Raw genomic sequence first — 72,089 nt, forward strand, 5'->3', positions numbered from 1 at the left:
AAAAACCTATAATAGATATATTAAAAATAAAGAGATATCTACACCATCATGTTTATGGCAGCACTATTCACAATAAGAAAGATATGGAAACAACCTAAGCATACATCAATAAATGAATGAATTTTAAACATATAGTATATATACACAATGGAATACTATTCAGTCACAAAAAGAATGAAATTCTGTCATTTGCCACAACATGGATGAACCTAGAGGATATTATGTTAAGTGAAATAAGTCAAGCACAGAAGGACAAATATTACATATCTCATTCGTATGTAGAATCTAAAAAGTTGATCTCTTAGAAGTAGAGAGTAAAATCGTAGTTACTATAGGCTAGGGGGAGTAGGGCAGGAAGTAGGGGAGAGGTTGGTTAATGGGTACAAAGTTAAAGTTAGAAAGGAGTAATAAGTTCTGATGTTCTATTGCATAGTAGGGTGACTATAGTTAACAATGATGTATTGTATATTTCAAAAGAGCTGGATGAGAGAACTTTGAATGTTCTCTCCACAAAGAAATGACAAGTAATCAAGGTGATAGGCTAACTGCCTTGATTTGATTATTATACAATGTATACATGTATCAAGACTCTCATTGTACCCTGTAAATATGTACAACTTTTCACGTGTCAATTAAAAACAAAATAATACCTAAAAACCCAGATATGATATAATCGTAAAATAATTACAGTGAGTATAGTGATGTGAGGTGGAAGAGGGATGAGAGTAAGTAAAAGAACTTTTTTAGTGGTTAAAAATGCTGAGATCATGAGTGATTTAAAAATTGTGTGTGCGATAAAAAACTATATGTATGGAAAATGTGGGTTCAGTTATTCACAGAAGTATACTTTTATTATCTTGTAAAATCTTGACTTAAAGTATCCTTGAGTAGGTAGTTACCCAGACCAGGTAGACATTTGCTGGTTATTAGAATCACCAGTCTATTGTCCAAAGAAAGTAAAACTAAGTAAGCCGAACATCTTGCAAAATTCTGTCTTAATGATACTTATTCTAATTTATATGCTATCAGTTAAATAATCTTATCACCATAATTCTTTCTCTATTCATTTTAGAAAAACAGTTAACTATTAACAAATAAAATTTGCTTCCTCTTATGATAGTCATTCTCATGTCTTTTGTTTAGTTTGGTGACATTCTCAAAAGAGATACAATGTGAGGGACCGAATCACCATAACAAGAAGTGGAATCTTGAAGAGATCATCTGGATGATTCAGGAAGACCTTCTACTTATCCTCCTGAGCATTTAGTTCAAACGATTGAATGTTCTTATAACTATTACCCCATTGCCTACTTCTTTAGTCTTATCTTAAATGAAGGATGAGAATCTCAACCTTTTTCCTGGCTCACCACAAGTCACACGCAGAAAAACGGGTGAAGGGGTTTCCCTGTAGATCTGACAAATAAGAGAATAGGAATTTTTACGGTGCATTTATTGAAGGGGTATTGGGTAGGAATCCATGTAATTTCATCTGCCACTTTTACCACTATCAATCTTTCCTTCAAGATTGTATTTGGGGGTTCACAAGTCAAATATAAACATTCTTACCTCATGCCAAAGTATAAGAATACTGTCTTTTCCCATATCTATTTACGGAAAGAGAAAATAAATAAACAGCACAATCTATTTGATAATGGCTGCCATGATGGAATTGGTGCCAGGATGTAGAGGCCAGCATGAACTCAGGCAACAGGGTCATCAAGAGCAGTGCAGACAAAGGAGTAGATGAGCACAAAGGACAGACAATGAATGTTTACGTGTTGTGTCTAGTGACAAAGTTTTATTTTTGTTTTTTTCCGTAAGTAAATATCAGAAAAGGCCAGGCTCGAAGCTAAAAAGAAAAAGTTGGGAGTTTAAATAACTCATCTGCAGTTTGTAAAATTGTCTTATGGCATGGCAAATGATAAGGGAGCCAAGAGTCACAGAAATTCTGGAGGTGAAAGAACCCAAGTTAAAGAGTAAATTATTTCACTGGTTATGTCAAAAGCAGTTTCTTAGCACTGGTATTTCCTTAACCTAGTAGCTTCCTGAAATGCCTAAGCTAATGTACGCATGAGCAGCAAATCTCCCTGAATTTTCCACATAATTGCTTCACCTCTCTGCTTCCCTCCTGTTGTGAAAAATTGACATCCTAAGTGACATTCATTCTACCGACATCACTAAAACTAAATAAAAGGCAAATAAAAGCAAATCATTTCAATCCTGAAGTGATGTGAGCTGTGACTGTGACAGGGATTTGTTTTTTCTTCTGTGATTTTACTTAAAACAACCCCAAAGCCTCCATTCCACCATTGCTAGGTTTTGGAGGCTTAGTCCTTTTAGAGGGAAATCGACTGTCCTGCTGTTCCTCTGCAGGCAACCGAAAAACTCTATTATCTTGAGAGCACTTCTTTGGCAACACTCAAGACACCATTGCTCAGTCCAGTAGCAGTGTTGAGCAACTGCCATGTGTTCTTCAGAAGTAGCATTACTGTCCACAGGGAATCTGGCTCCCTTGCCTGCTTTAAGTTCTTTTCTGTGTAATTTTGAGACAGAACATTTGGGACAGGGCCCATGTAAAATGTCACATATCTGAGAAAAAGCTTTTACATACCCGAAGGCAGTTGTTGGTAGAAAAGAAACATAAATAAATAAGCAAGTCTCGGTGTCTTTAAACATCTTTTTGCCATTTCCAGTCTGAATGTTGAGTGCTGTCACCCATCAGGAGTCCAGTGCTCTTTCAGTCCTTCTTCCATCATTTCAAAGACTGATTTTTCTATTCATCCTTCACAATTTAGTATAAAATAAATTAATCTTTGTAACTGTTTCTGAGGAATTTCCGTTTAATCCTTGTTCCTAATTGTTTAAAAACATCATCCCTCATTAAATTAATTTTAGGCATCATAAAAACTTGGGGCAATTATGAATTGTCATTATGTTTCATTATCTTTTTTCTTACAAAGAAGAGAAATCAAATTGAAGTCTGACCAGGCTATGGCAGTGACTACAGGAGTCCAGAATTGGTTGAGATCAGAATATTGTGGGTCCAGGCAGTATGCATACTTCCAGATCTTCAGCACCCTAAGCACACCTGCTCAAGCTCTACTCTTTCTGTCCATTGCTTTCTTTCCTCTAGTCCTCTCCATCAGCTGTCTTGATCCATCATCATTCTCTTTCTCAAGAATCTAATGTATAAAGGATTGAAACTCATGTATGCTGTGATCTCCCCTGCCTCCGGTTTACCTAAACCTCCAAGTGCTTGTCCACATTCACATGACTTAGTTCTGCTTCCTTAATCCCTTCAATGTACAAATTACCCATATTGGAATTTTTGAGGGTGAAAAGGGGTCAGAAAAACTTGATAATGATAACTGTGAAATGAGTAGGAGGAGAGGGAAGGTAAAAACACTAGTGTTCACTAATGGCCTCCTCATCCTGACATCAATTCCATCATAGGTGTCATTACTTAAAAAGTAAAACGTGCCGGGCTCGGTGGCTCAGCCTGTAATCCTGCGCCTTTGGGAGGCTGAGGTGAGTGGATTGCCTGAGCCTGCGGGTTCGAGACCCGCCTGAGCAGCAAGACCTCATCTCTACAATAAATCAAAAACTCAGCCGGGCGTGGTAGCGCATGCCTGTAATTCTGGCTACTGGGAAGGCTGAGGCGGAAGGATCTCCGGAGCCCAGCAGGTCGAGGTTGCGGTGGCCGGTAGCGGCCACTGCACTCCAGTCTGGGCGACAGAGTGAGACTCCAACTCCAAAAAAAAAATGTAAAACGTATAAAAATACTTCTCTTCTCTTCTTTCGCACTAACTCCAAACTTTGGACTCCAGCAATAACCTGAGACTAGAGACAGCAAAGCTCAAATCAGGAAAAGAGAGAAAAATGCAAATTCCTTACCCTTTCCATGCTGTAGTTTCCAGGCTGTAGCAGGCCAGCAGAAAATTTTACTTTGTTCTTTATGAAGTAAGAGGTCATATTAATATAGTAGAATGGATCTATTACTAAAACAAGGCTGTTTTGAGTTTGAAAGTTATCAGTCCTATCCTAGTACAAAAAGGATGGAAAAATTAAAGGATAAGTCCAAGATATCAGATAGGGTAAAAAACAGAACTATGTGGGGAGAAACAGATATAGTGTCTTCAGCATACACCCTAAGGACTACAGCATCCCTACACTTTGGCATAAGCTTTATATAGTTTGTTTTCATTGAAGAGGAGCAGAGTTTGAAGCAAAATCATGTCTATGAAGTAAGATGGTAAGGCACTGATATTTTTGTTCTTTAGTTTGTCATTGGTTTGGAGAGAGCAAATGTAAGCCAGAGACTAAGGTATTGATTAATACCAAGGACTTAAAAAGCATTCAGTATAATAACTAGGGAAATAACATTAATTTGTCAAAGCTCAACGAAAAAGCAAAATACAAATATATATATATATATATATATATATATATATATATATATCCGCAACCTTTATTGTAAAAGATCCATCTCCAGTCCAGGGTAGAGACAGCTCTGGGCTAAATAAGAAAGGTCCCTGGGGGCACTTCTTAGACTTAGATGAGAAGAGGGAAGAGTCTTAAAGGACACAAGTCAGCAAGTTTTTTGACATTGCTTTCATCAAGGAGTCTAAGTCTGCCCCCTCCTTGGATACATCCTGATCTTAGTGACTCTTTCAAATAGCAGAATCAATAGTGATGCTACATGAATTTAGAGTCTAGGTCAGAAAAAAGAGAAAAAAACAAACTTCTTCCTAGTTCACCCTCTCCCAGAACGTATGCCCTGGAGCTCTGAGCTACCATGCAAGAATTCCAGTGACCCTAAAACCACATGCTGGAGGGAAATAGAGAACAGAGATGCAGGAGGAGTCTCAATTCTTTTGCTATTTGAGTGTTTCCAACCTAGGTGTAACAGATGAGTGAGCAAGTCAGATGATTCTGGCACCAGTCACCATTTGCAACCATATAAGAGGCTTTGAGTGACAACCACTGGCTGTGCCCATAATAATAAAATAAGTTGGGTTTTTAAGCCACAAAATGTTGCTTTGAGATGGCTTATTATACATCAGCAAATAACCGGAACAGTAGTTTACAAAGAGGATTGCACAAATAAACATCTAGTACATGGAAAAAATATCAAAATTCAGTGTTTTTGTGTTGAATCATCTTAATATTTACTTTAGAGTATGCTTTATAATTTACCCAAAATTAATTTAGAAGTACACGTATATAATTTATAAACATACAAATAAACACACAAATAAATACATAATGGGGTTTCTTCTCACAATATTTTACTGATAAGTTTCTGCAGTGAACATGTTGGAGACCACTGGCGTGATGCGAAGAAAATTTACCCAGGAAACTGAAGGCTGCATTCAGGTCTTGACTCTGTCTCCTTAGCTTACAACACTGAGCACGTCTCTGTACAAGCTGTCCTATCTACAAAGTGAGAATTAATGGTAACGATATCACATTTATAAAGGCAAATTTCAAAGTTGAAAAGTAATAGAAAAATTAATGTTCTACTAAATTTCATTTCCTCAAAACTTATCATTTTAGGAAAAAGCTTTGTGATGTATTGGAAACCAGAGTAGGCTTCATCATAAGCTTTTTTAAAGCCAAAGTCAAGTTAATTTTATTTGAAAAGCTAACAAAAATACATAAGTCCATATCATCCCTCACAAAGTTTTAGAGATACTTTAAACCTTTTTCTCATACTATCAGGACACAGCTGAAAATTGTTCTTAGTTTTTAAAATCTGATTTCAGTTTTTTTTTCTTTTAACTGACTTGGCCAGGTGTGGTGGCTCACACCTGTAATCCCAACACTTTGGGAGACCGAGGTGGGAGGATTGCTTGAGCCTAGGAGTAAAAGACCAGCCTGGGAAACATAGCGAGACCTCATTGCTACAAAAAAATCACTCTATGAAAAAGATACCTGCACACATGTGTTTATTGCATCATTGTTCACAGTAGCAAAAACATGGAACCAACTGTGCTGCCCATCGAAAGAGGACTGGATAAAAAAAATGTGGTACATATACATGATGTAATATTGCACAGTCATAAAGAAGGACAAAATTATGAACTTCGCAACAACCTGGATGGACTTAGAATCTATAATACTGAAAGACTTATCACACAAAGAACTGAGTATCACATGTTCTCACTTATAAGTGGACCTTGAACAGTTAACATAATACTATAAGAAAAGTGTTAACAGTAGTGAGAAATTGCCAGGAGAGGGCGGGGGCAGGATTGGCAGTAGTGGGAATCTGCTGGGGGAGGGCGGAGTGCACATCATGATTGGTCAGTACTAAGAATCAATCAGCTAGAGGTAGGGGCCTAGTGGATAAGTGATTGGTTGGCACTTAGCAGTGAGTTGACTTGGTACCTGCAACAAGGGTACCTGCATAATGAATATTTGTATACTTAACCCTGAATTGTACCCCACATCTTTAAAATAAAAAATAAAAAAAAATTAGTCAGGAATGGTGGTGTGTGCCTGTAATCTCAGCTACTTGGGAGGCTGAGGCAGAAGGATTGCCTGAGCCCAGGAGGTTGAAGTTGTGGTAAGCTGTGATTGTGCCACTGTACTCCTGCCAGGGGGACAGAGTGAGACTCTGACTCAAAAAAAAAAGAAAAAAGGACTTATTTTGGACCTATTTCTAAAACAGGTAGAAACATTGAGTAAATAGTACATCGTGTACCATGTACTCTAGATGCAGTTTCTCCTATTTGCAATATTGTACATTTGTTACAAATAATAAGTAAATACACAGATACATTATTATTTACTAAAGTCCATAATTTGTTTAAATCCTTAATTTTTACTTAACCTCAGTGCTACATTACATTTGGCTGTTATGTCTGTCTCCTTAGAATTCTGCTGAAGTTCTTAAACTTTGTTTCTACCTGACAGCCTGGACAATTTTGTAGATTATCAGTTGGGTATTTTGTAGATGCCTCTCTACTGAAAGTTGTCTGTTGTTTTTGTCATAATTTTGCTGGGATTATTTAGTTTTAGTAGGGGAGGAATATCACAGAGGTAAAATGCCACATTCACGGCATGATACCAAGGGTACATACAATCAACATGAGTTATGATTTTTGACACTGATCTTCATGCTGAGTTAGCTTCTCTTCTCTGTAAAGTCATGCTTCCCCTCTGCTCTTTCCAGATGCACCCTTTGGAAGGAAGTCACTATGTACAACCTACACTTAAGTGAGGACTTATGCTCCCCCTTCTTTTTTTTTTTTTTTTGAGTTGGATTCTCACTCTGTCACCCAGTCTGGAGGGCAATGGTTGCTCCCGGCCACCGCAGCCTCGGCCTGCTGGGTTCCAGCAATCCTTCCACCTCAGCCTTCTAAGTAGCTGGAACTACAGGCGTGTGCTAACACACCCGGCTAATTTTTGGTTTATTGCAGAGGCCTTGCCAAGTTCCCCGGGTGGGTCTCGAACCCGTGGGCTCGGGCAATCCACTCGCCTCAGCCTCCCAAAGTGCTGGGATTACAAGCTGAGTCACCTAGCCCGGCCTGTGCTGCCCCTTCTTAAGAGTGGAGTATCTCCAAAAATTATTTGGAATTCTATATGGTGGATTGGCCCCTTCACCCTCAATTACTTATTTATTCAAGCATTTCTTATACTGATAGTATTATATCAATAGGGATTCACAAACTTTTATTTTATACTTTGGGATATTTCCCAATACTACTTTATTTTCTCGCTCAAATTATCCCAATTTTGACTATTGAAAGCTCCTTCAGTTGGTTCCTGTGTCCTTTTGATATACCTTCACCAGAATGAGTTGTTTGTTTGTTTATTTGTTTACTTTCTGGCACTACAAAAGGGTCCAGATTTATCTTGTATATTTTCTGCCCCAGATCTAGAATCAATCATTTCTCTAAAGAGTCATAAGATTTTGGTGACTACGTGAAAATACACAACATATGTTTACAAATCCTGGAAATATCATTAACCTATAATAAAATTAAATGCACTGAGATTGTTTTATAATTTGTCATAATTGTGTAAAAAGGATGAATGGCAAGAATCTGATATTAAAGACACTGGAAACATGAAGAAATTGGCACTGCAGAAACAAAATGGCAACATATTAAGAGTTTAATATAAAGACTATATCAGCATTTTAGCAGTTATAAACAGAGAAAAGACAGAGTTCAGAAAAATTGTTAAGCAATGGGTCTCATTTGAAACATTAACTGTATTAATAGTGAAGACATATACCCAAAAGCAAAGTGAGAAAATTTTTATAATGTATAATATGAGAGTACTACACTGTCAGCAAATGGGATTCCAAAAATTTGTGGCAAGTATCCAGAAGCAGAGAAAGACAAATAATCAATATAAAAAGTTCTTTCAAATCACCCCAGGATTATCAGCATTATCTGCCTTTATTTTGGACTATTGACAGAGAGAGAAACCATCTTTAAAAAACAATCAAATTTTAGGTCTAGGAAGGACATTAGCAATGTTCTAGATTATACTAGATTTCTAGGGCTGCCATAAAACAAAAAGCAAAACAAAACAAAAAACACTACAGATTGGATGGCTTAAACAACAGAAATTTATTTTCTCACAGTACTAGAGGCTAGTCCAAGATCAAGGTGTAAGCAGTGTTGGTTTCTCTGAGGCCTGTCTCCTTGGCTTGAGATAGCCACCTCTCACTATGTCCTCACATGGACTTTCTGTGTGCAGGTGCACTCCTGGTGTCTCTTTATATGTTCACATTTTCTCTTATAAAGAGCACCAGTCAGACTGGATTAAGGCCCACACTCACAGCCTCATTTGAACATAATCACATCTTTAAAGTTCCTATTACCAAATGCAATCACACTATGAAGTACTACAGCTTTGTACTCTTTGATCTATATCTCCCCATTGTTTTTACCTCCCCCACCCCCTGGAATCCACCATTCTACTCTTTGTTTCCATGTATTTGACTTTTTAAAGATTCTGCATGTAAGTGAGATCATTCCATATTTTTCTTTCTGTGTCTGATGTATTCACTGAGCATTTTGTCTGCCAACTTCATCCATGCTGTCACAAAAGTCCTTATTTTATTTTATTTTATTTTTTTGAGTTGGAGTCTCACTCAGTCACCCAGACTGGAGTGTAGTGGCACGCTCCCGGACACTGCAGCCTCAACCTGCTGGGCTCCGGCGATCCTTTCACCTCAGCCTTCCAAGTAGCTGGAACTACAGACATGTGCTACCACGCCCAGCTAATTTTTTTAAAAATTTATTGTAGAGATGAGGTCTCACCAAGTTGCCCAGGCAGGTCTCGAACCCGCGGGCTCAGGCAATCCACTCACCTCGGTCTCCCAAAGTGTGGGATTACAGGCTGAGCCACCGAACCTGGCCGACCTTATTTTTTAAGGTTGAATAATATTCCATTAGGTGTAGATATGTGTTTCTTTATTCATTTATCTGTCAGCAGACACTTAAGTTGTTTCAATATCTTGGCTATTGTAAATAATACTACAGTGAACAGGGGAGTGCAAGTATCTCTATCAGGTGCTGATTTCATTTCCTTTGGGCATATACCAAAAAGAGTGATTACTGGGTCGTAGAATAGTTCTATTTTTAATTTTTTGAGGAACTTTCATACTGTTTTCCTTAAGGGCTACTCCAATTTACCTGCCCACTAAAAGTGTACAAGAGATCCTCATCAACATATGTCTCCACTTGTCTTTTTGATGTAGTCATTCTAACAGGTGTGAGGTGGTATTTCATTGTGGTTTTGACTTACATTTCCCTGATGATTAGTGATGTTGAGCACCTTTTCATATATCTGATCGTCATTTTAAAGTCTTCTTTGGAGATTTTTAATCTTTCTTTTTTCTGTCTTTTTCTTTCTTTCTTTCTTTTCTTTCTTTCTTTCTTTCTTTCTTTCTTTCTTTCTTTCTTTCTTTCTCTTTCCTTCTTTCTCTCTCTCTTTCTCTCTCTCTCCTTTCTCTCTCTCTCTCTCTCTCTCTCTCACTCTCTCTCTCTCTGTGTCTCTCTCTCTCTCTCTCTCTCCCTTTCTTTCTTTCTGAATTTAGTCTCACTCTGTCACCCACTCTGGACTGCAGTGGCAAACTTGTGACCACCTAAGTGTCTACCTACTGGGCTCTGGTGATCCTTCCACCTCAACCCTCCAAGTAGCTGGAACTATAGGCACACACTACCATGCCTGGCTAATTTTTTATTTATTTTAGAGATGAAGTTTTACCACGTTGCCCGGGCTAGTCTTGAACCTGCGGGCTCAGGTAATCCACTCACCTCAGTCTCCCAAATTGATGGGATTACAGGCTGAGCCACCAAACCTGGCCCCAATTTTTAATTAGTTTATTTGTTTTATGCTATTGAGATGTATGAACTCCTTATATATTTTGGATATTAGCCCTTTCTCAGATATATGGTTTGAAAACATTTTCTCCAAATCCATAGACTTTTAAATTTTGTTGGTTTCCTTTGCTATGTAGAAGATTTTTAGTTTAGTGTTGTCCGTTTGCCTATTTTTATTTAGTTCCATTTGTTTATTTATGTGAAGAATTCCACTGGAATTTTCGTAGGAATTGCATTGAATCTGGAAGAGTCAACTCCCTTTATCCATGGGTTCTTCACTTGCTGATTCAACTAATCTCAGATCAAAAATATTCAGAAAAATAAAAATAAAATACAATGAAAAATACAAATGAGAAAATAATACAATATAGCAACACTTTCCATAGCATTTCCATTGCATTAGGTATTATAAATAATCTAGAGATGGCTTAAAGTTTACTGGAGGAGATGCATAGCTTATATGTAAATAATATTCCATTTTATATAAAGGACTTGAGCATTGCTGAATTTTGTTAACCACAGGTGGGGGGTACCCAATCCCCCATGTATATCAAAGGACAACTGTACTGCTTTGGGTAGTATGGACATTTTTATTTTTTATGAGCAATATTAATTTTTCCAATCCATGAACACAAGATATCTTTCCATTTATTTGTATTTTTAAAATTTTCTTTCATTAGTGTTTTATAGTTTTCAGCATATAGATCTTTTATCTCTTTGGTTAAATTTGTTCCTAATTTTTTTTTATGCCATTATTAAAAAAATTTTTTAAGTTTCAGATAGATCATTATTGCTCTAAAGAAATGCAAGCCCAAATTTGGGGCATAGAAGACAAAAAGATAATACAAAAAAAAATCAATGAAACAAAAAGCTGTTTATTATGAAAGTATAAACAAGACTGATGGACCCCCTAGCTAGACAGACAAAGAAAAAGAGAAAAACCCAAATAAACACAATCAGAAATGCAAAAAATCAAGTCACAACTGACCCCAAAGAAATACAAAAGATTATCAGAGACTATGATATACACTTATATGGAAACAAACTTGAAAACCTAAAGGAAGTGGAGGACTTTCTTGCATCACACAAACTCCCCAGGTTAAAACAAGAAGAAATTGAGACCCTAAGTAGATCAATAACAATTCAGGAAATTGACTATGCCATAGGGAAACTACCTACAAAAAAAAAAAAAAAAAAACCCTGGACCAAATGACTTTCCTGCAGAATTCTACAAAACATGCAGATAGGAACTGATACCAATCCGGTTGAAAGTATTCTAGGCAATCAAGAATGATGAAACCCTCCCCAAATCATTTTATGAAGCTAACATCACATTGATACCCAAACCGGGTAAAGATCCAACAAAGAGAGAGAACTACAGGCCAATATCTTTGATGAACATAGATGCTAAAATTCTCAACAAGAGTCTAGCAAATCAGATGCAACAGCACATCTCATCATCCACCACTATCAAGTAGGCTTCATCTCTGGGATGCAGGACTGGCTCAACATTCACAAGACCATAAACGTAATTAAATACATCAACAGATGTAAAAACAAAAACCATATGATTATATCATTAGATGTGGAAAAAGCTTTTGATAAAAATCCAGCACCCCTTCTTGATAAAAACCCTCGAACATCTAGGCATAGAAGGAATGTACCTCAAAATAGTAAGAGCCATCCATGAGAAACCCATAGCCAGCAGTATGTTAAATGACCGAAATTGAAACCATTTCCCCTGAAAATCAGAACAAGACAAGGATTACCACTCTCACTCCTCTTTTTCAGCATAGTTTTTGAAGTCCTAGAGAGAGCAATTAGACAAGAGAAGGAGATCAGGGGTATACAAATAGGAAAAGAGGAAGTTAAGTTATCCCTTTTTGCAGACAACATGATACTATACCCCAAAAACCCAAGAGAAACTGTCAAAAACCTCCTTACACTTTGGCAAAGACTCAGGGTATAAAACAAATGTACAAAAGACAGTAACACTTCTGAACACCAACAATAAACAAACAGAAACCCAAATAAAAAGCACAATCCCATTCACAATAGCCACAAAAAAATTGAAATATCTTGGCATCTTCCTAACCAGAGATGTCAAAGACCTTTACATCAAAAACTACAAAACACTGCTCAAAGAAATCAAAGATGATACAAACAAATGGAAAGATATTCCATCCTCATGGATTGGAAGAATCAACATTGTTAAGATGTCCATCCTACCCAAGGCAATCTATAGATCTAACACAATACCCATTAAGGTACCAGCAGCATTCTGGTCAGACTTGGAAATGACAATACAGGAATTCATATGGAAACATAAATGACCACAAATAAACAAAACAGTCTTCAGCAAAAAAAAAAAAAAAAAAAAGCTGAAGTCATCACACTCCCAGACTTTAAACTTTATTATAAAGCTACAATAATCAAATCAGCCTGGTGTTGGTCCAAGAACAGGCATATAGTCTAATGGAACAAGATATAGATTCCAGAATAAAAACTTAAATTTCTCAACCAATTCATCCTTGACAAAACCTCCACCACTAACCACTGGGGAGTTGAGAACCTATTCAGTAAATGGTGCTGGGAAAACTGACTGACCACATGCAGAAGATGAAAACAAGACCCCTACCTAACACTATACACAAAAGCCAACTCTAAATGGATCAAAGACGTAAAACTAAAACCTCAAACTCTAAGAACCTTAGAAAATGCAGGAGACATCCTTGTGGAAATTGAAACTGGGAACCGATTCCTGATCAAAACCCCAAGTGCCCCTGATGTAAGAGATTAGATAGACAGGTAAGACCTCATCAAACTCCAAAGGTTCTGCAAAGTCAAAGAAACCATCAAGAGAGTGGGGAAACAGCCCACAGACTGGGTAAAAGTTTTTCCAACTGTATGTCTGACAAAGGCCTAACATCTAGGATCTATAAGGAACTCAAACATGTCAAAAAGCCCCATTACAAAGTAGGCAAAAGATATGAATAAACACTTCTCAAAAGAAGAAATATGAGCAGCCACATGACAGACACATGAAAAAATGCTCAGCCTCACCAGTCATCAAAGACATGCAAATTAAAACCACCCTGAGATACCACCTAACTCTAGCCAGGATGGTCATTATCAATAACTCAAAAAATGACAGATGTTGGAAAGGATGTAGGGAAAAGGGAACACTTCTACACTGTTGGTGGGAATGTAAACTAATACAACTTTTGTGGAAAACAGTTTGGCGATTCCTAAAAGATCTAAAAATTGACCTTCCATACGATCCTGCAATCCTCCTACTGGTAATATTCCCTAAGGAACTCAAATCACTCTATGAAAAAGATACCTGCACACACATGTTTACTGTAGCATTGTTCACAATAGCAGAAACATGGAACCAACTGTGCTGCCCATCAAAAGAGGACTGGATTAAAAAAATATGTTACCTATACACAATGGAATATTATGCAGTCATAAAGAAGGACAAAATTATGAACTTCACAGCAACTTGGATGGACTTAGAGTCTACAATACTGAGTGATTTATCACAGAAACAAAGAACTGAGTGTCACATGTTCTAACTCATAAGTGGACTGTGAGCAATTATCGCAATACTGTAAGAAATGGATTGGCAGTAGTGGGAATCTGCTGGGTGAGGGGGGCATACCTCATGAACAAGGGTACTTACATAATGAACATTTGTATACCTAACCCTGAATTTTACCCCACATCTTTAAATTAAAAAAATAAAAATAAATAATAAAGAAATGCAACTGATTTTTGTATGCTGATTTTGTATTCTACAAATTTGCTAAATTGATTTATTTGTTCTAATAGTTTGTGTATGGGGGGGGCCTTTACACTTTTTCTACATATAAAAACATGTGATCTGCAAGTAATTTTACTTCTTTTTTCCAATTTGGATGCCTTTTGTTTCTTTTTCTTGCCTGATTGCTCTTGCTAGTATTTCTAGAACCATGTTGAAAGAAGTGGTAAAAGTGGGTATCCCCACTGATCATGATGTTACCTGTGGATTCCTCATAAATGGCCATTAGTATGTTGATTAAATTCTCTTTTGTAGCTAAATTGTTAGAGTTTTTATCAAGAAAGGATGTTGAAGTTTTACAAATGCATTTTTTTGCATCCATCGAGATAATCATGTTTTTTTAAATCTTTCCTCCTGTTAATGTGGTACATCACATCGATTTGTTTGCATATATTAAACCAAACTTTTTGATGTGTTGTTGAATTCAGATTGCTAGTATTTTGAGGATTTGTTCATCAGAGATACTGGCCTACAGTTGTGTGTGTGTGTGTGTGTGTGTGTGTGTGTGTGTGTATGATGTTTTGTCTGACTTTGCTATCAGTGTGATGCTGGCCTCATAAAATGAGTCTGACAGTATTCTCACAAGTTATTTTTAGGAACAGTTTAAGAAATATTGGTATTCTTTCAATGTTTGCTAAAAGTCAGCTGTTAGATCATAAGGTCCTGGACTTTTATTGTTAGCAGGTTTTTAATTACTACTTCAATCTTTTTGCTATTGGTCTGTTCAGGCTTTCATATTTTCCCTGATTCTTTTTTGACTGGTTTTATCTTTCTAGGAATTTATTCTTTTTCTTCAAGTTATCCAATTTGTTGGCATGTAATTGTTCATAATCATCATTTATAATCCTTATTTGTAAGGCATCTGTTGTAAGGTCACCTATTTCTTTTTTTTTTTTTTTTTTTTTTTGAGTTGGAGTCTCACTCTGTCACCCAGACTGGAGTGCAGTGGCCGCTCCCGGCCACCACAGCCTCGACCTGGTGATCCTTCCGCCTCAGCCTTCCAAGTAGCCAGAATTACAGGCATGCGCTACCATGCCCAGCTGATTTTTTTGATTTATTGTAGAGATAAGGGTCTTGCTGCCCAGGTGGGTCTCGAACCCGCAGGCTCAGGCAATCCACTCACCTCAGCCTCCCAAAGACGTGGTATTACAGGCTGAGCCACCGAGCCCAGCTAGGTCACCACTTTCGTTTACAATTCTGTTTGAGTCTTCTCTCTTTTTTGCCCAGTCTAGAACAGTGCATATATATTTTATTTTTTCAATAAATTGACTCAGTTTTGTTACATTTTCTATAGTTTTCTATTCTCTATTTGAGTTATTTCTATTCTGATATCTATTATTTCCTTTTTACTTCCTTCTTTAAGTTTAGTTTGTTCTTCTTTTTTTAGTTCCTTGATGTGTAACATTAGGTTGTATGTGGCCTTTCTTCTTTTTTAATGTATCCATTTGTAGCTGTGAATTTCCCCTCTTATATATTCAGTATAAACCTATCATATCTATTTGTTCTAAAGTGTAGTTCAAGTCTACTCTTTCCTTATTGATTTTTCTGTCTGGATGATCTATCCATTGTTGACAGTGGGATATTAAAGTCCCCTACTCTTATTGTATTGCTGTCTATTTCTTCTTTCAGATATGCTAATATTTGCATTATTCAGGTGTTCCAATGTTGGAGGCATATTTATTTATAATTGCTGTATCCTCTTGATGAATTGAGCTCTTATTAGTTGTCTTTTATGACAGTTTTAAACTTAAAGTCTGTTTTGTCTAAGTATAGCCATCTCTTTTAATTACCATTTGCATGGAATGCCTTTTTCTATTTCTTCACTTTTAGGTTATATGTGTCTTTCAAGCTAAACTGAGTTGGATATGTTTTTGTTTAATTCATTTGATCACTCTATGCCTTTTGATTAGATAATTTAATCCATTTACATTCAAGATAATTATCAATAGGTAAAAACTACTGCCATTTTAAAATTGTTTTCTGATTATTTTGTATATACTTTCTTTCTTCCTCTCTTGCTATATATCTTTGTGATTTGATTATTTTCTGTATTAGTATTCTTTGATTCCTTTTTCTCTATCTCTTATGAATATACTACAGGTTTTTCTTTATGATTACTATGAAGCTTACAGAAAACATTCTATAACAGTCTATTTTATGCTGATAATAATCTCAGTCACATCTCTACACCTCTACACTTTTGCTGTCTCTCAATTTTTTTAATGTCACAATTTATAACTTTTTGTATGGTATATGTATAACCAAATTATTGTAGCTATTGTTGTTTTAATAGTTTTATCTTTTAATCTTATACTATAGAGATTGCAATATTAAAATATTTTTATTTGATGATATATTTACCTTTATCAGTAAATTTTATGCTTTCATATGTTTTCATGTTGGCAGTTAATGTCCTATAACTTCTTCATGAAAAACTAGCCTTTTTTAAATAAAGCAGGTCTAGGAGTGGTGTTGAACTGTCTCAGCTATTATGTGTTTGGAAAAGTCTTTAATTTGCCTTCTGAAGGACATACATGTTGGATATAGTATTCTTGGTTATAGCTTATTTTCTTTCACAAATTTTAATATATCATCCCATTTTCTCCTGGTCAACAGGGTTTCTGATGAGAAATCTGTTGATGTCCAATAGTGATTCCCTATTGACATGTCACTTTTTTCTTGCTGCTCTTAAATTCTTTATCTGACTTTTGACAATTTGATTATAATGTGTCTCATTGAAGACTTCTTTGTGTTGAGCCTGTTTTGAGACCTTTGAGTTTCATGGTTTTGGATGTCCATATCTCTCCCAAGATTGAGAAGTTTTCAGCCATTATGTTTTTAATAAACTTTCTTGCCTTTTCTCTCTTCTCCTTCTGAAATCTCCATACTGCATATATTGGTTTGCTTAATTGTATCCTATAAGTCTCATAGGCTATCTTCACTCTCTTTTATTCCTTTTTTCTTTCATCTCCTTTGACTGGATACAGGTTGAAATGCTTAGGACAGAAGTGTTTTGGATTTTGGTTTTGTTTAATGTTGAACTATTATACCAATTCAGTCTCCCATATCCAAAAATCCAAAATCTGAAATGCTCCAATGAATATATTTTTTGATCATTACATCAGCACGCAGAAAGTTTCAGATTTTAGAGCATTTCAAATTTACAACTTTCAAATTAAGGATACTCAACCTATAATTCCAAATGACCTGCCTTCAAATTCAGATTCTTTCTTCTGTTTGATTAAGTTTGCTGTTGACACTCTCTCTTATGTTTTTCATTTCATTCATTGTATTTTTCAGCTCTAGAATTTTAAAAAATAATTTATATGAAAAAATTATTTAAAATTTCTTTCAGACAATTTGTTGATCTCCATTTCTTTGAGATCAGTTACTTTGGGATTATTATGATCCTTCAATAGTGTCATTTTCTTTTCATTTTCATGTTTCTTGTGGTTTTTTGTTGATGCCTGTGCATTTGAGGGAGCAGACATCTCTTCTAGTTTTAAAGACTAGTTTCAGTGAGGAAGATTTTTCTCCTGCAGGCGGGTGCATGGTACTGATTGGGTGGGATATGGCAGCTCTGGTTAAAGGAAGGTGAAACAGTGCAGTCTATGCAGCTCCATCAACTGATGTCAGCATCAATGAAGACTGTGAGAGCATAAACATTCAAGATTGCGGGTTTTGTGTCAGTGGAAATGGCAACATGGACTATTGGGATCCTCAATAGCAAAGACTCTCAGAGTCTTGCTGTTCTCCTGTTTCCTACAGAGGGGATATCTAGCCAAGAGAATCCTCCTTGGTGCCAAGTCTGGTGCATCCTTCAGGTAGCCATAGGAGCACTAGGTGCCAGGGTACAGGTACTTGGCTCAGAGTCACTACAGATCTGAATTCCTGGGCTTAGGTGTTTTGGGGACTACTGTGGCACCTGGATCATGGAGAATAGGTGGCATTTCAGAGGCATGGACAGGCACATATCACCTGCAGAGCCAGGGTCTAGGACTCTGGGGCAAGTACCAGTGGCTTGGGCCTGGGGGTGCATGATGAAATTGTGACTTGGACCTTGGGAAGTGGGGCATAGCAACAGCTCAGCCCAGGGATGAAGGGGTCCTCTGGCAGCTCAAGTTCTAGAGGGTAAGATGCAGCAGCAACTCTTGTCCTATAGATGTCAGGATATAGCTGTGAAGTTGGCACCTAAGGGCAAATGGCAGTGCAGCAACATAGGGGCACCTGAGGTAGTACACTACTATGTTAGCTCAGGCCCTAGGAGGAGAAGTGCAGCAGCAGTAAGACTCCAGGGATGGTGGAACATAGTAATAACCCAGGCCTCAGTGTTGGTGCAGCTCCAAAGAAGCTTTTCCCCAGGGACCAGGGCACAGTGGCAGTAAGGCCCCAGGAGTGGTAGGGTGCACCTATAGCTTATGACCTGGGAAAAAGTTGCAGGAAAGTGGCGACTCCAGTCTCTGGGAAGGCAGAGTGTTATCACAATTTGAACTACAGAGAATGGAGCTCAGTAGTGACAAAAACCTAGGTATGTCAAGACATAGGGTCAACCCAGGTTCTGAGGGGCATGGGACAGCAGCAACCTAACCTGAGGGGGACACAGCCCTGTGGAAACTTAGCCACAGAGCATGGGGCTCAGAAATGAATCAAATTCCAGGGGGAAAGGGCACAGCAAAGCAGCAACTTTAGTTCCTGGGAAGATAGGGCACCACAGACACTCAGGCCCTGGGGACATGGCACACCACAGTGATAACACCATTCCTTGCAGAGGTGAGATGACAGAGAAGCTTACATTCTGGGGGACAAGTGCAGCACAGAGGCAACTCTGGTCCCTGGGAAGACAGAACACTACAGCAGTATAGGCCTCAGTGTATGGTACAGCACAACAGTGACTCCAGTCCCTGGGAGGCAGGCAGTGAAGTAACTCAGGGACCTAGGAGTAGGGCTCAGTGCAGTGACAAGCCCAGTCTCTGGGAAGTCAATTGCCTTAGCAGATCAGGCTCCAAGGGGAAGGGGAGAACGACAGTTACTGCTGTCCGTGAGAAGGCAAAGTACTACAGGAACTTGGGCACTGTGGACATGGGGTACTGTAGCAGTAAGGTTGCTGAAAAGGTGAGGCACAGTAAAGACCCAGGCCTATAGCAGCAATAAGGGTCCATCGGACAGGCCAGGCTCCAGATGGTGAGATACGGTGCCAGCAAGGCCCCAGGCATGGAGGGGTGCAAGGGCTACTCAGGACCTAAGAATAGGGTGCAACACAACAGCTATTCCAATCCTAAAATGTCACGGTACCCCAGCAGCTCAGGCCATGAAGCGGAAGGCAAAACCTTAGCTCCTTTTTAGTGGGGAGTGCATCAGCATGGATTCCAGGCAGCTCCCCATGTTGGGCTCAGTGCCGATGAAGGCTGCAGAGGTCCCTGGTGGTGAATTCTGCAGGTGTTTGAGGGCCTCTGGTGCCCTCCTGCTCATCTTTTCCCTTCCGGGGAAATTTGTCTTGGCTCTGAGCTGATCTAATAGAATGGAATGCATTGGAATGACACAGGCAAGGTGTTTTTCCTACTCCCCCCCTTTTTTTGAGTTGGAGTCTCACTCTCTAGCCCAGGCTGGAGTGCAGTGGCACACTCGCAGCCACCCCTGAGCTGACCGGTGTCGACCTGCTGGGCTCCGGCAATCCTTCCGCCTCAGCCTTACAAGTAGCTGGAACTATAGCACGTGCTACCACACCTGGCTAATTTTTTAATTTATTGTAGAGATGAGGTCTCACCAAGGTTCCCCGGGCTGATCTTGAACCTGCAGGCTTAGGTGATCCACTCGCCTCAACCTCCCAAAGTGCTGGGATTACAGGCTGAACCACTGAGCCCAGTCAAATTTCCTCCCTTTTCTATGCAGCTGTCCTTGGTTTCTGTGCCCCATGAGTGTGTGCTGTTCCTTTGTATACTCTGGAGCTCTCCCTTATAGCTATTTTCTTTGCCATGTAGCTGTTTATTCATTTTGTTGTTGTTTTTATGAGGGAGATCAGCACTGAAACCTCCTAGGTTGCTATCTTACAGATGTCAATTCCTTTGTCTTTTCACTTTTTGAATGATCCCAATGGATAGTTTTTTATTTTCCTTTTTCTTGAGGTACACATTACATATTGTGCACTAAATTTTAGAAATGTTAAATGTAGAGTTCAATTAATTTTTATATATCCATATTACTGATCAAGACATAGAAATTTTTATAGGCCCAGCAAGCTTTCTTGTGCCCCCCACCTGTCAATAATTTCTGCAAAAGTATCTAGTATTCTGACCTCTAGCATGCTAGATCTGTTTTCCTGTGCCTTAGTTCATTTTGTGCCACTATAACAGAATACCTAAGACTAGATAATTTATAAAGAACAGAAATTTATTTTACACAGTTCTTGGGGCTGAAGAGTCCAAGATGAGGGTGCTGACGGGTTCAGTTTCTGGTGAGGGCTACTCTCTGCTTCCAAGAGGCAACCTCTACACTGCATCTTCCAGAGGGGAGATATATTGTGTCCTTACAAGATAGAAGGCAAAAGGGACAAACTCTCTCCTTAAAATTCCTTTAAAATGGCATTATTCAATTCCATATCTTTTTTTTTTTTTTTTTTTTTTGAGTTGGAGTCTCACTCTGTCACCCAGACTGTAGTGCAGTGGCCGCTCCTGGCCACCGCAGCCTCCACCTGCTGGGCTCTGGCGATCCTTCCACCTCAGCCTTCCAAGTAGCTGGAATTACAGGCATGCACTACCACGCCCGGCTAATTTTTTGATTTATTGTAAGATGAGGTCTAGTCGCCCAGGTGGGTCTCGAACCCGCGGGCTCAGGCAATCCACTCACCTCAGCCTCCCAAAGGTGCAGGATTACAGGTTGAGCCACCGAGCCCGGTTTATATGAGTTTTGATGATCCACTTTATTGTTCTTTTTTTTCTCTCTCATTTCATGAATCAATTGTCTGATCTTTATTATATTCTTCTCTCTACTCTCTACTTCTATTGTTCTTTCTCTAACTGCTTTAGTTAATACCTTAATCAATATTTTTCACTCTGGCTTCTTTTCTAATGAATTTAGGGCTATACATTTTATTTAACTATATTATTATTATCTGGAAACTTTTGTTATATAATGGGTTCATTGTTATCTTATATTAAATACTTTTGAATTTACATTTTTATTTTCAGTGGGCCATGAATTATTAAAAATATATTTTGCTAATTTCCTAATGTATAAGGCATTTGACTATATTTTTTGTATTGTAGAGATTTATTTTTATTTCATTGGTGGTCAATGTTTTCTACATAATATTGACTCATTTGGGGTTTTGGACCTTTTTCAGGCTGGAAACAATTTTGGTACATTCCAAATGTGCATTTTAAATATTGGCTATACTACCATAGTCCATTGGGTTAAGGAGGATTAAAATGCTCAAATCTTCTAAAGTTCTAGATTAGTGGCTTTATCTATTATTAACTGAAGAGGTTTAAAATTTCTTATTACATTTGAAACAAAAATAGACTTAAATATAGGCATTTTGAGGCTATATTCTTAGTGTGCACAAATTCAAGATTTTTACATACTTTTATCAAATTTATTTGACCTTAACTGTTGCTCTCAAAACCAAGTGAAGCTTTTTTCTCAATAAGTTCTATTTAGTTTTTTTTTTAAGTATTTCCTTCTTATTGCTCCAACTTCTTTTGCATCTTACAAAAAAAAAACTTATTTTAAAATATTTTCAGATTGTTCTTTTATACAAAGTTCTGAAGGTTCTACTCATCCTGTTTTTCATTTCCTTTTATATTTTGTCATTTGGGAGGAGTTCAGCTCTGGAGATCAGTTGTCACTTTGTTTTGGCACCTTGCTATTTCCCTTTCTTCTTTTGAACTCATCTATGCATTTAAAAATTACTACATTTTTGTTTACAGCTGGAAAATTATCATTTTTTAGTACATTTGTTTATTTTTTCTTTAGGCATTCTGCTGGAAGCATCTTATTTAACTTAACTGCTGTGTATGGAAATTTAAAGGGTAGACCCATTACTTTTCTGTTTGCACGTTGGAATATAGACTGCTACAGCTTTGAGGAGGGACTCCTTGTGGAGCCTAGAACAAGAACCTGGGGAACTCATTGCAATTTATAGAAAACAGAGAGTGTTTAAAATGTGTTTTCTTCTAGTATTGCCTCCATATTTAAAGTGGTACAAAAGTTGGATTCTTTAGCTTTGTGTATTTATATACAAATTTCTTTATGCATATCGACTGGAAAACTTTACACTTTGTTTGGTGTTCTTGATTCTCTACTTAACTGTTTTCAAGTATATAATGTAATATGTGTTCTGTGATTTTCTAGAACATACCTTTTTATTTATTTTATTTATTTTTTTGAGTCGGAATCTCACTCAGTCACCCAGGCTGTAGTGCAGTGGCATGCTCATGGCCACAGCAGCCTCAATCTGTTGGACTCAGGCAATCCTTTTGCTTCAGCCTTCCAAGTAGCTGGAACTACAGGTGCATGCCACCATGACTGGCTAATTTTTTGATTTATTGTAGAGATTAGGTCGTGCCAAGTTGTCTAGGCTGGTCTTGAACCTGTGGACTCAGGCAATCCTCTCACCTCAGCCTCCCAAATTGCTGGGATTAAATTGGTGTGAACCACCATGCCTGGCAAACATGCCTTTTTAAAACAATAAAACGAAAACACTACAGGAATTATTACTTGCGAAAAGGAGTGGGACCAGTATCATTTCTTGTCATTATTTTAGTTACAATATTTCAAAACATTCTCTTGCAATGTGTAATTAGGGAGGGTGTGGAATCAGAATTATAAAAAAGGAGAGAACATTTTTTATGGGAAGGTTGACTTTCTGACTTGCTTCCATGCATACAAAATAGATGATATATGGTCCAAATGAGATCTTAGAGTCACTTTTATATTTTTTATTCTTTGATTTTTAAATATTTTCAAACATTCTCTAACAACTGATTACATTGTTTAAGTTGCCACGTCTTAACCCACATTTTATTCTGCATAAAAGTAATATTTTTCCAAAATTACTGAATAGTATGTTTCATAAAATGATCTTAGCGTCAAATATGATATGAATCTTGATTCCTTTTTCTATGTATTATTGGCACTAGATTTCACTGACCCATAGGCAAACTTTGACCCAGTTCTCCTGCAGTATGTGTCTGACAAGTGATTGAATGAAGTTAATTGTATGGCACTTGTATGAAGCTCGGAACACAGGAAAACTCACTGGCCTATAAAGCCCGTCTCCCTGACCTCATTAACATTAGACTTACTCTCAAAATATGCTCAGCTGTGAATTCCTACAGAATTTACGGTAACATTAAGGAAGTTTGTGTGAATTAAATTATTCTTATCATATGAGGAAGAGAAAGAAGACTCAAAATTACAGCTACGTTTAAAAAAAAAATCTTCTTTATATTAATAAGAAGCCTAAACAGCCACAAGTTCCATGTTGACACAGGTGGGGAAATATTTAGATGGTGAGGCAGTGCAGTAATCAATAGTTTGGACTGCCTTAGAAGAATCATTTAACCAACATCAGTATGATCCCACATGTATTAGCAGATTGTGCTTAAAACTCTTTTCTGATGTGTTTTCAAGACTAGATGATATTTCAAAAAAGCTGGCTTTAAATTAGATGCAGAAAAACTAGGAATCTTTGTAAATAGAAATTTATCATTATCTAGCTAATGGCTTTATAATAACATTTGTCTAAAACAATGGATTTTTCAAATATTTTTATTTTGTCAGTGCTCCTCTAAGTTTAGTAAGCAGCATGACAGCTCCTCCCTCATAAAGTAATTTAAAATTCATGAAGCAATGTGATTAGAACCAACCAAATTTTCCAGATATTTCAAATCTCATGAAAGCCATCTTATACAAGGATCCTCAAATGTCTTCAAAGCACAGTTCACAAGACTTAAATTAGCCTGTACACCTATTCACACAAGTATGCATATATGTACACAAAACAAGTCCCAAAAGAAAAGTTATATTTCTAGACGATCTCCCCCCGTACCCTCCCACACACAAGTCATTCTTCTCTACCCCAAAATAAATCTGGGAGAGATAAGTGATGAAAGATCTAATAAGGGAGTAATAAGAAAAAGAAGAGGAAACCATTAAGAGGATGGAAAACTGCCAAGCAATTTCAGAGAGATATTTCGTTACACCAACTAAGAACTAGCACTTCCTAACTCCACATAAAGGAATGCATATTTGCAACTGTGTGTATGCATATTTCTAAGAAAAGATTCATATACCACATATGTGTTTTGTTTTAATTTAATTTTAATATCATGATCACCTTTTAATCTCAAGAAATAGTCTTCTGTAATTTCTTTTTAGTTGTTCGTTTGTATTCTACTATATTGTTGCATGATTTTTGATCCTCAATTGCTGGATACCTTAGTGTTAAATTATTATGGTGCTCTCGAGGTCATTTGTTCTTTTCATTTTGGTCTCTGTCCAACTTCACTCCCTAACCCCAATAACTCCTTAATTTCCAACCGAAGAAGTAGCTCTTTCTCATTGTTTTAAATATTAGGAGAGAAGAATTCTGGTTGATTGCCTGCTACTACAGATGCCAGGCGTTGTTGTGTGACCTAAATTTGACCAGTTGGTATCCCTCTCCTGAAATTTAGAACCGTGAGCTTTGAACCAAGTACAGGAGGGAAATGTTAAAGCCTGTTCATTCTAACAGGTGTTGTGTCTGCTGGAATTCTGAAGGCATCCTGACCAGCTCTGATGGCATCCTGACCAGACTACAAGAGAATAACTGTGCTTCTTACCTCGTCCTCCTTGTTAACTCAATTCCTACGGAACCAGTTTCCCATTCTTCTGGAGACTCCAAGCAAAACCTTTTAACAAATAAATTTTTTGTAAAATTAATCAGTTTCTTTCTGGAGCATTAATAATGAATCTCAATGTTATAAAAATCTTTAATAAAAACCCTGAAGATACATTTTGCACTTATCTTTTATTATTTCTTTAGTTAAAATCTTAGAATTGCTGAGTGAAAAAGTACACAAAATTATAATTTTAAAATATACATATGGCGTTAAACTAACTTCTAAAATATAGCATAGAGGTTAAGAATGCTAGCTGACTTCTTACTGTATAACCATTGCAATTTATCTCTCAGGTTCAGTTTATTCATTTTATTATGGTATTAATCACAGTACCAATTTCACAGGGTCATTGTGAGGGAAATAAATGAAAAAGTACATACAAAGTTTAGTACATAATAAACTACAAGTCAGTGTGAGATGACACCCCACTGGCAGTGTCTAGGTGTACTCTTGCACTCTTCCTCTGCTTTCCTTTATCCAGTCATATGAGCCTCGTCCTTGATTTACATTCTTGGCTGGCGTATTTTGCATAATTCTTGGTTTCATCCTGGCTCTCTCTTTTACAAAGTGATAGATTATACAAAAGGCAGGATAAATTCAGAAATTCCTTCAATATAGGACTAACAGATTTTTTTCGAAATTTCTTAGAAAAATACATTCTGTATATTAAGGAAAAATTGCTACATTTATTATTTTTTTAGTTAAGAAAAAAACAAAGTTTATCGAACTTCCTTACAGTTTCTTTATAGTTTACTATTTTTTATTCAGTTAACATATGCAAAGATGTGATGCCACAATCTCTTTAATGCTTAGGGATTCTTTTTTTTTTGAGTTGGAGTCTTGCTCTGTCGCCCAGACTGGAGTGCAGTGGCCGCTCCCGGCCACTGCAGCCTCGACCCGCTGGGCTCTGGCGATCCTTCCGCCTCAGCCTTCCGAGTAGCCGGAATTACAGGCACGCGCTACCATGACCGGCAGATTTTTTGATTTTCTGTAGAGATGAGGTCTGGCCAAGTTGCCCAGGCGGGTCTTGAACTCGCGGGCTCAGGTAATCCACTCACCTCAGCCTCCCAAAACGCGGGATTACAGGCTGAGCCACCAAGCTCGGGTAGGGTTTCTAAATAAAGATCTCAATCCAGCCTCAGCCTAAAAGATGACGCAAGATGAATTTAGAGAAAGAAGTCAGACACTAAGAAATAATTTTGGATATGGCATTTTAAGAAAAGAAAAGCAGAGTCATGATTAAAGATTTAAGAGAGGTAAGGACTTCTTCACATGAAGTTCAAGAAGAAAGAAAAATAAATGTAAAAATCGAAAAGTGAATATAGTTGAATGAAAAATAGGGTCAGTATTCAAGAAGGCTTGAGAATCTCATGTACATTGTTTAACAGAGACACCTGCTGGTCACTATGTATTTCACTACTCAAATCCTCAAAATACCTTTGTTCATTCACTTACATTTTACTCCAATACCACCTAATCTCTTGAAAATTCACAGCACGAACATGATGAGAGAGTCATCCCAAAAAGATAACAATTAAATCAATGGAATGTGTTTTTCACACTGAGTCTGGGGAAAAACCTCTGCCAGCAAGACAACTTTGCCAATGCCATTTTAATATATATTTAATTAAATCTGCTTTGCATGATATGCTGCTAAAAGTTAGACTAAAGTATATCAAACAACTAGAAAAAAGAAAGAACTTTTGTTTTCTGAATCTACACAATAATATTATGGTTAACAAAAAAGATGAAAAATTATAAAACAAATATATCTAAGAGAACAAGTTAGGATTTTTGCCTTAGAAAAAGAATCTAAACCATGATTATCTAGAAACATTAAAATTTCACCTTCTAATATAATAAGCCAGTGAAATAAACTGGATTGTATTCTCTCAGTGCTATAAAATTCTCAAGATTGATGAGATGTGTCCTTAGCAGTTACAGCAGTACTTAAAAGGAGTCAAACTCAAAGGATGATTAGATCATTATGGAGAATAAGTTGGGACTCCTATCCCTAAGAGAACTTAGACTCAGTGAGAGAAAACAATACCTCCTTTTCCTTAAATAATTCAGATTAATTAAGATACTGTGAATAAATATACTTTTGGCAAACAAAATATAATTTGCATTTATTTAGCACCCTTATATTTCAAATTTTGAAAGCAAAGATTTAAAACATAATTGAAAACCAAGAATTGCAATCAGAATCTCAAATAACACATAGATAAATTAACCTAGTAAGCTATGGACTTGGCTAAATTCATAATGGGGTAAATGTAAAAAGTGCTTATAGTCAGTCAATTGACTCGCTAATTAACAAGTAGTTGTCTACACTCTATGCTCAGTACTGTGCTTAGGATTATAAGAGATGAAGAACTTTAAGACAATCTGTTTTCAAGGAGCCTACATTCCATTTGTACAGACCACTTTGTTTCACATAAATAATAATGTATGATAAAAGTCAGCATTAACTTATGAGCTAAATCAAATGATGATGACCCAAAGTCACGTGAAAGTTCATACAAGAGAACTGGGATATTTAGGGACTAGCTAAGGAAATGCTCATGGTGGAAATGAGCACTGAGTGACCATGTGAACACTGGGATGGATTTCAGCAGCTGGGAATCTTGGTGAAAGTTATTTCAGGAAAAGGGAAGACACAAGTAACGGGAAGGAGCAAAGCCTGAATTTGTTTTGGGCAGAGAGTACATCTCTCCACAGCAGAGAGGGGACTGGGGCAATAGCAAGAATTTCCAGTATGGGGAAATTCTTAAATGGCCAGCAGAAAAGTTTAGATTTGAATCATTAGGACATAAGAAAGTTAAGTCTTGATAAATTTAGAGAGTGCTTGATAAATTTGCTACTTAAGGAAGATTAGCTTGGTAGCAAATTTCACCATAAGTGATCTAATATGAATTGGCTCCACGTGAGTTACTTTGCTAATAATATTTGGATTCAAACTTTAGCTATAAGGAAAGTAGTTCGTATATAACTTCATACATTCTCTGTGATGATTAAATGATTTACTTGGTGTCTATGCCAATAGCAAATAAGGAAGAAGTCTAAGCAATGCATTTGATTTCTTTGGATAACCAACCTAGTAATTGAGATCCCCATACCTACCCCTCTTCTGCCTTTTTTGCTCCACATCCTAGTTGAAGAAAAAATATTGCTTAAGAAAAAGAAATAATTATTCTATTTTTATCACCTAACCCTCTTAGGAAAAGGTGGGAAACTTGTTCTGAATTATATACGACTCTAATAAGTATATATGATTGATGATCCTGGATATAATAACATATGCAACCATTGATGAATGTCTATTTTTGTCAAGCATAAAGTATATTTTATCTCATTTCACTCTTACAACACCACTGTAAAGATGAAACTGTGATCTCCATTTTTGTGGCTGGATTGTTTGAGGCTCACGGGATCTGGAAGAAATTCTCACAGATTGTATACTGAGCCAGATCTGTCTGGCTCCAAAGCTTCTGCTCTCTGCATGATCTCACCTGGCTTCTCTGGTGAGGACATTGAAATGATCTCCGTCCCTGCATCAGCTTCATAAAGCTAAATGTCAAAGTTAAAGACCACTTCAAACTAAATCCAAATTATAGCATGCCAAAATGTTAGTGATCATGAAAGGCATGAGCATTGATAGCAAGGTCTGGCTAAAAATGCAAATGGCAGAGTTCCAATTCATAATTTCAAAATTCATTCTAAGTATCCTACAGTCATAATAAAGCCTGACACTGAATAATAGCTAATAGCATAATAAAGTTAGTTTTTGTTTGTTTTAATTAATTCTTAGTTTTGGGAATATCATTCAGTCAACTTTATATTCTGGCCTATTTTTTAAAACTCTTTAAATAAATTATTGACACTGAGATTTTTCTAGACTGCTTCTCTCATTTGGCATGACTTTTCACTGTTGTTGACTAGTATCCCTATTTGGAGAACAAATAATATCTGGTTTATGGTTTTTAAATAAGAGAGGAAGAAAGTCAAGTTCTGCTAGCTATTTAAGTGAAAAATTCTTTCCAACTCTGTAATAATGTACAATAAAGAGAGAGAAAATGGGTTTGGGTCAATTGACTTTAATAGCAGAAGCTAAGGTGTTAGGTCACTCTTGCTGACCCTAATTCACAAGTAAAAATTGTCTTTTCAGAGGTCAATAGTCAATTTAAAATGTGACATTTTTGGCTTCGAGTTTTAAGGTTGCAACATAAAAAATCAGGAGAACTTTTGGAATTGTGTGTTCAATATACTGAAAAGACTTCTCACTAGGAAAAATAAAAAGAGTTTCTATAGAACATTGTTTGCATTAAATCCTGGGTTTCTAAGAATTTCAGGAAAATCTTATGAGACTAAAAAATAAAATAAGCTTGCTGAAACTCAGAGGGAAAACCAAAAAGAACCCTCAAGAGGAAGAGATCCCTTGAAGGCAAATGCCATGATCACTTCAAGTTCTGGGCCAACACTACACAGAAAAGAGCAACTTGAAAGTCACGGATTTAGCCAGGGGTTTTGGACAGGACTAATGCAGCACCAGGTTGGTTGTCCTGATCAAACTGGATCATCTCATAAGTTTTTCCTAATATTGACATAAAGAATAAAGGGAACAAAATAGTCAACACACTCCTGAAGAAGAGGAATAGGTAAGAAAATAAAGTGATAAATAGCATGATTTATTATCATTTGATACAAATAATATTTGATCAGTATTTGATCAATTGACTAGTAAAACAAAACAGAAAGCTCAGAAACAGACCTGTACATATTTGAAACTTGATACATGATAGAGATGGCCATACAAAATATTACAGAAATTATGAAACGCTCAATAAATAGTACTGGGCTAATAATTATACATATGGGAAAAAAATGAAAGGATCCTTACCACAAACCACATGTACAAATCAATTCCAGGTTGATTAAGGCCCAATCCAAAAGCTAAAATGATAAAATAGAAGGATATAATAATGACCTCAGAGTGGGATAGGAGTTGGGTTGTTTTTCTTTTCTTTTCTTTCTTTTTTTGAGTCAGGGTCTCACTCTGTTGCCCAGGCTGGAGTGCAATGTCGTGATCATGGCTCACTGCAGGCTCTAACTCCTGGGCTCAAACCTCCCGAGCAGCTGGAACTACTGGCATGTGCCACCACGCCAGGCTACTATTTTTATTTTTTGTAACTACGAGGTCTTGCTATGCTGCCCAGGCCAGTCTTGACCTCCTGGGCTCAAGTAATTCTCCCGCCTCAGCCTTCCAAAGTGCTGGGATTATAGGCATGAGTCACTGTGCCTGGCAGTTTTTAAACAAGGTACAAAATGTAGTAATCATAACACTGACCAAATAATGTAATAATTTGTCATTAAAAGATATTATAAGGACATTCAAAGATATCATAGAACCAGGCTCGGTGGCTCAGCCTGTAATCCCGTGCCTTTGGGAGTTTGAGGTGAGTGGATTGTCTGAACCCGCGGGTTCAAGACCCGCCTCGGCAACTTGGAGAGACCTCATCTCTCCAATAAATCAAAAATTAGCCAGGTGTGATAGTGCGTGCCTGTAGTTCCAGCTACTTGGAAGGCTGAGGCGGAAGGATCGCTGGAGCCCAGCAGGTCGAGGCTGCGGTGGCTGGGAGTGGTCACTGTACTCCAGTCTGGGTGTACAGAAAGAAAAGATATCATAGAGATATTTACAACACATATAACTTAAAAATATTATTGTAAGTATATAAAATCTTCTAAAAATTGGAAAGAAAAAGAAAACATATTAGAAAAATGAGAACATTTACAAGAACAGGCATTTACAGAAAAGAAAAAAGTGGAGAGTAAGCATATAAAAAAATTTAATCTCATTAATAATCAGGAAAATGCAAACAAATATCACAAAAAAATATCATTCTACTTTCATCAGACTGGAAAATATTGATAAGTGTGATAAATGCTAAGTGTTGGCAAGCATGTAGCTCCATTAAAATCTCTATAGTTATAGTAAATAGTGCTGCAATAAACACAGGAGACAGGAAGAGGAAAGGATACAAAAGAAACACAGTGGTCCATTTACTGGTATTCAGAATGGTGCTAGCAAAGTTCTTAAGGTGGGAGGTGGAATTTACTGGTGTTCATTTTGCTGCTGGGAGCACAGTTATTTCTTTGATATATTGACTTCCTTTCCTTTGGATAAATACCCAGTAGTGGGATTGCTGGGTCATATGATAGTTCTATTTTCAGTTTTTTGAGAAACCTCTATACTGTTTTCCATAATGACTATAGCAATTTGCATTCCCACCAACAGTGTGTAAGAGTTCTCTTTTCTCCCCATCTTCAGCATTTATTATTTTTTTTTTGATGGTAACCATTCTAAGGGTATGATGATATATCATTGTGGTTTTGATTTGCATTTCCCTGATGACTAGTGATGTTGAACATTTTCCCATATACTTGTCATTTTATGTCTTCTTTTGAGAACTGTCTATTCAGATCCTTTGCCCATTTTTAATGGCATTATTTGTTTGTTTTGTTGTTGTTGAATTGTTTGAGTTACTTGTATATTGTGGATATTAGTCTCTTGATTGATGAACAGATTGTGAATATTTTTTTTCATTCTACAGGATGAATGGAATACTATTCAGCCATAATACAGCCCTGTCATTTGCGGCAACACCGATGGAACTAGAGGTCATTATGTTAAATGAAATAAGCCAAGCATAGTAAGACAAATATCGCATATTCTCACTCATATGTGGCGCTAAAAGAGTTGATCTTATGGCAGCAGACAGTAGAATGATGGTTAGCAGAAGCTGGGAAGGGTGTGAGGATGAAGAAAGGTTAGTTAAAGGGTACAAAAATACATTTAAATACAAAGAATAAATTCCAGTGCTCAATAGTTCAGTAGGGTAACTATATTTAATAATCATTTGTTGTGTTTTCAAAATAGCTAGAAGAAAAAAATTTGAAGTGTTTTTAACACACATAAATGATAAATGGTTGAGGTGATGGATATCCTAAGTACCCTGGTTTGATCATTACACATTGTATGCATGTAACAAAATATCATACGTACTTCATAAATATGCAGAATTATTATACATCAATAAAAACTCTATATGGCATTGGTGAGAGTTATACATTTGGTAAAACCACTCTGGAAAACAACTTGGCATTATTTTGTAAAGTTGTACAGCAATACTTGTACAGTTATATCAAGAGAAACATCGAAGACTATCCACAGTAGCATTCTTCATAATAGCAAAAACTAGAAGCAATTGAGATGTCCATAAACAAGAGAAGGAAAAAATAACTTTTAGATTTTTTATATAATGGACTGTGATACATCGATGAAAATCAAGGACATATAGTTATACAAAACAACTTGTAAACAGCGAGAGAAAAAAGTCACAGAAGTCTCTAAATAATAGTTACCTTTCCAACATGTCAATTTAATTAATTTGAAATTATGCAGCCCCGAATTGTTTTCTGTGTGTGATTTCAAGTTAACCTTACTACAGGGAAACTTGTTTAAGATTTGAAAAGTAAAAATGCTAAGCTCTCAGAGGGTCGTTCACATTCATGTGCAACTGCTGTTCATACACGTTGTCATTGGTCTTGGCAGAGGACAGCAGTCAGGCCTGCAATTTCCCCAAATCCCTCCAGAGTTCCTTCTTCTGATTCTCTGATTCTGGCCAGGTATGGTTCAGATTCATGATGAAGAGAATCATCTTATCCTTCAGGACACCTGAATCATCAAGATTGGAGGTCGTGAAAGACAGATGTGTCTCCAATTTGTCCTTAATCTCATTCATGCTCAGCCTGTAATCCCGCGCCTTTGGGAGGCTGAGGTAAGTGGATTACCTGAGCCCGCGGGTTCGAGATCCGCCTGGGCAGCGAGACCTCATCTCTACAATAAATCAAAAAATCAGCCGGGCGTGGTAGCGCATGCCTGTAATTCTGGCTACTCGGAAGGCGGAGGCGGAAGGATCGCCGGAGCCCAGCAGGTCGAGGCTGCGGTGGCCGGGAGCGGCCACTGCACTCCAGTCTGGGCGACAGAGTGAGACTCCAACTCCAAAAAAAAAAAAAAAAACTCACTCACTTACTTTCAGCTTCACTTTCAAAATCAAAACCAGGTGGCTTCGAGCTGAGAAAGGAAAAAAAAAAAAAAAATAGAAAGGCTAGGCAGACTGGTCTAATCCGTTCCATAACTGACTAAATTCAAATCTCTATAGTTATTCCCTTATTCTGTATCACTCATATGGCTTCTGCTTTCCTAAACAAACCCTACTTGATACAGTCAATATGATGCCAGGACGGAGCCTTTTAGATAGCTCAAAACTAAAATTAAATAATGAATTATTTGATATGCACCATTTATGATACTTTTTTTGAAATGAAGGAAATGGTAAACATAAAATTCACCTCTGGGCGGGAGACGGGAATAGAAAAGAATACAAAAGAAACACATTGAGCTGGGTGTGATGGCTCAAGCCTCTAATCCCAGTACTTTGGGAAACCGAGGTGAGAGGATTGCCTGAGCCCAGGAGTTCCAGATCAGCCTGGACAACATGGCGAGGCCTCTCTCTCCAAAAAAAAAAATAGCCGAGTGTGGTGGCCCATGCCTGTACTTCCAGCTACTTGGAAGGCTGAGGTGGAAGGATCGCCTGAGCCCAGCAGGTCTAGGCTGTGGTGGCCATGAGTGGGCCACTGTACTCCAACCTGGGCAACAAAGTGAGACTCCAACTCGGGAGTTGGGGCGGGGGGCAGAGGGGGAGGAAACACATTGGTTGATTCAGTGGTTCAGTGGTATTCAACATGGTGTTAGTAAAGTTCTTAAGGTGGAAGAAGGGATCTACCAGTGTTCATTTTGCTGCTCAACTTAAAAATATACTGTATATAATTTTGTATATATACAATATTATATAAGAATAATAAAAAGAAATCACTGGGATAAGGGCATGAAAACAAAATTGAGTTAAGAAATCAATAATTCAACAGAAAAGAAAGTAGCGACCAGAGCAGAAACACACCAATTTTCTAAATCAGCCCTAGAAAAAAACATCCTGAGAGACAGCAGAATTTGGAAATAGGAGCAGGACCAGAAGCAAATCACAGAGTAATCATAACAATTTAAGAGTGGCGTATGCCCTTATAGTACCCTGAATACTGAACAGTGTTTCTGTCCTGTGTGCTGAAGCCACACCTAGTGAGGACTCCATTTTGGATAAAGTTTCAGCAGGTCTCTAACGTGGTTCTCATAACCAGAGAAGCAGTGGAGTGGGGTCCCCCCATCACTCTGCTTCACCACAATACAAATGGAAAGAAAATGCTTCCATACATTGACTTCATTATTTTCTCATTTCACAACTGAAACTAATTATCATTTTTGAGGAATAATAGTTAATCAGGGATAAATCAAGTGAGAATTAAACAGATTATATGTTTAAAATAAAAAAGTTTAAGCGTTTTTAATTGTCAATGTAATTCTATCAAAGACTGCATCACAATATTAACAAAAACTATAGAATACCTTGGAATAAACTTAACAAAGAATATGTAGCACCTATTTGAAGAAAATTATAAAATTGTACCAAAGATGTAGAAGTCCTCATTAAATGTGGAAATATATCTTGTCCATAGACGGAAATTTTTACTGTTGTAAACTTGTCCATTCTTCTCAAATCAATATGTAAAATTAAAGTTTTAATCAAAATTCTAATGAGAATTAGGATTAATCAAATCCTAATGAGAATTTTTTGAAGGAAAGAGAACTAAGTTAATTCTTAAACCCATGTGGAAAAATAAGTCAATGAAAATAGTCAAGAAATTGGAAAAATGAAGACCAACTATATAAATATTTATGATAAAGTTTCAGTGACTAAAACAGTATACACATTTCTGATCCTTATAATCAGATTAATGAAACACAAGAGTCAAGCAAAAGACTCACACATATGAAAATTTTGTATATGGTATGTGTAACCTTTAAAACTAGTGAAGAAAGAAAAGCTTATTCAGTAAAAGCTACTTTAGCAATTGCCTATATATTTAGGAATAGGGTTGGAAATCAATCTCATAACATATACTACGATGCTTTTCTATTAATTTACAATTTGAATAGAAAACAATAAATCTGTAAGAATAAAATGTGGCAGCACTGTTTAAATCTTAATTTGGAAAGTGCTTTCATTGCATGGTATTAACTTTAGAAGCTATAAAGGAAAAGTCTTGACCATATAAAAATTTAGAACTTCAACATGACAAAAAATGACATACACAAAATAAAAATAATAAATGACATGCTGGGAAAAACTACTACAACATATAATGGAGAGTGTTTGGATGTGAATATTGATAATAATGATATACAAAGTAGTAAATAAAAATGACCAACTAATGGGTTAAGGATATGAACAAATAGCACACTCAAAATAAATATAAATGAACCATAAACATTAACAAAGATTTTCAACACCACTAATACATATCCAAATGCAAAAATAAAACAATTATAATATAATCCAATGTCCTCTCTGCCCCCCACCACAATCAGCCTGGCAAATATTGATTATATGCAGCACTGGCAAGAAGGCAGAGAGAGGCAGGAGTACATAGACATTTATATATGAGTATAAATTGCTTCTGCTTGTTGGAGAGCAGGTTAAAAGTATTTGTCAAAATTCTGAATGTGTATAGTTTTTACTTCCAATAAGCAATATACAGAAGTAATTTTAGAAAAAAGGAAAGACACAGAAGGATTTCATTAAGAAGTATAATAGCAAGAAGCTAGAAATAACCCAAGTATCCCACAAAAGAGAATGTTTAAATAAATTACAAGTTCATTTGTGTCAAGGAAAATTACATAGGTATTAGAATGAAACAAAAATTATGCACAACATTGAAAGATATCCATGATATACTGCTAATGGAGACAAATAAATCATAGAAAAATACATATGCTATGAGCAAATTTCTACCAATAAAAATGTATACCTATGTCACATATATTTAAGCTGAAAATAAAAAATCAAGAAAACAGAACACATGGGAAAGTTGGATTGTTTGAAATTTGTTTTCTAACTTTATATACTGCTGTGTTTAAATTTTTTACAATAAGCTATATAAAGACAGTGTTTTTAGCTGGCCTACAATTCAGAGAAATAAAAATCGCATTTAAAAAAGGAGAAATCTAGGGCACAAGTATATTTCACCTAGTCCTCTGAGCTCATCTTCATGAATAAAACAACTCATTGCTAAGGTTTGAAATTCTTAAAGTAGATGGCACTGAAATAAGCTTGAGCCTATCCCCTAGAATATTGCAAATGAAATGTTTTAGAAAAGAGGAAACTAATTTTACTAAAATATATTTAAAAGATAAGACTGGGTGTGGTGGCTCATGCCTGTAATCCCAGCACTTTAGGAGGCCGAGGTGGGAGGGTTACTTGAGTCCAGGAGTTTGAGACCAGCCTGGGTAACAAACCAAGATCTTGTCTCTACAAAAAAATACAAAAATTAGCCAGGCGTGGTGGCACATGCCAGTAGTCCCAGCTACTCAGATGCTGAATCAGAAGGATTGCCTGAGCCCAGGAGGTCAAGGCTGCTGTAAGCCAGGATCATGCCACTGCATTTCAGCCTGAGTGATAGAATGAGACCCTAACTAAAATAAAATAAAATAAAATAAAATAAAATAAAACACATTAGCTCTAGACTGTATTACAAGTATTATGTTCTTTATCAAAATTTTGGACATTACCAACTAAATTTCTCTCACTAACGAAAAAAAAAAAGATGGAAATACTTATCTTTAATACATGGAATGTATATAAATTAAAACACAAAACGATATGCAAAAGCCCCCTCTCTAACAGTGTAAATCTTTCTTTGAAGCAGTTATCCCAATTAAAATTATATCACTATTTCAGCAACTAGTTGTTAAATATATGGGCTTCTCCAACTGGGCTATAAACTCCCTGAGCTCAGGAATCCTTCCATGATGGTTCCTTACTATATTCACAGTGCCTAGGAGATAGTACATGTAAAATAAATATCTGTGGAGGAAAGAACGGAGAGGGAGGAAGTGAATCACAACATTTTATAATAAAAAAAGGAATCTCCAAGGTCATTTTTGCTAAAGAGATATTATCAATGTCATATAATCAATGACTACACAGAAGAGTCATGTAATCAATGTCACAGAGCTGTTCTGGAACACTCTCTTAATAGCTGGCCCAGAATTCTTCCCATTTCAATTAAGTGGATTTCATCCCAATCTGAACCAAAGAAGTATACCGATGTACATAGTATAGCAAATTTGGTCTATATTTAGCCAAATACTTTAATACTTATTATCAAAATTTAGAAAGGTTATTGCTAAAATATTTGAGTCAAACCATTTGATTAGGACCAAAAGACTGAACATTTTTTACATAACTTCCTTTTATTTTATGACTTACTGAATTTTATTTCAGGCAAAAATTAAAAACATTACTTAGTGTTATGAAAAATGAACTAAATACTTAGAAATACAATTTTTCTTAAGGCATTCTTTGTTGAAAAGAGAAAACCACCTGAAAACTGATACATGCTGTCATATTCTATAATTCATAGTAACTCTCCACTAGTCCAACTTTGAGAAATCATTTTTAAACACTGAGATAGCATTATTCATGTACTCAAAAGACATATCAAAAAACCTAACAATCTTGCTGTGGCCAAATATTGTTTTGAGGTATAGAGCAACTGTGAAGATGCAAAGAGTATTAGACTACTTAAAGTCTCATAGTGTAAGGCATAATTAAGTCTAGAAAACCAAAGCTGAATTTAGGCTTATAACTATTCTTTGAATTCCAAAGCTGCTAGAAAGAAAAGTTAAAAGGTATCATTTGCATTGGAAATAATACTTAAAAATACTCTGGAGAGAAAAAAAATTGAAAATCACTCAAGAACGTAAGTTTGAATGATCGTAAACTTGTTCTTTTAATGGATGAAATTCACTCATTAATTCAACAAATATTATGTGTCAGTGAGTTATTCATGGAGTTACTACTTGTAGGTCACAAAGTAACTCATACCCAGACGACAACAAAATGTAACTCAAGTTATGAAATCATTCCATTTTATTATATCTCACAGTTCATTAGTATAATAACAGTCCTAATAATGAAATAGTGTCTTACAATGTTTAAGAACTGCTATGGATTGAATTGTATCCCCCAAATTCCTACGATGAAGCTCTACCCCCAATGTGACTGCATATAGAGATAAAGGCTTTAGGAGATAATAAAAGTTAAATGAGGTCATAAATATGGAATGCTAATCCCATAAGATTGTGGCTTTATAAGAAAAAATCTCTCTCTCTCTCTCTCTCCCTCCACTCCTCCCCCCCTTCTCCCATTCCCTTTTTACATAAGAACACTGTAAGAAGACAACCATTTGCAAGCCAGGAGGAGAATCCTAAAAAAAAAAAAAAAAAAAAAAAAAAAAATGCACACAAATACAATTTGACCAGAACCTTGTTCCTGGATGTCCCGTCCACCAGTACTGTGAGAAAATAAATTTTTGTTGCTTAAGCCACCAGTCCATGGTATTTTGTTATGGCAGCCAAAGCTAAGACAAGAAATACATTTTTTTTTAATAGGACAGATCTAGTTTTCAATTCTTCCCTAGCTAACTCTCTAAATCTCAGTTTCCTTTTGTAAGATGCTATTAACCCATTCTCAAACTCCACTTTTAAAAATAAAGCTTAAGCCAGGCTCGGTGGCTCAGCCTGTAATCCCGCGCCTTTGGGAGGCTGAGGTGAGTAGATTGCCTGAGTCTGCGGGTTCGAGACCCGCCTGGGCAGCGAGACCTCATCTCTACAATAAATCAAAAAATCAACTGGGCGTGGTAGCATGCGCCTGTAATTCCGGTTACTTGGAAGGCTGAGACGGAAGGATCGCCAGAGCCCAGCAGGTCGAGGCTGCGGTGGCCAGGAGCAGCCACTGCACTCCAGTCTGGGCGACAGAGTGAACTCCAACTCAAAATAAATAAATAAATAAATAAATAAAGCTTATAATATGCATAAATCAGCTACGAAATTAAATGAATGGTAACTATTATTACTTTGTTTTAGTCATCATTTAAATAAACGATTTAGCAGATCATATACTTTTGTTATTTAAAGGAAACTTACATAATACTTTTTGTTTTGAGTTGGAGTCTCATTCTGTCACCCAGGCTGGAATGCAGTGGCACACTCATGGCCACCAGAGTCTAGACCTGCTGGGCTCAAGCAATCCTTCCGCCTCAGTCTTCCAAGTAGCCGGAATTACCACGCCTGGCTAATTTTTTAATTTATTGTAGAGATGAGGCCTTGCCAAGTTGCCCAGGCCATTCTCCAACCCGTGGCAATCCACTCACCTCAGCCTCCCAAAGTGCTAGGATTACAGACTGAGCCACTGCGCCTGGCCTATAATACATATTTAAATGCTAATTCATTATTAATAATCAGCAGCCAGAAAGAAGTGATTTGTCTCTCATGAGTTTAATCATTTGCCTTGATCTTCAGCTTCAAGGTAGTATGACCTTTGAATGACTAGCTGGATGTCAGAAGATACAAATGGCCATTAAATAAGAAAAAGATTGTAAAATTATTTCATTAGGTTGTCGAATATACTGTTTGTGCAACATTTGGTGAAAATTTTTTAAAGATGTGATTATATTGTTTGTATAAATGTACATATTGCTACCAGTTTGAGTAAAAATTGCCGTCAGTACAGTATTTAACAAAATATAGGCAATCAGTAAAAGCTCATGGAATGAATGGAGAAATCTAGTTATTTTAGCAACACTAGAATATTTATGATGACCTGCCTCGATACACGTCCATTCAGTCACTCATTCAAAAGCATGTAATCTCCATGTATAGCTTGCTGTGGAAATACTAAAATGAGCTAGATATGGACTTCATCAAGGCTCTTCACACATACATATTTACTTTTTATTTATTCATTCAGTTGATCTATTTAAGCATCCACAATGTATTTAGCACTGTTGTAGAAGTGAGCATATAGTAGAGAACAAGACAACTCTTCCCTGGAGTTCCAATTCATAGTCTGCATTATATTTGCATGTTTACTTCTCTATCTTCCCTGTCTTGGGCACACCTGCCACCTACCAAAGTTTTCTGCATAAAGTAATACATAGTGTAACTAGATGTAGGAATAGCATGAGTATCATACTTTTGTATCCGATCTCATGGCAGACATTGTTAATTAATTATGGCTCTCATCCCCCAAAAGTATGAATATGATCTTAAAATTCTTTTCATCACAGTGTATATACCAGACAGGACCAACAGAAGTTACCAAACAAGTTAAAATGTCTATTTTAACCTCACAGTAGAATGCAGAATGTAGTGGAGGAGCTGTAAGTTCCCACTTCAATAAATAGGAAAACATGAATACATTTAAAAATCAGATTTATTAAACATCAAAGTAGCTAGGAAGCAAAATGAACTAAATGAACTGTTTCCAGAGATGAACTTGCTCTTAGAAAAGAGAAAACCAATAGTTTTGTTTTCAGTGGGAGCATTTTACAATGCACATAGTAAAGATGCAGCTCAACTTACGCAAATAATTCTAGGAAAGAGAGAAACCAGAACAGCTTTGAGTGGTCACTGGCACCGGAATATAAAGAAGTCCCAAACATGAGTGCTGGGGTGGTGGAAAGCCAAGCAGAAACTCCTGTTCTTGTGATGGTTAAGAGACGATGTCCCTCTAGAGGGAGGGTCTGCAAGAATACAGGACACACTTGTACTTCAGAAAAGGACTAAATTTAACTTCGGCTGAAATCCAGCCCCTACCTAGCTAACTTTCCTGAGATGATTTGCCCATCTGCACAACAAAAGGAAAGGCAAGCCTGTCTGAGGGGAAAATAGCATCAATCTCCCTCTGTGGTTGTGACATGTAAAATGAGACAAATGAAGAAGCAGGAAAATGTAACTGAAAACAAAAAGAAAAAAAATTAGATGTTGTAAAGACATCCTCCTATAGATGTCCTTGGAATAAACAGATGAAAACTTTAAAATAACTAACAAAAATAAATTTAAATAAAACATAATGAATAATGAATGGAAAGAATAAAAGAAATATAGACAATTTCAACATATAATTAGAAACAATATAAAAACATTCTAGAACTGAAAAAAGATAATTATAAAACCTTGCAATGTGTTAATAGCTGACTGAACACAGTAAAGAAATTATTAGTGAACATGGAGACAGAAAAATATTCCGTCTAAAGCACAGAAAGACAAAGAAATGGAAAGAACAGAATTGAGTATTAACAACTACAGGGCAAAAAATTACTATAGGACATGGCCTAATATGTGTATAATTTAAATCTCAGAAAAAGAGAAAAGGGGCAGAGACAATGTTTGAGAGAGAGATGGATATTTTTTCAAACCCGATGAATGCAACCACTAGAGATCAAAGAAAGACTAACACTTGTGGATAATTATATAAGACAGAAAATAGAAGACAAAAACAATGGAATGGCATCTTATAAGTGTTGAGAAAAAACTTAAAACTGCCAATACAAATCCTACATCCAATTAAAGCATTTTTCAAAAATAAAGGTGAAATAAAGATATTCTCAACCCCTTCTCAAAATATCTGAAAGAATTTCTTGCCAACAAACCAGCACTACAAGAAATATTAGTGAAATTTTTCAGTCTGAAGGAAAATGGTCACAGATGAAAATATGAAAGACATGAAGATCTCTAGAAAACTTAAATATGTGGGTACATTAAAAGAATACTAATGGCTTAAGGCAATTATAAAAATTATGACTTGTGGAGTTTTTCATATATTATGTGCGCAATATGTAAAAACTATAGTTCAAGGATGAGAGTGGTAAATGGAGTAAAAAACGCAACAAGATTCTTGCATTCTTCAAGACATGATAAAAAGGCTAACTGTAATAAGTCAAAGATAAATGTTAAAATTGCTAAGATAACCAGTAAACAATTAAAGAAAAAGGGTTTAAACTGAAAAAAAATACAATATGCAAAATGGGATAAAAATATTGATTGATATAAAGGAAAGCAGGAAAGATGTAAAAAAAATGAGACAATTGTTTAAATATAAGGACATAAATGGGTGGATAAAGGATAGAAAAAAATGTACTAAGCATATACTAAAAAAAAAGTATCCAGGTATTCTAAAGATTTATATTGTTCTGCATAATCTCACCCCTTCAGAGCCCCTTCCTGCAACTTCAGCATCCATAGACTCCTGAACTCAGATATTTGTCTCCTCAACACAGCAAGGCCATGTGCTCTATTTTGGATTTCCTTCTCTACACTGCAGTTTTGATTAAAATGTAGTGTTTCTGAATAGAAATCCAGGATTACTACACAGTTTGCCCGATTTATTTTCCTTTTCTTGGGGATCACAGTCCTCTGTTTATTTTCCAAGGTCTGGAACTATTATTGTGTCTATTATTGTTCTGTTTTCCATCTTTTTGTGAAGAAAAAAATAATTCCATTCATTCTATAATGGTTGTAAATGTAAGTCTATGTACACTACATTTTAATCAATATTACCATTTCAAAATGTACTCCAAACAGCTCTATCATGAGCAGCAGACACACTTACCAATACTGCTTTTCATTATTCAAATATTTTTCCAGTTACATAGTATATAGCTTCCAGGGACTGGTATAAGAAAGTATCACAAACTGGATGACTTTAAAACACTAGAAATTTATTATCCCACTCTTTTTGAGACTAGAAATCAAAACTCAAGATGTCAGTTGGACATGAAACCTGCAGGATCATTTTTTGTCTCTTCCTAGCTTCTGCTGGTTTGTTGGCATCCCTTGGCTTGCAACTGCATAACTGCAATCTCTACCTTGGTCATCACATGGCATTCTCCTAGTGTTTTTGTGCCTTTACATGGCTCTTTTCTTATAAGGATACTAGTAATATTGAATTAAGAGACCACTCCCTCCCTATGTGACCTTATATTATTTAATGACATGTGTAGCAACGCTATTTCCAAATAGGGTCACATTCTGAGGCACTAAAGGTTAGCACTTCAACCTATTTTGGGGGAATTGGGTCACAAATCAACAGATAACAGATAGGTAAAAATGATATGCTATTACTTTGACTTACATTTACTGAAGTGTGATTAAGGCAGAGTTTCTTTTCATGTTTACTACCCATTTTTATTTTATTTTCTGTTAACTGTCTATTCATATCCTTTTTTATTTTCTATTGAATTGTAAATATGCCTAATTTGAAGGAACGCTCTGTAAATTAAGTTAATCTCTTGTACATCATATATGCTTAATGTTTCTTTAGTTTGTCATTTGTCTTCATATATGTTACAATAGGTAATTCTGCTTTCTCGATAATTTAAAATTCTGTAAAATCAAATGTATCTGTTTAGTTTAGTTTCATTTAACCTTGTTTCTAGGTTTTGTCTTAATTTGAAATGCCTCTCCCACCCCCAAGTCAATGAATAAAACTATCTGTGCTTTTGGAATTAAATATTTTACCTATCTGAAATTTATTTTGGTGTTAAAGTAAAACATCCCTTTTTACATTTAATGTTACAAATGGCAAATTGCCTTGATATATTTGTTTAATAATATATTTCTTCCTTCTCCTCATTCTGATGGGAATGCCATTTTCTTCTTTGGTCCATATTCTCTGTCTTTTCTTTTCTTTTTCCTGAAGCAGGGCCTTGCAACATTGCCCAGGCTGGTCTCAGATTCCTGGGTTCAAGTGACCCTCCCAAATAGCTAGGATTACAAGCATGTAGCACCAAGCTCAACATGTCCATTTTCTATTTCCTCTGTAGTTTAAAGTGTGTAGTATTGTCATTTGTTTTAACTTGTGAAAAGGAAATTCGCTTGTTCAATTCTTATTCTGAAATATTCCAAATAAATTTTCTTGTCACTTTGTAAAGTTACAAAATATCCTATTGACATTTTATCTATCATCAAAATTTTTTAAAATATAAAGTGAACTGGCACCTTTAAAATAATAGCCCCCTAGCACACAAATTATGGTCTCCAAATACCACATTCTAATAAGAGTAAGGGTGTTTAGAGATATAATTGATTTTCGATGTGTACCTCCTCCCCCCAAAGAGTTAAGAGGATCCTAAAGTCTCTTTTCAGAGCAGGTAGCCAAAAACGTAAGTAAAGCCTACCATGGTTGTGTCAAAAAGCAGTCATGAGAGAGTTTTGAAGAGGCTGCCATTGCCCAGAGAGGAAATAATCACAGCCTCAAGAAAGATAATAATGGCAGTGAATTGAAACATATCACACCAAACAAAAACTATAACAGCAATGAATTGGCAACATTAGGGAAAGTGCTGTCTTTTAATTTACTTATGTGCATTGTTCAAGTCTTAGAAGAGTTTGAAAGCTCTCTTCTTTTATTCTTAAATTTACTTCTATGGATTTTACCTTTTGCTTGTTACCATAAGTGAAATCTTTCTTGCTATATATTTTTTCTAAATGGTTATTGCTTGCAAGTTGGAAAGTTATTTTTGTATAATGTTATTGTAGAAGCTCCCTATTCAATTCTTATTGCTTCTCAGGTATTTCGGTTTATTGATTTATTTCCCCTATGTAATCACATAATTAAAAAATAATAAATGTGCCTCTTTATTCTTTCATCAAACTTATACCTTGTATCTTGGTCCCTTGCACTGGCTGCTAATTCCAGAGCAATATTGAGCATAATAATTATAAATGGAAAATATTCTCTCATTCTCAATTTTACTGGCAATGATTCAAAATTTGGTGCTGGTTTGTTGTATGGGACATATATATATATATATATATTTCTTTATTGTGTAAGAAAGCATCTGGGAGGCCAAGGTGAGCAGATTGCCTGAGCCCACAGGTACAACAACAACCTGGGCAACTTGGCGGGACCTCATATCTATAATAAATCAAAAATCAGCCAGCATGGTAGCATGCGTCTATAGTTCCGGCTACTTGGAAGGCTGAGGCAGAAGGATTGCCAAAAAAAATTAAAAAACTGAATTATTTTCTGGATTTTTAGTCACCTTCAAAGTACTCTCCATTTGATACAAATACACCTCTTGAGATGCTTTTTCTACTGCTCGAAACAGTTCTGAACTGGTCAATTTGATGCCTTTTCATGCTTCTGTTGTTTTTTGTTTCACCTCTTCCACAACAACAGAATGTTTCTCTTTGGGAACTTTTTCATTCAGGGAAACAAAAATGTGAATAGGGAGAGTGAAGTACAGGAGTCATGCCACTTTTGGTCAAAAACTGCTTAACACTCAGCATGGTGTGGGCAGGAATCTCCAAAAAAATTAACTGGAGTCAAATGCAGCCTCTCACAACAATGCTAGCTGGTAAACTGATGTCAGTTGGGTTCTAGAACATTTACATAGTGTGGAAGCCTGTACTACAAAGGGACTCACCCTCCAAAGAATAATTCCATGGAGATACAATCCATCAATCCAGAAAATAATTCAGTTTTTTGGGGAGGGTCCTTCCCAATGGGTCCACGTTTATTTCCATGTTCCTGCCTTCATCCTTGTTTCTTGATTTGAGTTCTAGCAGGTATTAACTCCCGGCTAAGACAAATGAAGAAATAAATATGAAGGGGGTCCCCAAGAAGCCAGAATTTATTAAAAATTCTGTATTTATTCTTATATGTTTAAACTTCAGTCACCCTCAAAGTACTCTCCATTTGATATAAATACACCTCTTGAGAAGCTTTTTCTACTGCTCGAAACTATTCTGAACTGGTCAATTTTGATGCCTTTTCATGCTTCTGCTGTTTTTTGTTTCACCTCTTCCACAACAACAAAATGTTTCTCTTTGGGAATTCTCTTTCATTCAGGGAAACAAAAAAAGTGAATAGGGAGAGTGAAGTACAGGAGTCATGCCACATTTGGTCAAAAACTGCTTAACACTCAACATGGTGTGGGCAGGTATGCTCGTAAATCACCCATCATGAAATGGGCAAATGCGTTAAAAGAATCTCCAAAAAAATTAACTGAAGTCAAATGCAGCCTCTCACAACAATGCTAGCTGGTAAACTGATGTCAGTAGGGTTCTAGAACATTTACATAGTGTGGAAGCCTGTACTACAAAGGGACTCACCCTCCAAAGAATAATTCCATGGAGATACAATCCACAAATCCAGAAAATAATTCAGGTTTTGGGGAAGGTCCTTTCCAGTGGGTCCATGTTTCTTTCCATGCTCCTGCCCTCTTCCTTGTTTCTTGATTTGAGTTCCTTGAGTTCTCTGATTTTTATAACACTACTAGAACCCTAAGAAACACCTGAAATGACTAGTATTCTTATCTAAGTACTTCATTGCTCCTCTGACTGTAAACAAACAAGAAGGGATAAGTGGCATCAGTTGCTACCCAATTTAGTTGATTTAGATAATTAAATTCGAGACTTTTGAGCTGAAAAGATGTAGATAAGCTTTTCTGAACTTCGAATAGATGCTGTAACGGGATGAGACTTTGGTGAATATTATGTTTTGTATGTGAACAGATATAAATTTGGAGGAACACAGAACAAATTGTGGTAGGTACAATCATAGACTTGCAAGGTTCCCATTTGAATTCCTGGACCTTATGAATATATTTCCATACATGGTGCATATATAAGAAGACTATAGTATTTGAAATGGAGAGATTATCTTGGGGTTATCCGGGTAAATCCAACTTAATCACATGACCTCTAAGAAATGGAAGAAGAGCCAGGCTCGGTGGCTTAGCCTGTAATCCCGCGCCTTTGGGAGGCTGAGGTGAGTGGATTGCCTGAGCCCGCGGGTTCGAGACCCACCTGGGCAGCGAGATCTCATCTCTACAATAAATCAAAAAATATCAGCTGGGCGTGGTAGCACATGCCTATAATTCTGGCTACTTGGAAGGCTGAGGCGGAAGGATCGCCGGAGCCCAGCAGGTTGAGGCTGCGGTGGCCGCGAGCGGCCACTGCACTCCAGTCTGGGCGACAGAGTGAGACTCCAACTCAAAAAAAAAAAAAAAATTGGAAGAAGGATGCAAAAAACATGTCCTCTGTGAAGGACCTAATGCACTGTTGCTGAGGCTACAGGAAGCGGGTTTCTGAGATTAGAAATGTGGCTGGCCTCAGAATCTGGGAAGGGCCCCCAGTTTACAGCCAACAATAAAATGGAGACCTCAATCCTACAACTTCAAGGAAGTAATTTCTGCCAACAACTCACATCGGCAGGAAACAGATCCTCCCCTAGAACCTCCATAAAGGAGCGTAACCCTGCTAACAACTTGATTTTAGTCCAAACAGATCAGTACCAGGTTTCTGATGTACAGAACTGTCAAAGGGTGTAAGGCACTATATGTATAGTTAACTGGTTCAGGCAGAAAAAGAGTGAGTACAACCTGTTTAGCTTCATCTTAATTTCTCCCCCGGTTTAAAGGCCTTCCTCCTTGATAACACCTCATCTCTACTACTTCTTGAACAAATCAGTATCTCATCAGCAAGGCGAGAGGGTGGTAGGGAAAACTGCAACGATTTGTGCCGGCCAGAAATAGAACTCATCCTCTCCATCTGGCTTCTGTTTCCAGCCCTGTCTCTCGGACTTCCACTTCCTGCTTTATTACCCAGCAGTTTCTCAACCTAGGGGATGGATGTCTGTCCCCTTTGATGCTCAGAGTTTCAATTCCTTCTGCCTGGAACGCCTCGTCCACTGCTCTTTTATTCCTAATACTCAGGAACTCAGGGCTCGAATCATGCATTTTTCTTAAGACTCTGAGTAGCACTCATTACAGACACACTTTTGATACTTCACATTATGGACGACTCAAAAATACACAGAGACTGTGACAACGAAGCCCCAGATGCTATCACTCAGCTCCATCGTCAGTCTGCACAGTTCGATATTTAAATCGGCTAGGAAGCCAAAGGCGATGATTCCCACAGCAAGCTGACCTGTCGGTCATCAGGGATGCTCTGATTTCTATAGAAGGTGAGGACTCGGTTCACGTCTCCAGGATGTTGGTCTTCGTGAACTTTAACAGCAATAATGTCAAAACCACTCCCAGAAGAAACCGCGAAATCCTGCCAGTGACCCAGACGCGAGGAAAATCCTGCTACAGCCCAGAACATGAAAAACACGTCCCAAGTTTCTTACGTGGCCACACTTTATAGGACTGGCCCCTAAAAACCATACTGGCCACTTAAGACTTCAGTTCCAGAGAAAGTTAAGGTTTGTTTGAAATTCGTTGCTTTAATGGCCCACTTCGGTGTTAGCCACAGAGAGAAAGTGTCGCTGCTCTTAAGACAAGCCGCCCTAACGAGGGAACGCTTGAATTAGCTGATCCCACAACACAAGCAGAGGCCCGAGCGGCCCCTGGGTCAGGGCTGACCCAGGGCGCGAGGAGGGGCGCCCGGACCCCCACACGCGCCTGCGCTGTGACGGGGCCTACGGCCAGGATGGCGGGGTCGAGGGGGGACGCCCTCTGAACTCTAGACCGCGGCAAGAACGAGAGAACGGAGGACTGAACCCTGGGCCTGTAAGGGACGCGAGCAAGGAAAGAAGAAGCGGCGAAATTTCGCTCCGCGGAAACGACGCCTCCCAGAATGCAAAGCGGGGGCGGGGCCTAGAAACGGAGCTGTCGCCTAAGCTCGCGGGCTTGTATACGCCCGTCCTGCGCCGCGATTCTCCTGTACCGCAATCTGATTGGCTCGGCAAGCCGTGCGTGGGAGGACGGCGATGGACAGGAGGCTCTCCGCCCCGCTCCCTCATGGTAGTTGAAGTCCTTATTTGGGTCAGAACGGTGACTTCTCCGGCTGCGTCAGAGCAAGCGGACTACACTTCCCAGAAGGCTGCGCGACCGCCAGGCGGCGTGGGGGCGGGACCTCACGTCAGGTACAGTCATCCCAAGCCTGCTCCGCGGGACTGTGATGGCCGGAGAGATGACGATCTTAGGTCTGTGTCTGGAGGGTCCATGGTACCGTTGGTGGGGTAGAGGCGGACTGTAGAGGACCGGGCGGGCGAGGGTGACCGTCTCACCTCCTGCGTCCGGCTGGCGCGTCGGGGGAGAAGTTGGAGACGTGGTTTAGAGACGCCTTTTGGCTGTTCGGAGCGGGTGGGGGTGGGGGCGCCTGTTAGAGGGCCCGGGTGGTGTAGGCCCAGCCAGCGCCGGCGCCGACCCGCTGCGAACATCCCGGGGACGTCAACAGAAGCTCGGCTTGGAGTTGCTGGGTGAATTAGGATCTCTTGAAGACTGCAAGAACGTGCACCTCCGGGACCCCTTTGTGGGGGAGGGAGGGCGGACTGGGGGAGGAGCAGCAGCAGCATCCGGAGCTGTAGACTCATGGGATGCTGAATTTGGAGGGATTCAGGCTTCTATGATGTACAGTCGGGAATTACCCTCCCCTATCCAAAAGGTGATGAAATGCTTCAGAGATTTTGCTTAGATGGAAGAGAAAGTGGGCTTGGCACTTGGTTTTATTTATTTGAGTAATGGATAGATGAGAATGAGTACAAGTAGTAACAGAGTCCTGCAAATGGACGTTTTGTGTCATGTGTAGCGTGAGTGCCACACAGATGTATAACACAGCCACTTGATACCAAATATGAGATTAATTTTAAATTCCAGTTGACATCTTGTTTCCCTTACGTATACAATCTGCATGACATTTGTTGCTATTCAGCCTTTTTACACAAATTTTTTAACGAATATTTGTTGGGTACCTGCTATTTCTGGTATGGGGGATGCAGCAGGGAACAAAGCCTGTCTTCAAGGAGTTTGCATATATGTTGCCATCAAGGTTGCCCATTTTTATACATCTCCCCTAAATATTTCCTTTGCAAGAAGAGTGTCAGACTAACATACGTAAAAAGTTAACTGTGCTCTTAAGCAATTTTCAAAATCATTTTATCCAATTTATGCATTTCATCCTTTTGACAAGGAAATAAGTTGAGATACAATACTTTAACCTTGCAATAGCGAAGATTTTGTTGGGAGAAATCTAATAATGGGTTTCTTTTAAATGATAATTGAAGTTATTTATATAGCTATAAAAGTCTAAATATCAATTGGTCAAGAAAATTGGATTATTGCTTTTGCTCCAGATGAATGGTGTTTCTTGTCAGCATCAGCACAATTTTTGAAATATTTTTATGTTTCATCCCTTTATTCACCCATTAGTGAACTATATACAAACATACGGTTACAGGGTTTTTTTTTGTTTTTGTTGTTACTTCAGTTTTACTTGTAATGTAACAATTTACATTATGAAAAGCATGCTGACTGAGAGACACATTGTTATTAGTCATATAAAAATATTTTGAGATTTGTATTTTAGTCTTATTTCAAAGAGTGATGTTAAAGGGACTTTGCTGCAGTAATTTACTATATTGTACTGGTGTGACAAGATCTATATTTTAATTTGCCTCTATTTCAGGATCAGCTGTTTTGACTCTCCTGTTGGCTGGCTATTTGGCACAACAGTATTTACCGTTGCCTACTCCTAAAGTGATTGGCATTGACCTTGGCACCACCTATTGTTCCGTTGGGGTGTTTTTTCCTGGCACAGGAAAAGTAAAGGTGATTCCAGATGAAAATGGTCATATCAGCATACCCAGCATGGTGTCCTTTACTGACAGTGATGTTTATGTGGGATATGAAAGCTTAGAGCTGGCAGATTCAAATCCTCAAAACACAATATATGATGCTAAAAGATTCATAGGCAAGATTTTTACCCCAGAAGAGCTGGAGGCAGAAATTGGCAGATACCCATTTAAGGTAAGTGATTAGTCTAAAACCTATTTTAATTTTAGTTTAGAGTACTGTTTCACTTAATGCCTTGACTTCACATCGCGAAGCATCCTATCTCAACTAGATTAATCTACATGAAAGTTTTATTATCTCACATAAAAAAATCCACAGCCTCTCTAGGGGAGGTCACTCAGTGACTCCAAAGTGCTGTCAAGGGCTTAAGGCCTTACCATGTTCTTGCTCTTCTTCCTCAGAATGTCTGCTTAGCTCTTTCAAAGTAGCAGGAAAGTTGAGGAAGCCTGATGTACAATAGATAGATATTCTGTGTGTGTGTGTGTGTGTGTGTGTGTGTGTGCGCGTGCACTCTGTGGCCTATCTGAAAATCAGCATTATGTCAGGGGCAATTAATTAATAGGTTTAATCATCATCTTTAATGGTTTCATGGGAAGACTAGTTATTTGATTGACTAATCTTTATTGGTGTACCCATATTTTTCTGCTTTTCACTAATGCTGGAGAGTCAGTAAATATTCTTGTACACACATCTGTACAAAATTTTTTAGCTTGAAATCTAGAAGTAGAATGGATCAGATGTACTTTTTAAGACTTGATTTATATTGCCAATTTGCACACTAGATACATTATGTACTGTTAATCATAATTTTTAGAGTGCCTATGTCTTGACTAGTTATTGATTTTTAGTCTTTGCCATAAGTGAAAAATGATATATTAATTTTCATTCCTTTGATTTCTAGTGAGATCAGATGTTTTAGAAATTTATTTATTGGCGTTATTTTCTTTAGTTAATTTTCTTTTCTATTTTCTTTGGGGGTGTGTATGTATGTTTTCCTGAGTGACTATAAAATATCTTATAACATTATATGTTTGTGTTTTCTTTCCCTTACCATTTTTTGAAACTTTTTGAGCTGCCATTATCTTACGTGTTCTTTTTTTTTTTTGAGTTGGAATCTCACTCTGTTGCTCAGATTAGAGTGCATTGGCCGCTCCCGGCCACCACAGCCTCGCCCACTGGGCTCCTGCGATCCTTCCGCCTCAGCCTTCGGAGTAGCTGGAACTACAAGCGCGCGCTACCACGCCCGGCTAATTTTTTTTTTTTTTTATTGTAGAGATGAGGTCTCACCAAGTTGCCTGGGCGGGTCTCGAACTCCTGGGCTCAGGCAATCCGCTCACCTCGGCCTCCCAAAGTGCTGGGATTACAGGCTGAGCCACCGAGCCTGGCCTTATGTGTTCTTACGTAGTAAAATTGTCTTAAAAATTTTTAAAAATTTTTGACTCTTACTATGATTTACTATGGCCTTTCCCATCCTATCCATTTGTTATTTTTTTCCTCTAATGCTCTTGTGTATGTGCTTATTTGGGTTTTGTGGTTTTTGTTTTCTTTTTCAAACATTTAAAACTTTTTTCCATGTACACTTTTTTCCTAAATTATGAAGTGGTATTCTAAGTGAATTAATTTTAATATGGATAGTTGTATCAGTGCTGCTTATTGAATAACCTTATTCATAAAAATTCTCAATTTTTTATCCACTTTTTAAAGGAGGAAAAAAGTGCCCCCTGCATTTCTTAGGTTTAGTGCTTTTTTTTTCCTTTAGCTTCTTGAAATTCTTTATTGGTTTACAATTTTTATGTAATGGTAAAGTCATCTGAAGTTATACATTTCCTCTAAATTACAACTTTGGGTACATTACTTATTGATCAAAAGTTATTCTAAGTTGTTTAAGTTTCTAAGTAATCTATGGTTTTGTGTGTTTGTGCCTTATTTTAATAGTGTTTGGGTAGCTTGTTTTTGTTTGTTCCAGCCTTGGAAAATTTCTTATAATGTCTTGGAATAATCAGTTATCTTTACTGTTGATATTAATACAATACAATCTGTTGGTAAACCAAGGTGGTTTGTTTTAGATTTAATCTCATTTTTAAATGTGTACCCACATTATTAAGGATAATGTACAAAATACATGTTTTCATGGAAACAAAAATGTAAATGATATTTGATTCCTGGATAAGAACATAATGAAGTACTTAAATTGTTTTTGTTAATATGTACTGGAAAAATCCTTTCAGTTATCTTTTACTTTTACAAACAAGTAAATTGGAAAAAGGAGAGAGAAAACATCTGAGTTATATGCATGATTGAACAACTATTATTTCTTATATTTCATCATTCATTCTTTCATTCATTCAACAAATGTATATAATCTGTGGCCTAGTTATATGCTTGGGGATGAATTTTATTCTTCTTTTATTGAAAACTAGGGTCAATTCCATTCTCAGATTTTAAAATACTGCATTTAATAAACTTCGCTTTTGGTGAATGTATCAGATATATTATAAATGAATTTGTTTTTATTTTATGGAAGTAAAAGTAAGTTTTTATTGAATAAATCTAGTATATAATACTTTTATTTTTTTTTCAAATCCTATTCTCAGGTTTTAAACAAAAATGGAATGGTTGAGTTTTCTGTAACAAGTAATGAGACCTTCACCGTTACCCCAGAATATGTTGGCTCTCGACTGTTGTTGAAGTTAAAGAAAATGGCAGAGGAATATCTTGGAATGCCAGTTGCTAATGCTGTAATTTCTGTACCAGCAGAATTTGATCTACAACAGAGAAATTCAACAATTGAAGCTGCTAACCTAGCAGGTAATAGCACCTTGGCCTGAGTTGTACTTTTCTCAAAATTTTGTTAAGTTGAAAATCTTCTTGAAGTCAGATTTATCACTTTCCAAGCCACCTAACTGTAGGCACATACACAAACTGTGTGATAGATAAAATAGATGAATTTCTGTGTAGATTTATAAATGGTAATTATGAAAGCTCTATAGTACTATGTCAAATATGTATAAGACAAGAACCAATCACATTAGGTACATAAAAGCTGAGAGAGAACATGGACACTTGTTAGCAGTGAGGAATTTTTTTTCTTAACTTTCTTTAATGTTAAGGTGAATGTAATGTTTTTAAAAGAATCTGAGGTGGAAGAGGATTCATGTAGCACCATTCAACAAATATTGAGTCTTTGGTAAATGAAAGAAATAAATCCTTGTTCTCATGGATCTTACATTCTACTAGAGGAAAGCAGATGGAGCATAAAAGATAAATTTAATATAGACTTTTTCACCTTCAGCATTACTGATATTTTGGGTCATTTATTTCTTCATTGATCTTTCTTTTGGGCCATTTATTCATTGATATTTCTTCATTGTCAAGGACTCTTCTGTGCACTACACAATATTTAGCAGCATCCCAACCTCTATTCACTCGGTATTAGCAGTATCCTCCCCTGCCATGTGGTGACAATAAAAAATGTCTCCATATGTTGCCAAATTTCTCCTGAAAGTAAAATCACCCCTTGTTGAGAACACTGGTATAGTACAGTGTATATCAGAAAGTAACATGAAAAAAAAAAAGAAACAGGAATAGGGGCAGTGTGCTGTTAGTGGTCAGGGAATGGAAGGCTGGTAGGTTTTAAATAGACTGGCCAGTCAGGCCTCATTGAGAAGTGACATTTAAGCACATTTGAAGGAAATGAGTTAGTTAGCCATATAGACATAAGACAAAGTGGGTTGCGAGGAAAGGAAATGGCCAATTCAGTATCCATAAAAGGATAAGGATAGGAAGTTGGCCAGTGTGGCTGGAGCAGAATGAGTGGTAAAAGTCAGAGAGCTAAAGGGAAGGTGTTAGGATCTTTGGAAGAATTCTTTAGAGTTTGAATATTGTCACAGCTCCTGATACATAATGCCATAATAATTTCCAGACCACTCATTAAATATGGCAACTTAAAGTTTAAAGCAGGATTTTTGTTCAAGAAAACCTGATCTTTAGCCTATGCAAGATAGGTATATCTTATTTCCATAGTATTTATAGTGTATAATGATTATAATTTTATTACTCATATATTTCTAGGTAGAGTATCAATATCAGAAAAGATTGAGAGTTTTTTTTTGAAAGGTAAGTATTAATGAAGAATAGAAGGATTTATTCCACTGAATCTAGGCTTTTGTTTATTTATATTATAGTCTTCTTTCAGAATAATTTTAATGATACCATTTAGAAGAAGCTAAATTTATTTTCCCCATTTCATATTTTTACTGTGTTTGTGTCTGCTCTTATTAATCAGTGGAGTTCATGTCACAGAAAACACAAACATGCTATGAGATTGAGTGATAAGGAATTTCTGATAACGTCTTTTCATGAGATTTTTATTTCAAACTATCTTACAGGACTGAAGATCTTGAGGGTAATAAACGAACCAACAGCCGCAGCTATGGCCTATGGTCTCCACAAGGCTGATGTCTTCCATGTTTTGGTGATAGACTTGGGTGGAGGAACTCTAGATGTGTCGTTACTGAATAAACAAGGAGGAATGTTTCTAACACGAGCAATGTCTGGTAAGAAAAATAAAAGAAGAGTTAGGTTCAGGTAGTGCTCTCCTTAACATATCTAACATGTTCTTTTTTCCCCCCAGAATTATTTTACTTTATTTTAGTAGTTTTCTATACATGTAACTTAATACCACTATTTACATATATTTACAACAAAAAGTTCAATCTCAAAAAATGACTGGGCATCCAATAAATCAAATTAATACATGAGTCAACAGGTCTTTTCATGATAATGGTGAAAGAAGGGAACAGGGAAGAAAAGTTTTAAACTAAGGGTGATGAGTATATTTCATGTGATAATATGTTTTATAAAGTAGATACCTCTACAAAATCTAATGCTGATATTGCCTAGGAAATGATAAGTTTACAGGATTTTGCATTCTAAGTCTTTTTGTAAAGGTTTTTGTTTTGCTTAATTTAGGTTAATAATGCCTGTTTAAAAAGTTGAGCTGTAAGGTACAGGTGTTCCAATGTTTGCATTTTTTTTTCTCTTAACCAGACTCTTTTGAACCAAGTTCAGTGTTAGGATTTATACTATATTACATTTTTCCTTTGAAATTATTTTCCTACTTTTCAGCTCCTAATCATGCAAGCAAAAGAATGAAAGGGGAAAAAGATAAAATGCCCACTTTTTAGTATAAGAAGCACTTCTGTTGAGAATGATGTTCAGTATTTTTAAGTAGCTATTTAAAACGAATCTGTATTCTCAATTTCTGTTTTCTGGAAAATTATTTGATATCATTAAGAGATCTTTTGTTTTACATCATTTAAAAATTTTGACCCTGTTGACACTGTTTTTTAGCAGCACATATTTGGGTTAAAATTGTTTTAACCCGGCAATTTTTAATCACTCTTTGTATGAATAAAATCTTAATTAAACAAGGGATTTATTATTTTCAGAATATTTTTATACATAGGACACGTATATATACACAGGTATATATAAATATGACACAAACTTCTTAATTTTTCACTTAGGAAACAATAAACTGGGAGGACAGGACTTCAATCAGAGATTGCTTCAGCACTTATATAAGCAAATATATCAGGCATATGGCTTCGTCCCAGCTCGCAAAGAGGAAATCCACAGGTTAAGACAGGCTGTGGAAACGGCCAAATTAAATCTGACTCTTCACCAGTCTTCCCAGGTGTCAGTGCTACTAACAGTGGAGGAAAAGGACAGGAAGGAAACTCAAAGTAGCGACCCCGAACTGCCAAACAACAGACTCTCCCCAGCAAGTGGCCAACATGCGAGCAGTGGATTTGGACCTGGCCTTTCTGGAAAGAAAAGTGGAGAAAGTCAGGTGCTATTTGAAACAGAAGTATCACGGGAGCTCTTCGATGCCCTTAATGAAGATCTCTTCCGGAAAATACTTGTACCCATTCAGCAAGTTTTAAAAGAAGGCCACCTGGAAAAGACTGAGATTGATGAAGTGGTTTTAGTTGGGGGCTCTACTCGTATTCCGCGAATCCGCCAAGTTATTCAAGAGTTTTTTGGAAAGGATCCCAACACGTCTGTAGACCCTGACCTAGCAGTGGTCACAGGAGTGGCTATCCAAGCAGGGATTGATGGTGGCTCATGGCCTCTTCAAGTCAGCGCTTTAGAAATTCCCAATAAGCACTTACAAAAAACCAACTTCAACTGAATTCTGGAGGAATGATTATTTGTGATCTTGTCTGATGGTCTCTTCCCCTTTATCAGACTACCTCCTCTAAAAAAGAAAGTGTCTATCTAAAATATCTCAGATTTACCTAGAAGGCAACATTTAGATACAGGAAATTTTTACATAGCATTTTGTTTTAGTATTAGACGTGAACAGATTGATCCTATTTGATTTTGGAAAGATCCCATTCCAACAAGTACTTCTGACCTGATAGAATTGAGGTAAAACTCTCTTATAGGGGCATGGGTAACTATATTTTCTGGACTCTGGAAGTAGGTAACCATATTCATGTAACATTATATTCTGTAAACATTAAATAGTGCCAATTATAAGATTTCCAGTTCTTACTAAATTGTATTAGCAGGAGCTGGTAATTTTTTTACTTGGTTACCACATGTAACTATAAATTCAAACTATACTTGAAGGACAGGATTGATGTCAGGTATTCACAGTGACTGGGAGATAGCAGTATTGTCAATGTAAGCTGCATTCATAATATTCATTAACTGCCATTTCATATAACAAATTTACTTTCACAAATTCAGTATCCTGTTATGTGTCATATTCTCATATCTGCATTCTCCAGGTTTTTTATGTATTTAATAAAAATTCAGTGTGCTTTCTAAAGATTTATTCAAGAGTTTCACTGCCAGGTAGGAAATAACCAATTTATATTCTAGTTCTTTCATGTCTTATACATCATTTTCTGCTTGGATTTCCATGATTCTCTTTGGTTAGAAAATAATAGGGAATTATTAATTTCATTTAAAAAAAATGTGTTACTATCACATTAAAGCCATCATTATCTTATTTTTATTATTTAAGACATTTGCAGACATTGGTAAATAGCATTAATTGCCTACTGTATTTGTTGTGTGTTCTTGTTTATTTATATATACAGTAAACCTAGGGGAATATAGCATGTATTTGAGCTATCAGATGGTAATTGATTCCATTTTGCGGAGTTTTCTGTTTGAATGGGGAAAATTGCTCAATCACAAAAACCTTGTTATTGTTTCCTATTATTATTTTAAAATAGTCACACATGGACTATTTTCAGCTATTAAGTTAGTGTGCAACAAGAACAAAGTTTAGTGCATACCAGAAGTAATGTGAAAATCAGATGTAGAAGACATTGTGGAAAAATTTCAACAAATCAGCATTTGTAGCACAGTTGTGTGTGTGTTTTTTGTTTGTTTGTTTCCTGTAAGAAAAGCCACAGGGACCAAGAAAGAAAATACAGTTGTTTGCTTTCTGCGTTACTCATTTTATTTGAAGAGATATGTATACATATATATTTTCCCTAATAGAGGAAAGCTTCATATTATTATTCAGAAATTATATCCTAGTCAACGTTTTTGTTAAAATATGTCTGTTTTATCTGAATTTGAAAGGATAGTGAATTTCCAATAAGTGAAAAAGAACTAAGCAAATTTATTTAAACAACATCAAAACATTTCAGCTTTTTGTAGTAAAAAGCTGAATGTTACTAATATTTTTAGATATAAAAAATGCTTCTTCACAATGAAATTGCTGTTAAAACTCAAATTTCAATCTAAGACTCGTGTGTACAGAAAATGTGTGTAGTAGGTAGACAGAAATATATAAACTTTTTTGATAGAACTTATGGAGAAATGCCAAAGATGAATCCTTCACTGCATTATGAAAATATTCCAAATGTTCTCTTGGACATTATAGAAATCTTTAATAAATTTTAGTGAAAAAGTCTTTTTGTGAAGCTCTGTAAGAGAAAATTGTTCAACTTATCTCAGAATCTCCACATATAGAATCAACTGTAATCTAAAGCATTTTAAGATTTTTTTAAAAAAACTTGAATTTGTCAAATATTTGAGATGGTTCAAGACAATCTGTTAATGCTTTTTAAGGAAACTGTGCAAAATAGGGCAGGTGGCTATTACGTACTGAAATTGGAGTTTAAGTAATTTGACTATCTGATAAATAGAATGGCAGTGTTAGAATTTGAGGGCAGTAGTTTAGCATATTCTCTAATATATTTATACCTTTAAAAAATAAGGAATGTCTGTCTTCAGTCATATTTTAGAGGGCTATATATAAGTAGTCTTGAAATCAGTGTAGTTTATTTAAAAGATAATGCATCTGAAAGGGATCATTTATGGATATCAATCTGAAGTCATTTTTCATAAAACAAACTTAATACACCTTAGTTGTATATTTAGCTAGTGTTTTTTGAAGTACGTGACTTTTAAAATGTTATGTGTCTTGTATAATTAGAATATGTGAATGAGTAATTTATTTTTTATCAGCAATGTTTTGGTACTGTGTTTTCCCTCAAACCACTGACTTAACAGATACTACTGTGTATAATAGGTACTAAATATTAGTTGTGTATAGTAAACTGTGCCTCTTTAATTTATGTATACACAGGTAATTCATGTTTTAATGTAAATAAATACCATTTTGCAGTTTGTTTTTTAAGTTGTGTACTTTATTTTCCTTTCACAACTAGGCTGGAGTACTTTTTTTTTTTTTTTACTGTTCCAAAATTGCTTTTATTTCAGTATCTTTTAGAAAATGTGAGACTCATTTAAATAATAAAAATCTTCAGGTAAGATTTACCAGCGTATTGATTATAGCTTAGACAGTGAATCCCTCTAAATCTCAGTAAGTAAAACTGAGATGACTTTACCTAGTCTACTTCCTACACAGGTCGGTTCTGAGGGTCAAATGAGATAATGTATTTAAAGCAAATTGTATTCTGTCAAGCTATTTTTTACTTTTTAGAGACAAGGTCTGGCTCTGCTACCCAGGCTGGAGTGGAGTGGCATGATCATAGCTTACTACAGCCTCAAACTTCTGGACTTAAGTGGCCCTCGTGACTCAACCTTCCAAGTATCTCAACAACTGATACATGGATACTATAAAAGCCCATGGCTAACAAATTGGAAGAGAAGTGGTGCAGTATCCATCCCTAGGGAATCAGTATGCCTACTATATGCCAGACACAATACACAGTGCTCAATGGGTGGTTTTTCAACCCTTAACGTCCCTCCCTCCATTTCCCCTTTAAGAGTCCCCAGTGTCTGTTCCCATCCTTATGCCCTTGTGTACCCAGTGTTTAGCTCCTACTTGTCAGTGAGACCATGTGGTATTTTCTGTTTCTGTGCTAATTCACTTGGTTTGGTGGTCTCTAGCTGCATCTATATCTGTGTTGCTATAAAGGACATGATTTTATTCTTATTTATGGCTGCATAGTATTTGATGGTGTATGTATACCACATTTTCCTTATCTAGTCCACTATTGGGGTACATTTTTGAGGCTTACAATTAAATGGGACTAAAGCTGATCTGATGCTCCTGGTGGTTAAGTAGCTTTGCCTAGCTCCAGAAATGGAAGTTTCCCTATAGACTGTCATTGGATTGCTTATGCATTTTCCACTTTCTTCTCTGAACTGTATCTTGAGAATTCTGAATACTAATTCATGGCTTCTGGCCATAATGGAACCAAACACGAAGCTAATCCAACTAGTTAAATAGTCCTGCTTAACAGACTAATGCAATCCTTTAGTTGATATTAATATTTTATATTTTTCTAACAGTTTGTGTTAGTCTTTGGACAAAAAAATGTATAAATTGATTAATGTACTTTTATTTTTTTGAGTTGGAATCTCATTCTGTCGCCCAGGCTGGAGTGCAGTGGCATGCTCACGGCCACTGCAGCCTCCACCTGCTGGGCTCAGGTGATCCTTCCACCTCAGCATTCCAAGTAGCTGGGACAAGTGTGCACTACCATGACTGGCTAATTTTTTTTTTATTTGTTGTAGAGATGAGGTATCGCCAAGTTGCCCAGGCTGGTCTTGAATCCGTGGGCTCAGACAATCCTCTCACCTCGGCCTCCCATAGTGCTGGGATTATAGCTGTGAGTCACCACACATGGCTATTAATGTACTTTTTAAAGATGATTTCTTAAATACAGATGGTAGACTTGACCCCTTTGAGGAATTCAACTATATTAGGAAATATAAATGACACTTTATACTTATTAAACAAATATAAAGTGCCTCATTGAGATAGACAGTCTTCAATGTGACCTTCACTTCGTGGTATTCACTTCCTTGTGTAATATTCTTCTCTGATTTGGGGTAAGATAGAATGACTCACTGCTAATGTATAATATGGCAAAAGTGCTGGAATGTCACTTCTAAAATTGGTTTTAAAAAGACCAGCTTCTGGGGAAAGTGAAGACCAACTGGAAGCAGCTAGTCAATACCTCTCTCACAGAGGGGGTCTGAAACAGTAAATATTGGCTCTTCAGGAGACTGGAAGCAAATAGAGAAATTCATCAGAAATACATCTGGGACCACTGAGCCCCAGCTACCTTCAGATTTGGTCCTTGTGCGGAGCCAGGAGAGGACTTCCTACTAAGGGAAGGGGTGAGTGGGTGAGTTCCCTAGGGTTTTGCACACCTCCCACAAACCTCTGCAATCCTCGTCATAGGAGATAGGTCCCTAACTCCCGTGCCATGGACCAGTATAATCAGTGGCATGTTAGGATACAGACTACATAGCAAGAGGTGAGCCAATGAAGCTTCATCTACATTTATAGCTGCTCTCCATGTCTTGCATTACTACCTGAGTTCAGCCTCCTGTCAGATCGGCATTCAAAGCCTGCTTCCATTTCCAACATCCTCTCTTTGTGCAGCAGGGTTTTCTGCAGTGACAGCAACCAAGATGAGGTTATTGAGTAGACTGGACATAAGAAACACATTTTGGATTTCACTGTTTCCCATCTCCCCTAGCTAGCACTGTCCGGTTGTAGGAAAACAAGTTAAGGCACCCACTGATTCTGCATTATGGTGAGTTGTATATTTTATTATCTATGGCAATGCAATAACAAGATGAATAAAGTACACAATAAGTGTAATGCATTTGAATCATCCCAGCACCATCCCCTCCATCTCCCACCCCCAGCCTCTCACCTCTGAGTCCGTGGAAAAATTGTCTTCCATGAAACTCATCCCTGATGCCAAAATGGTTGGGGACCTCTGATGGGAGAAACCCTCTTGGACCCCAGCCTCCCATCCAGCAGAACACAGGAAGCCACCTGGAGACTGTCCAGAGGCTCCACTCAGGTCTAGGTGGAGCCTAGAAGGTTCCTATTTCCTGTGAGGTCCGGTGCCAGTTGCCACCACCACACCAAGGAAGGACCCTTCAGGATAGATTCCACAGCCACAGACTGTGTCTTGTGGGCACCCTCTCCTCCCTGGGCACACCTCCACCAAGGGGAATTGCTCCCACCTGAGAGGTGGCCCTCTTGTCACAGATTCAGTTGAAGGCTGCAGTCACAGCTTGACCCCAGGAGGCCACCAGCTTGTGGAGGGGTGGATAGGCCTCCCACAGCCCCTGCCATCACTGTCTTTGCCCCTCCCATGGGGCGGGGAGGGAACTGGGAGGCACAGCACCTACAAGACTTCCAGTCAGGCAGGAGCCCTGCCGTCCATGAAGTTAAAGAGCCTTGGCCAGGCAGGAAAAGGCTGTCTCACCCCTGCATGATCAATTCGGTGGTGCTGTGTCAGTCAGGATCCTCCCAGACACCCACCATGGCTGCAGCTGTGGCCCACCCACATGCAGGCAGAGAAGGGAAGCTCCAGGACTCCCAGCCAGTCAGGCTTCATTCACTCATGGCTCAGGGAAAGTTGGGTCCTCATTCAGTGGAAAAAGACTGCCCTATCCCTGCCCAATCCCTTTGGTGGCACTTTATCTGCTGGACCCCTCTCAGATGCTGACCTGGCTGCTGCCAGACCTTTCTCACATGCAAACCAGATAGGAGACGAGGAGAGGGAGAAATCCTCTATGGCTTTCAGCCAGCACTACTGTCTCCATCCCTGCCACCTGTGGGTCAGGAAGGAAGTGAAGAGATCAGCCACTTCTGTGTCCCCACAGGTCTGATGCCCAGACACTCGTTCCAATGGCTTCCTACCAGGAGAAGCCACCTGGCACTGTGCAGCTACCCTCCCTTCCTGAACACTGCAGCTATACTTCAGTACTTCCCGGAGGACACAGTCATGAGAGGTTGCCATTGGGCCCTCCCTAAATGCAGCTACCACTGCTTCTGTTCCTGCAGCCTGTGGGTCAGGAAGAGAATGGGGAGTCAGGGAAAAAGCCAGCAGATCACACACAACACACATAGGAAACATAACCATAAGGAAAAAAGAATAAGAAAATATTACAATGCCCCATCCCAATAATAATAAATTTTAAAAGTAGAAAATAAAAAGAAAAACTTCTGCCCCCACAAATGACAAGGAATTAGTACAAGAACAGTGGCAATTCCAAAAGTCAAAGTGTTTCAACATTCAAAAAGGATCCCACCAGCTCCCAAGCAATGGATTCTAACCAGAATGATTTGTACGTCATGATAGATGTAGAATTCAGAATATGAATGACTTATGGGCAAGATGGCGATGGAACAGGTTGGACTGTGAGAGTCTCCCCAAAAGCAAGTGTTCATAAAGAGTCTCAGAGTGAGGGGGTGTGTGCTGGTGGGTGAGTGAAAGTCCATCTGAGGGGGGAAACCCAGGTTCATGCACCAAGGGCTCTCCTTGGAGGTGACTACAACCCCCCACTGCCCTGAGATTGGAGACCTGGGCATGCAGGTCTGCTGTTCCTGGGCCTCTCTTGAAAGGACGTAGCAGGGAACAGCTACCCCAAAGCACCAGCACCCAGCCCACGCCATCACCTGCAGCAGTAGACCTGGGATGAGAAGGCAGGTAGTGGAAATCTGGAATAAATCTCCAATGCCAGCGATGAGATGCCTATGGGCAACATCTTCTCAGTATCAGACAGGGCATTGCACCATCCAGCTCTGCCCAGTTTCCATCTTTGGACACAAAGGCTATTATCTCATCAGACTCCAAGAGAGAGAGATGCTCCTCCCCCACGCTGGAACAGGCACAGACACATCAGATCTGAGTGGGAGACTTGAAAGCAGTAGCAGCAAGTAGGGTGAGTCCTGATCCGACCCATCCTTCTTCCACAGTAGTCCGTGGGGTATCTGACCCACACTGCTGAGAGCAACCCTATCAGCATGAGCCAGCAGTGGAGGGGGGAAGCTGGAGATCAGAATCAGTCCCTAAAGTGGAGGCCTGAGAGGAATCTGGACTCACAGAAACTGCCAGAGAGTGAGTTTCTTTTTTTCCTGTTTGTTTTTTGTTTTTGTTTTAGCTTTTTTTCTTCTCTTTCTGTTTTTGTTTACATTTTTGTTCTTGCTCTGTTTCTGGTTTTTTTTTTTTCTTTTTTCTTTTTTTTTTAGATTCTCTGTTTATGTATGGTTATTTTTGAGGGAGAGAATACTAACGGGGTTTTTCGTTTGTATAATTGTCTGTATGTTTTTGTCTTTTTTGTTTTTTCTGTCTTTGTTTGTCTCTCTATTTATTCATTAGTTTGTATACCTGTCTGTTGTCCTTCTTCTTCTCTCTCTCTCAACCTCCCTTTCATCTTCCTCTTTGCTTTTTCCATTTGTGCTCCTTTTCTTATTTCATTTTGTTTCCAGGGGGCAAACAGACACTCCCACTGCATGGACAGATTGTAAGGCAGTGAGAAGTGAGTTCCAGGCAGCCCACACACCTGTCAGTGGATACTGGTATCTGCAGATAGCTTCTGAATCACAGTTTCCCCCTCAATGAAATCTCAAAACTCCAAAAAGCACAGGCCCCCACCCCTAGTTCAACTTTAGAACAAAACCAGGAGTTCTACAAAAGGAAGAATAGGAGATAGCACAAACAGAAATAAAAGCTATCCTCCATCACTGAACAACAGAATTAGAGCTAAAAAAGAAAAAAAGAGGGAGGGAGGAGAACCTATACAAATGAAGCAAAACCAAAAGAAGAATATGAGTCTCACACAGATCCCTGGGAGATGAGCCACTGATAATACAGACTCCAGAACTCAAACAACGGAGAGCCCCCAGAATGACTGGTCTCAAACTACAAACCCAAATATCAAAATATGAATAGAGAGAAGAAATAGAAATGAGGAAAGACCAGAAGAAAAAATGAAGGTGTAGATAACTGAGATAATAGCAATAAAGAGTACAGTGAATGAAATAAGCATGGAATGCAGAAATAACCAAGCACAAGAAGGAATCTCAGAGCTTAAGGACCAAAATGTAGAACTAACCCAAATTATTAAAAACATAGAAAAGAAGCTTAAAAAGACAGAACAAAACCTCCAAGAGATGAGTGATTATTTCAAGAGACTGAACCTAAGATTAGTTGGAATCCCTGAGGCAGATAGAGAGACAGAAACCATCCTGGAGCACACATTTCATGAAATTATCCAAGAAAACATCTTTTATCTTATCAGTGATGTGACCATTCAAACACAAGAAGTTCAGAGAACCCCTGCAAGACAACAAATGAGAAGATCAACTCCCAGCCTCATAGTAATTCACCTACACAAAGTAGTTATAAAAGAAAAAATTCTAAAGACAGCAAAAGAGAAACATTAGACTACCTACTGGGGAAGACCAATTAGAATGGCAGCAGAGTTATCTACAGAAACACTTTGGGTTAGGAGAGCTTGGAGCCCAATCTTCAAAGCTCTCAAAGATAAACAATTTCAACCAAGATTTACCTACCCAGCTAAGCTAAGTTTCATCAGTGATGAAGAATTAAAATACTTCCCAGACACTTAATCCCTAAGAGTTTATACTGCCTCCAGATCAGCTCTACAAGAAACACTTAAGAAAATATTAAACACAGAAGAAAGGAAAAAAAGAATGACAATGCATTTCACAAAAATGCAGGAAAAAGATTTAAAACACACATGAATTAACCCCCAAATCAAAAGACAACAAACAAACAAATAGCAGCAGCAACAACAAACTTTTAAGAACCTCATGACAGGGATAAACTCTCACATCTCAGTAATGAGCCTGAATGTGAATGGATTAAATGCACCACTGAAAAGATATAGAATGGCAAATTGGATAAAATATCATGAGCTATAGTATACTGTTTCCAAGACACTCATCTCACCAAAAAGGACACTCACAGACTCAAAGTAAGAGGATGGGAAAAAAAATTTCAGGCAAATGGAACACAAAAGAAAGCAGGAGTCATGATCTTAATATCAGACAAAATGCCATTTAAACTATCAAAAATTTTAAAGGATACAGAAAGTCACTACATAATGATAAAAGATTCAATTCATCAACAAGAAATATCCATCCCAAACATATGCGCACCCAACATGGGAGCACCAACTTTCATAAAGCAACTTCAAGGTAAACTGAAAGATATGAGTCTAACATTGTCATAGTTGGGGATTTAAACACCCCACTAACAAACCTAGACAGATTATCAAGACAAAAAGTCAACAAGGAGATCCGGAACCTCAACATAACACTTGACCAAATGGATCTAATTAATACTTATAGAACACTCCACCCAACAACCCCAGAATATACATTCTACTCATCACCACATGGAAGGTACTCTAAGATAATCATGCCCTCGGCCATAAACCAAGTATAAAAAAATTCCATAAGAGTGAAATTTTGTCATGCACCTTTTCAGACCACAGTAAAATAAAAATAAGTATCAGCACCAACAAAGTTTTCCTCAAACACACAAAGACATGGACACTAAACAACAAGATGCTAAACAACTCCTGAATCAACATGAAAGTCAAAACAGAGATTAAAAGATATCTGGAAAAAAAATGAAAATGAAACATCTTACCAAAATGCCATGAAAACAGTTCTAAGAGGGGAATGCATATCTCTATGAAACACATGAAGAAAACGGAAAGGTCACAAATTAACAGCCTAACAAATCACATAAGGAAGCAGGAAAAGCAAGACCATTAAAACCTTAACCTCAGCAGAAGAATCCAGATCATCAAAATAAAGCCCATATTCAGAGCATAGAAGACAATAACACAATACAATTACAAAGAATCAATGAAAGCAAAACCTGTTTTTTTGAAAGAATAAACAAGATTGATGGTCCCCTAGCTAGACTGACCAAGAAAAAGGGAGAAACAGCCCAAATAAACACAATAAGAAATGCAACAGATCAAGTCACAACTGACCCCAAAGAAATAAAAAAGATTATCAGATTACTATGTATAACTGTATGGAAACAAACTCAAAAACCTAAATGAAATGGAGGACTATCTTATATTACACAGCATCCCCAGGTTGAAACAAGAAGAAATCGAGACTCTAAATAGACCAATAATAACCCAGGAAATTGACTATGTCCTGAAAAATCTACCTACCAAAAAAAGTCCTGGACTAGATTCTGACTACCCAAGATAATTCTACAAAACTTACATGGAGAAGCAGATAGAAATACTATTGAAAGTATTACAGGCAATCATGAAAGAGGGAACTCTCACCAAATCATTTTGCGAAGCTAACATCACATTGATTCACAAACCAGGTAAAAATCCAAAAAAGAGAGAGAAATACAGGCCAACATCTTTGATGAACATAGATGCTAAAATTCTCAGCAAGATACTAGCTAACCGGATCCAACAACACATTTCAAAAATCACATCATGACCAAGAGGGCTTTATCCTCAGGATGCAGGGCTGGATCAACATCCGCAAAACCATAAACGTAAAAAAATACATCAATAGATATAAAGACAAAAACCACATGATTATATCATGAGACAGAAAAAGCTTTTGATAAAATCCAGCACCCCTTCTTGATAAAAACCCTCAAACATCTAGGCATAGAAGGAACATGTCTCAAAATAGTAAGAGCCATCTATGAGAAAGCCACAGCCAGCAGTATGCTAAACAGACCCAAATTGGAACCATTTCCCCTGAAAATCAGAACAAGACAAGGATGCCCACTCTCGCCCCTCCTTTTCAACATAGTCCTATGGAAGTCCTATCTAGAGCAACCAGACAAGAGAAGGAGATCAGGGGTCTCCAAATAGGAAAAGAAGAAGTTAAGTTATCCCTCTTTGCAGACGACATGATCCTATACTTTGAAAATCCAAGAGAATCTGCATAAAAACCTCTTTGAACTGATAAAGGATATTGACAAAATCTTGGGGGTATAAAATCAATGTGCAAAAGACAGTCACATTTCTATACACCAACAATAAACAAGCAGAAACCCAAATAAAAAGCACAATCCCATTCACAGTAGCCAGGAAAAAAATCAAATACCTTGGTTTCTTCTTAACCAGAGACATGAAAGACATTTACAATGAAAACTACAAAACACTGCTCAAAGAAATCAAATATGACACGAGCAAATGGAAAAATATTCCTTGCTCATGAATTGGAAGAGTCAACATTGCTAAGATGCCCATCCTACCCAAGGCAATCTACAGATTTAACACAATATCCATTAAATTACCAGTAGCATTCTTCTCACACCTGGAAATGACAATACAGGAATTCATATAGAATTCATATGGAAGCATAAATGACCATGAATTGACAAAATAATCCTCAGCAAACAAAGAATAAAGCAGGAAGTATCACATTCCCAGACTTTAAACTTTATTACAAAGCTACAATAATCAAAACAGCCTGGTATTGGTCTGAGAGCAGACATACAGACTAATGGAACAAGATAGATATTCCAGAAGCAAAACATCAATTTGTTAACCAACTCATCTTCAACAAAGCCTCCACCAACAATCACTGGGGAGAGGAGAACCTATTCAGTAAATGGTACTGAGAAAACTGGCTGACCACATGCAGAAGATTAAAACAAGATCCCTACCTTTCACCATATACAAAGATAAACTCTAAATGGATAAAAGATCTAAACATAAATCCTCAAACTCTAAAAATCTTAGAAAATGCAGGAGACATCCTTATGGAAATTGGAACTGACAACCAATTCTTGATCAAAACCCCAGGTGCCCATGTCATAAGAGATAAGATAGACAAGTGGTGCCTCATCAAACTGACAAGCTTCTGCAAATCCAGGGAAACTATTAAGAGAGCAGGGAGATGGCCCATGGACTGGGAAAACATATTTGCTAACTGTATATCTGACAAAGGCCTAACATCTAGGATCCACAAGGAACTCAAACGTGTCAAAAAGAGAAAACAAGCAACCTCATTACCAAGGGGGCAAAAGATATGAATAGGCACTTCTCAAAAGAAGATATACAAGCAGCCAACAGATACATGAAAAAATACTCAATCTCACTAGTTATCAAAGAAATGCAAATGAAAACCACACTGAGATACCACATCCAGTCAGGATGGCCATCATCAATAACTCAAAAACCAACAGATACTGGAGAGTATACGAGGAAAAGGAAACACTTCTACAGTATTGATGGCAATGTAAACTAGGACATCCTCAGAAAACAGTTTGGTGATTCCTAAAAGATCTAAAAATCCACTTTCCATATGACCCCAAAATCCCCCTACTGGGAATATACTCAGAAGAACTCAAATCACTATATGAAAAAGAAATCTGCACATCCATGTTTATTGCAGCATTATTCACAATAGCAAAAACATGGAACCAACTGTGCTACCCATCAAAAGAGAACTGTATAAAAAAATATGGTACATATATATGATGGAATATCACACAGCCATAAAGAAGGACAAAATTATGAATGTTGCAGCAACTGGATGGACTTAGAGTCTATAATACTAAGTGATCTGTCGCAGAAACAAAGAACTGAGTATCACATGTTCTCACTCTTAAGCAGACCTTGAACTATTGTCATAATACTATAAGAAAGTGATTGGCAGTAGTGGGAAACTGCCAGGGGAAGGGGACACATTTTATCAATAAGGGTACCTCCATAATGAACATTTGCATACCTAACCCTGAATTGTACTCCACATCTTTAAAATTAAAAATTGTAAAAAAAACTTTAAAATTGAGAAAAATATAAAAGAATGAGTGGAAAGAAACTCAACGAGATCCAAGAGGGAGTGGATACCTAAATTAAACAGGCCACAAAAACAGACCAAGAGGTAAATGCTGACTTAACCATCCTAAGAAGGAACTAAATTAACTCCAGGAAATGAATAATTCACTCAAAGAATTTTAAAACACAAGTGCATGCCTTAATAACAGATTCAACCAGAAGAAATATTTTCAGAGCTTGAAGTCCAATCCTTTGAATTAACCCAATGAGACAAATCCATACAGGAAATTTTTTTTAAAAATGAGCAAAACCTTTGAGAGGTATGGGTTATATAAAGAGACCAAATCTACATGTGATTGGCATTCATGAGAGAGACGAGGAAAATGAGACTAACGTGGAACAAGCCTTTGAAGGCATTATCCAAAAAACTTCTCATCTTGCTAGAGAGGTCACCGTGCAGACAAAGAAATTCAGAGAACTTCTATGAGGTATTATACGAGACAGTCATTCCCAAGTGACATAATAATCAGACTTGCCAAAGTCAGCATGAAAAAAAAAAAATCTTAAAGGCAGTTAGCAAAAAGAGACAGACCACTTACCAAGGGAGGCACATCCGAATAGCAGCAGACCACTCAGTAGAAACCTTATAAGCCAGAAGAGATTGGGAGTCCATTTTTAGCATTCTTAAAGAAAAGCAATGCCGGCCAAGAATTTCTTACCCTGCCAAACTAAGCTTCATGAACAAAGGAGAATTAAAGCCCTTTTCAGACAAGCAAGTGCTAAGGGAATTCATCACCTCCAATCTAACCCTACAAGACTTGCTCAAGGAAGTTCTTTGTTGTTGTTGTTTTGTTATGTTTTGTTTTGAATTAAGGTCTCACTCTGTCACCAGGACTAGAGTGTACTGGCATGATCAGGAGTCATTGCAGCCTCAAACTCCTGGGCTCAAGCAATCCTCCCTCTTCAGCCTCCTGAGCAACTGAGACTACAGGTACAGAGTACTACCATACTCTGCTAATTTTTTTTTTGTATTATTGTAGAGATGAGGTCACACTATGTTGCCCAAACTGGTCTCAATTCTTGGGCTCAAGCAATCCTCCCTCCTTAGGCTCCCAAAGTGCTAGAATTGCAAGCATGAGCTAGGATGCCTGGCCTTAAGGAAGTTCTAAACATGAAAACCAAAGAATGATACCACATAACACAAAAGCATGTATAAGCACATAGGTTACAGACCTTACAAATTAATTACAAGACTGTGTAACTTCTTAACAACTATATGATAAGTATAAACCCACAAATATCAATAGCTACCATGAACATGAATGGCTTAAATGCACCACTTCAAAAGTATAGAGTGGCAAATTGGATTTTTAAAAAAGACATGATCCATCCTTCTGCTGTCTTCAGGAAGCCCATCTTACATCTAATAAAATCCATATGCTCAAAGCAAAGGGATGGAGAGAGATTTTCCATGCATAGGAAACAAAAAAGAGCATGGGTTGTTATTCTTACATTGGATAAAACAGACTTTAACCAATAAAATAAAACAATGAAGGGAACTATATAATGATAAAGGACTCAATTCAACAACAAGAAATATCCATCTTAAATATATACACATCCAACATAAGGTCACCCATGTTTATAAGACAATTGCTACTTAACTAATGTAAGAGAGAACATAGATAACCACACAATATAGTGGGGGGCTTCAATATTCTGCTAACAAATTTAGACAGATTATTGAGGCAGAAATCCTAAATTTTAACTTGACTAATTTGATCTAACAGACATATGCAGAACACTCTACCAGATGCCAAAAAGCATATGTTCTTCTCATCTGCATTTGAAGAATACTCAGAGATTGATCACATACTCTGTCATAGATCAAGCCTGAATAAATTGCCAAAAGTGTAAGTCATACCAAGCATCTTCTCGGACCACAGTGGAATAAAAATAGACATTAACACCAATAAGAACCCATTGAGACACACAAGTACATAAAAATCAAACAACTTTCTTCTAAATAAATGATTATTAGGTAAACCACAATATCAGGATGGAAATAAAAATATTTTTAAAAGCAAATGAAAATAAAGACACAGCATAAAGACCAATACTTCTGGAATGCCATTAAAGTGGTGCTGAAGGGAAGTTAATAGGATTACATACCCACATCAAGGAAATAGATCTCAAATACACAGTCTGATGTTGCACCTAAGGAAACTGGAAAAACAAGAACTAAACCAAAAGCTAGCAGAAGAAAAGAAATAACCAAATCAGAGCAGAAATAAACTTAATTGAAAACAATAATAGCAACAAAAACATACAAAGGTTCAATGAGTCATAAACCTGGTTCCTTAAAAGGATAAA

At 37.2% G+C, this 72,089-nt stretch overlaps 1 protein-coding gene across 1 annotated transcript; it reads left to right on the top strand.

Moving 5' to 3' along the window:
* Positions 1 to 48,784: 48,784 nt before the first annotated feature.
* On the top strand, positions 48,785 to 58,440 carry HSPA13 (heat shock protein family A (Hsp70) member 13). Its single transcript, XM_008065620.2, has 5 exons — positions 48,785 to 49,003; positions 50,485 to 50,825; positions 53,246 to 53,459; positions 55,040 to 55,207; positions 56,180 to 58,440. The coding sequence occupies exons 1-5, from the start codon at positions 48,979 to 48,981 to the stop codon at positions 56,845 to 56,847; spliced, it is 1,416 nt and encodes a 471-aa protein (XP_008063811.1). The 5' UTR covers positions 48,785 to 48,978; the 3' UTR covers positions 56,848 to 58,440.
* Positions 58,441 to 72,089: the final 13,649 nt, after the last annotated feature.

Source organism: Carlito syrichta, unplaced genomic scaffold (assembly GCF_000164805.1).
Source record: "Carlito syrichta isolate Samal-C Ts95f unplaced genomic scaffold, Tarsius_syrichta-2.0.1 Scaffold308688, whole genome shotgun sequence".
Taxonomy (NCBI): Eukaryota; Metazoa; Chordata; class Mammalia; order Primates; family Tarsiidae; genus Carlito; species Carlito syrichta.

What these genes read in the sequence shown, in the direction of transcription:
- HSPA13 (XM_008065620.2), top strand. Translation starts at nt 48,979, where the DNA reads ATGGCCGGAGAGATGACGATCTTAG. An exon ending in CGGAGAGATGACGATCTTAG is followed by an intron (nt 49,004 to 50,484) that starts GTCTGTGTCTGG and finishes CCTCTATTTCAG; the next exon opens with GATCAGCTGTTTTGACTCTC. An exon ending in TCTAACACGAGCAATGTCTG is followed by an intron (nt 55,208 to 56,179) that starts GTAAGAAAAATA and finishes TTTTTCACTTAG; the next exon opens with GAAACAATAAACTGGGAGGA.